Raw genomic sequence first — 72,089 nt, forward strand, 5'->3', positions numbered from 1 at the left:
GAATTAATCCGATTTATAAAATAAACTATGGGGCTGATACTCAATTAGCATGAGCCGTTTAAGGTGTCACCTGCCTTGTTAGGGGGCACTGCTGTACAATAGCAATTCAAAAGGGTTGAAAATATAAACAAGCAATCATTAACAACGACTGAGGAGAAGGGCCGAGTAAGCCAGCTACGTGCTGCTGATGCGGGAAAGCAGTGAGCAGGGTCTGCCATAAGCATGTCCCATTACATTTTTCACTAAAGGAACGTTCACAGGCAGTTCCCTTTCCCTGATTTTCAGTTATCATAGTTATTCTTGAAAAGAGGGTTAAATCGTGCCCTTGAGTAAGAACTGTCAGGATACCATATTAAAATGTCTTTGGTCCTTGACGTGTTTCATTTTGGAACAGGCTGTAGCACCCATAATGTGATGTCTTCAAAACATGTCAGCGGAATAAAAACAACCTTGGTAGAAGACTGAATCGTAAAGTAAATGTGTATGCAGTCAACATCAGAGTGAGACATGAATCCTTGCCGTAAAAGGTAAATAAAAGATTGTTTATGATTGAGAAAAAAATAATAGTGGCTTTTTTTGGTCTACAAAGCAATTCTTTTTTTTAGTGAGTGACTCTTTTTGTAAGAAACATGATGGCCCAAATTCACAAACTGCATTTTATTTTACATTTATTATTGCACGAAACTCACCTGTAGAAAATCCCTTATTTCACAGGGAACAAGAAAATGCAGTTTTCATCATTATAATGACAGACCCAAAAGAGCCTTAACATTGCAAGTTCCACTCGGATTATGTAGTCTGGAGATCCGAATTATGCAGCAAGTTAATCAAAATTGTGTGGTTAAAAAATCTAGTAATGTGGCACATCCTTGTCACTACGATTTTTATTCATTTGAGACAGTAACACAATTTTTGATGAAATCTGCAAATCTTGCAATTTATGTAGCTAATTATGTGAAATTATATGGCGAATGCAGTAAATCCGTGATGAGGCAGTACATGCTGCATCTACAGAATCACCATAATCAACTGACCCTCACCATTGCCATTGTTGTGTTTCTGTTAGATGCAATTTGGAGAGAAAACAGCTTTTAAAACTAGCTACCCAAATATTAACGTGATATAAAAAATAAATAACTGGAACTATGAACAATATGGTCTCATCTTGGAAGTTGCTAGGGTTTTCATGTGACAGATTTCACAGAAGATCTCACTGTGAATTTCTTCACATAATGTGCATGCTGATTCGTTTTAAAGATCAGTACAGTATCCCCAACAAAAACACACTTATCAAAACATAGACAGACACTCCAGCAGTCTCAGGCAAAAAAAGGATACTAAACAGTGAAAGAACAGGTACTCCAAATCTTTATAAAGAATACAAACATTAATTAATAAATCATGTAATGTGGTTATATAGTGCCATCTCGAGGGTCAGAAAACATTTATAAACCTCTTGCCATTCTGCATACTCTGATCCTTTCTAGAATTGATTACACTAATGTAGTTTGAGGGAAAAGATCCAATTAACCATCTTGTCTTATCGAATTAGAATTCCATGCTAAAACATGATTATTTATGAACAAAAAATGTAACTATATCATCTTCCTCATGATCTCCATGGGTTCCCATTCGAGGCCAGAACAAACTACAAATGTAACTCTTTACATTCCCATTGACTAGACACCCCAGCAGGGGCGGCTCCTCTGCTAGGGCGGAGGAGCGTCACCCATCCCTCCCCCCGCCAGCAGCAGGAGCTGCAAAATTTTATAGTAAAAACTTAATAAATGTTTATTATGGTTTTACTTATAAAAGTGGGCGGGGCCACGGGTGTGACGGGGACGGAGATGGAGTGCACAGCACTCCCCCTAAGTGTACATGTATTTTTAGCCGTCCGCCTCAGGCCTGCCAAACACACATGCGCAGTAGGCTCTCTCCAGCCCAGCAACAAAGTAGTGGTAGGTGGGGGGTGGTCGTGGGTATGTGTTGGACCTGGCCCTTTTTGCAGCGTCATCCTCAAACCTTTTTGCCTCCTTCTTCCTAATTTCTGTGACCAGTTTTTGTTGGCTTTAGGACTCTAGGCACGTAACCACTACTAACCAGTGCTAAAGTGCATATGCTCTCTGTGTGAATAGTATTGTTGATTGCTTTATCCATGATTGGCATATTTGATTTACTAGTAAGTCCCTACTAAAGTGCACTAGAGGTGCCCAGGGCCTGTAAATCAAATGCTACTAGTGGGCCTGCAGCACTGATTGTGCCACCCATATGAGTAGCCCTGTAAACATGTCTTGTACCTGCTACTGCAGTGTCTGTGTATGCAGTCTTGCACTGCCAATTTGACTACCTTCTCTTTTTATAGATGTAAGGCCCCCCCTAAGGTAGGCCCCAGGTAACCCCATGGTCAGGATGCTCTTTATGTTAAAGGTGGGGCATGTACTGATGTGTTTTACATGTCCTAACAGTGAAATACTGCCAAATTCAGGTTTCAATGTTCCAAGGCCTATCTCTCTCATAGGTTAATATGGGGGCTGCCTTTCAATAACTTTTAAATGCAGTTTCCCTTTGAGAGCAGAAAGAGATGTGGATTTTGGGGTCCCTGAACTCACAAGTTACACTTTTTGGTAAAGTTGTTTTTTAAATTGTCTGTTTGAAAATGCCACTTTTAGAAAGTAGGCATTTTTCTTTGCTTAAACCATTCTGTGACACTGTCTGCTTGTGTATTCTCTGTCTGGGCCAGACTGACAGTTGGCCTGTTTGTGAATCCCCCCAAGACAGTGACACAAAGGGAGGTGGGGTTTAGCCTTCATACCCTGATGAGACATTTGAGCTAGAGTGGAGGGAGAAGTGGTCACTTACCCCTGCATGGGCTGTGCCTGCCCTCACACAATGCCGTCTCCAACCCCCTGGTGTGTGTCTGGGGCCCAGCCTGGGCAAGGCAGGTTCCTGTAAACAACAGGGACTTTTCTTTGAAATTGGGAAACTTCAAAGGCAGAAAGGGCTATAAGTAGTGGACCCAAAATACCAGACTTTAGATTGCTTCACGATCACTTCTGGATTCCAGAGGAACCTCTGCCAAGGAGAAGAGCTGACGAGCTGAGGAGAAGTGCTGCCCCTGCCTGTGACTGTGCTTTGTTGGGCCATCCTTCAGTTGATGCTTCTGTCTGTGAAAGGGGACAAAGACTGGAGTTTGTGGTATATTATACTGAGCAAAAATGAAAAAAGAATAATTCTGTTGCTATAGGGCACTCTCTGATGAGACAGTTCTCTGCTCCTGGGAATTTTGTAGTTCACACCGTCTTCTGCTAGACAACTCGAGGAAACAATGTTTCTCATGAGTGGGTGAGGAAGGTTAGCAGAGACGCTATGAAAAACCTTCAGTGACTGATTCAATTACTAAACACTAACTCCTCACTCCTGGACTGTCAGGCATATGAACTCTTGTGAACCCGAGGTACTAAAACAACTCTTAAGGGGAACAATGTCATTACTTTATTAGCTTTCCCAACTGAGATTCTGGAGAAGGCTGCTTAATGAGGAATTTCTCAGTGAAGTGCGCATTCCTTAGCTAGCGCACACTTCACATTCCATTTCTGCATGGGGAGAGAACAACTAATGCGCTGCAAAGAAAACTGATCTAGCAGCCATCTTGACATTTCAGCGCTGCCAGCTCAGTTTACAATCATTTGTTTTTGTTCCAAATCATTTCCTACTACTTGTTTTGGCTGCCACTACACTGCCCATTATTTTTGTTTCAGTAGGGATCCTTTGTAGGATCGTGACAGTACCCCCTTTCAAGGAGGATCCTTCCGTTCATGGTTTAGCTGGAAAGTTTTTATGAAAGGCCTTAGTCAAACGAGGACCATGCACATCAGTGTGCTTTACCCAAGACCTTTCTTCTAGTGCATACACTTTCCAATGGATCAAATAGTAAAGTAGATGTTTTACCTTTTTTGAGTAAAGGATTCTTTTTACTTCAAATTCGACTCCTCATTCTACTAGTAATGGTTTCATGGGAGTAGTGGTTCTTAAGTCTGATGGAGCCTTGATGAATCTTAGTGTTCTTTGGTAATGTCAAATGAAACGTCACAGAATTTATGATTTTTCTATAGAGTATGTCCCAACAAAATGAGGTTCAAATTTCCAATCACCCTACAGTTTCAAATTTTTAGTACTGAGCCAAACCTTATCTCCCATTTGAAAATGTAGCTCTTTCTTTCTTTTCCTGTTAAAAAAAAACATATTATGTTCCTTAGCTTGAGTACAATTCAGTACTGCTGATTGATAAACCTGTGCTTAATGCTGTACAATGTCCTTTGCTGCTGGCGCTGCTGTCTCTTGGAATTCAGTCAGAGAGTTAGGATGTCTGCCATAGTTCATATAAAAGGGCGAGTAGCCAGTGGAACCATTTTTTTGTATTGTTGTGCTTAAAGTGTGCTGTCCACAGATACTGTGTGCAGTCACCTTCCTGATTTAACAAAAGCAACTTGAGGTATTGCTCTAATTCTTGGTTTGTCATCTCTGTCTGCCCATCTGTTTAGGAGAAAACACTACAGTAGTTAAATACCTGGTTTCTATGTCCAGCCCACTAGTGAAAGCCATTCAGAAACTGGACACAAACGGAGAACCTCTGTCAGAAATGAGAACTTTAGTTACACCATGAGTTTGAATTATATGTTGATTGAAAAGCTGTGCAAGCTGCTTTGCAGTTAAGATACCTATTAATGCTACAAAATGTGTCATTTTGGTGAAAGTATCTACGTAAACTAGAATTATATTGTATCCTTGATTGGAAGGTAGGTCTACTATGAGATCTAAGGACACTGTGTGCCAAGAATAAGGTGGAGTGGGTAAAGGTTGAAAGACCCTTGGGAGTTTGGCTCTCCTATTTTCCCTAAGCACAGATCTCACAGTTAGTTACATACTAGTGAATGCCTTTGTTCATTTGCTGCCACAAAAACTTCTGCTTAACCAGATCTTTGATTTTTAGAATTCTTTATGACCTGCCAAAGGACTATCATGGCATTAATATAGCGCCCTAGTTTGTTTTTCTTTAGTGAATAGATATATGGCTCCATCTTGATAAGGTAGTTGGTCTCGAACTTCTCTCTTTGAATCCTGATCCGCCCATTTCTTCATCTCTCTCAGGGTTTAAGGACTGAATTATTTGCTCCTCTAGTGTTGCTTAAGCAATGGCTCCAATAATCTTTGTTTCTGGTATTATCTTTTGGCTTTCAATTGAACTCTTCTGATTTTTGGTGCCCAATCTTTATAAGGCAGCCCCTTCCCATTTATGCTTCCAGGTCTGTAAGTGATAATGAAATCACAATCAGCAAAATGTAATACCCATCTGAGTTGCCGCAGAGTTAATGTCCTCGGTAGACGTCAAGAATTTCAGGTTCCTATGTCGGTGAACACTGTTATTGTGTGTTTTGCTCCCATTACGTAGTGTTACCACTATTTGATGGCATCCTTAATCACCAATAGTTCCTTGTATGTCATAGTGTAATTCACCTGGGCTGCAGTTAATTTCAGGGAACGATAAGCTACTGGGTGCAACTGTCTGGTTTCTTTGTGCCTTTGAGACAGGAGTCCTTTGAGTGTTAATTCTGTTATTGTGTAATTTACCTGGGCTGCAGTTAATTTCAGGGAACGATAAGCTACTGGATGCAACGGCCTGGTTTCTTCGTGCCTTTGAGACAGGACTCCTTTGACTGTTAATTCTGACATGTTGGTCTCCAGATAGAATGGTTCTGAGGGATCTCCATGAAGTAAAATGGGTGCTGAGGTGAAACTCTTATTTAAGAAGTTGAATGCTTCTTCAGCTTCTTCCAACCACCTGAAAGGCACACCTTTTCTCAACAACCGTGTGAGAGGAATGATCTTTTGAGACAGCTCTTGAATGAATCGATGATAAAAATTGGCAAAACGATTAAACTTTGGACTTCCTTCACTGTAGTCAGTGAATTCCATTCAGTTACTGCTTTTACCTTTTGCTCATCCATGGGTACTCTTGTAGCAGAAAGTACAAATCCAAAAAATTCCACAGGTTCTACACTGAAAGAGTATTTTTAGGGTTTTACATATAGTTTGTTCTCTCTGAGTTTCTGACTTGTTCTCAGTGTTATTCCTCTGTGTCTGAGTAAATAAAAATATCATCTATCTAGACGATTGCACATTTATCTATGAACTCACTTAGGGCGTTATTGATAAAATGCTGGAAAGCAGGAGGGGCGTGCCAAAGCCCATAAGGCATTTCCTGATTTTCAAACAGCCCATATTTCATACTGAATGCATTCTTCCATATTTCTCCTTCTCATACCCTTATCAGATGGTAAGCACCTCTGAGGTTGAATTTTACGTAAATTCATGCCCCTTTAACCTGGTCTAGAAGCACCAAGATGAGAAGTAGCGGATAGCAATTATTCACTGTGATCCGATTGATTGCTCTGTAATTAAAGCATATTCTCACCTTCTTTCTTTGATAGAAAGAGAAGTGGCAAGGATACTGAAGATTGGGATGGTCTGATAAATCTGTTGGCTAAATATTTTTGAATATATTCTTTCAAATGTTGATTCTCCTTTTCAGTTAAATCATAGATTCTGCTTCAGGGTAAGTTTGAGCCCGATTCCAATTTGATTTTGCAGTGATAAACCTATGTGGGGTGAATTTGTTCTGCCTCTACTTTACTAAAGACTTTGAAATACTCTCTATACTCTTCTGGTATCGCATTGTATCATGAAGTCTGAGGCTCTACCTTCAGAGTAAGGCTGCTGCACTTGACTCCTGATGTGGTTCACACCTTCTGAAGCATTTTCTCAGCAATATTCTGAATCCATTAATATTGCCCTTGCACTCCAGTTAATGGTGGGGTTGTGTTCTGTCAACTATGGAAGTCCTAGTATAAGTTGAAATTGCAGTGCATTGGTTAAGTCAAATTGAATAACTTCTTCATGTCCATCCTTAGATAGTAATTTTACTGTGTAATTTAACTTTGTGACATACAATCAGTCAAGAAGAAAGATTTGTGCCATCACAAACTTGAACTGCTTCACTCTTTGTATTTCTTATGGCCTTCAAACCTATATGATCTGCAAACCTCAATTCACAAAAATATCCGATGGCCTCAGAATCTATCATTACTGATACCTGTTTTAAAACAATGTGTTGAAATTTTAATGTCACTGAAAGGACTAGATGAGGTAATGACATGATGACTGCAACGTATTCGCTACCTGAGGGTTTTTGGGAGTTGTATCCTGATCTGCACTCACCAGTCCAACTCCTCTTACTGGTGGTGCCACAAGTTTTCCTTCACCGCTAAGTTAGGTTTCTTTGGGTACACTTTCACAAAATGCCCACTGACTCCAAAGTATAGGCATAGCTTATTCTGCCTCCTTTTGTCCTTTCTTTCTTTAGATAGTGGACCTCTTATTGTATCTATTTGCATTGGTTCCACACCTGATGAGGTGTCTGTGATTTTTGCTTTTTCCATTTTAATCCTACCAAACCTTGGTACACTGGAAAATAATTCTCATTTCTTTTCCCCTTTACTCTCACTCTGATGAAAATCTATCTCCAGTACCAGACCCACAGTTTGTTGAATTGGTCCAGATAGGCTACTAGCTCTTGATTTCTTTGCTGTAACTCCAGGGGCTCATTATCGGTTGCTTGTGATGCCTTCCTTCTGTCAAAGATTTGGAGAAACTCTTTCTTGAATTCTTCGAAGTTGTATAAGATTGGGTCATCTCTAGAAACCAATGGCATGGACCGAGATGCTACATCACCACTGAGATATGACAGAATAAAGACTACCCAAGACTGTGCATCTGGAAAAATCATGGAATGGCACATAAATTGCAGGGAACATTGCATTAGAAACATTTTAGCCTTTTGAAGAGCTCCACAAAAACACTCTGGGGGTGCTAAGGGTGTAACAGGAGATAAGGAGTGAATTACTTGAATGGGTACATGAGACATGGAGCTTGTAGCTGAGCTATGAGCTTCTGGTGAGGGAGTTTTTAAAGTAGTCCCTGACATCATCCCATTCATTCTTACAGTTAACTCAGAAGTTTCTCTTCTGGAGTATACTATCTCTTGTCTCCAGGTTTTAAATCTTCCCTTAATGTCACTAACTCTCTTTAGATGCATTCTACAATTTCTCCTACATTTTTAAAGTCTAATCCTTCTGCCATTCTGCTCAGGTGCAAGTTAACAACATGGGCACTTCATTATGTCAGAAGGCTCTTAACTATTGCTTGCACAGGAGCAGAAACAAAGACTGTTCCCAATGCCCCTTCAAATACACTATCCATTCTCCAATTAAACTAGACAACAGAAGTGCTCCGAGGGGAGAAAGGGAATTGGGAAGGAAAAGGAAAGACAGCCTTGTCATCAATGGTTCCTTCTCGCATGTTTACTTTCTGTCTTCTAATATGTAATGCAAGTTATACTTCTGATTTGTTTTTTTCTTGTTGATTTAGGATCTGCAAACGAATACAAATAATTATTACATTCCCTACCTGCTCTACTACTCAGATATTTTAATTTTAGCTATTCAACGGTGTATTATTCTACATACCAAAGAGATTATGGTTATTGCTCCTCTTCTATGTGCATGAGCCTTTATATGTGAAACTAGGTGTTCTTCTTGAAGAGTAGATAAATACAACATTGGCAATGTTTGTAGCTTTTCAATATAACTGTATTTGCTTATCACTTTTCATAGTTCAGTACAAGTTCAAAACGCTTTAACTTAAACATTCATTAATTATCTTTTCTTGTTTTTTCCTCATAGTAGGTACTTGCATGCACCAGGAAGAACAATGACCCAAAGAAAGAGACAACTCTCCAAACTTCAGAGGTGAGTATTCATGAATTTTCTGAAGATCTCTAATGTATTTTTCTTGTGTTGAAGCTGGTGTCTTTTAAAGAGGAAATTACATTAAACACTAAAAGCTAGGCAGAGAGTATTATTTGAAAAACTCAAAACTGAATTCTACTAAAAGAACTGCACAAAAATTGAAAATGATGAGGCAATTCTCTGCTCCTGGGAATTTTGTAGTTTTCATTGTCTTCTGCTAGAAAACTCGAGGAAGCAATGTTTTTCATGAGGGGGAGAGGAAGGTTAGCGGAGATGCTATGAAAAAACCCTTTGTGATTGATTCAGTTATTAATCAATAACTCCTCATGCCTAGACTACCTGACACATAAACTCTTGTGAGCTAGTGGTACTAAAATGACACTTGAGGGTAAGAACGCCACTACCTTAAATAGCTTTCCCGACAGAGACTCTGGAGAAAGCTGCTCTCTGAAGAATTTCTTTTCTAAAGTGTGCATTCCTTAGCTAGTATGCACTTCACATTCCATTCTTGCTTGGGGAAAGAACAAGTAGTGTGCTGCAGTGAAAAGTGATCTGGCAGCTATCTTGAGATTCCAGCATTGCCAGCTCAGTTTCCAGTTGTTTGCTTTTGTTTCAATTAATTTCCTACTTCTTGTTTTGGTTGTCCCTACACTGGCCATTAGTGTTTTTTTCAGTACAGATCCTCTGTAGGGTCCTGACACTATAACATATTCCTCCAATCAAAATAACAATAACATATCAGATTTAAAGGTTAGCTCTATGTGTCTCAAAGGTGAGATGCCTGTGGCAGACATGCAGATGCAGAAAAAAATGGAATAATCCTTACCAAAGTGAATGCTGGTGTGTTCCTCTGGCCTGAGAGACCTATGGCAGGCAGAGGGTACAGGGAAAAATTGAATAATCCTTAAAAAAGTGAATACTGGTGTGTGCCTATTGCCTAAGAAACCTCTGACAGCAGAGGGTGCAAGCCAGGGAAAAATGGATCAATCTCTAGAAAAGTGAATGCTGGTGTGTGCCTATGGCCCAAGGGACATATGGCAGGCTGGTGTTCCATGGAGGAACAGAATAATCCTTAAAATAGTGAATGTTGGTGTGCGCCTATGGCATAGGAGGCCTATGACAGGCATGAGGTGCAGGGAAAAAATTAATCATCCTTAAAAATGGGAATGCTAATGTGTACCTATGGTCTAGACGAACTATGCCAGGCAGGGGTTGCAGGCCAGGAAAAAATGGAACAGTCCTTAAAAGGTGAATGCTGGCATGTGCCTTTAGTCTAAGAGACCTATGGCAGGCAGGGAGTGCAAGGGAAAATGGAATAATATAAAAAAAGTAATCGCTTGTGTTGTACTATGTCATGATGACCTCTTGGACCCAAGTTAGTTCCCCGTGTTTCCTAACTTCATTTTATATTTCAAACACGTTTTTGTTGCCTCACTTTAGCTGTGATAATTTACACACTTTGCTTGCATTATATTAATCTAGGAATATATTGTATGAGCTGCTTGTTTTAATTAGTGTTTTCGTGACATATAAACAGTACAATCCCTTCAAGGCTAGGAATACAGTACATGATATCTTAGTGCTTGCATTGACCATTCAGGAGACAGCTTCTAAAGTCTACACATAGCATTACATCAGAGCTGTGCTTCTAAAACAGTGTTTTTATTATATGAATGATGCACTGACCTAGCAGAGGCAGAAGGGCATTCCAACTGTGACGATCATGGGACAAATGCTGAGTGTGACATGCATCAATGCTGGTGATAATCTGCCACCTTCCTGAGAGAATAGCCATCTACACTACAGGCTGACTCCTGTCACTATTTTCAGGTATGGGGCCAGGGCTAATCCCTTAGACTGGGCAAGGCAGAAGAGTACACCTGCTATACTCTTAGTAGAGTCTTAGGGTTAGGTAGGAAATTCTAGAACTCATTTACCATGGTTGGACTGTTCAATAACTTTACCATGTACATAATTCTGGTTACTTTGATTTGTTTCATTGTCTAATAATCACAGCTTGTTCTTTCTATGCAAGATTAAAAACTGTTTCAATACATGTATTGAAGTGCATCTTGTATCTCTCTTACTTCTCACATGGGCATGCATGAGTAATAGAACAAAATGGTGAGATCTGTTGCCACAACTTCCCTGAGAAGGGATAGTGAAATGTTCAAGTTATCATAATCACTTTTCACCTCGGCAGGAATAGGGGGACACGTGAGGCACTGTAGTGTAGAGAACTCTAAAAAACATTATAATTTACGTAACTGTGATCATTTGAAACAACCTGACAGGTATCAGTACACTGATGCACGCCCTTCTCATTCTTTTCAGGACACATCCAACAAACAGGCTGAGAGAGTGGGGCAGTCAGAGCACAGAAAAGAACAGTAAGTGAAACCAAAAAAGAACTCACAATGCTCATCTGACATCATCATAAAAAAGGAAGTGAAACTTCCAGAGCAAAAACCCAAATTCAAAAAGAAGAAGGTTGCAGGAATTTGGGCAAAATATGCCTCACATACTAAACATTTTTTCAGAACAAGACGTAGGCAGTTACTCTGCTAGACAGTGCCGCAGAAGGCACAATAGCTCACCAGAATCTTCAAGAGTTTCTGAATGCAAAAACAACTAACAACTATATTAAACTCAAAATTCCAGATCGGCAGGTCGCCGCTCTGGATAGAGTGTATATAATGAATATACAATTGAGGGGTGCATAAAAAACAAAATTAAAGTCATTTTCTGGGAAGCAAACTTAGTTATGACATTCTCTTGGCTGAAAAGGAATGGCCTCTGGAGTTTGTTAGAAGTCTCCCTCATGGGGAAGATATAATATTACCATCTGTCTTGGTCCCAGTTCCTGAAGAAGTAAAATAAGCCTAGGCTGCACAATAGGCTCATGCACAAGCCCCTGTACTATACCACAACTATTTGGGCTGGGATAAGGACGCGCTTTATCACCTAATACCCATTGGGTCCAGTCGGCAAATGCAACCAGGACGCCCAATAACACATGAAGCAAAAGCTCACATGAGAGAAATTCTCTCACAGCTCACGTACCTATGATTATTTGAACCCTGTGTCCCTCCCATGAACAACCCTTTGTTTCCAGTAGCTAAACTGGCTCATTCATATTGAATAGTTTTAGACTATAGACATTCAAACAGCCAAACACACATTTGCAGTACAAATTCATAAAGGATGGCTTTAATGAACATTATTGTCGTAAAAAGTACAAAATGAGTGGGGCGGAGCTAACAAGATGGCCGACTAGAGATGTTTTGTCGAGCTCTGGCTGGCCCTGTAAACAATCCTAGCAACCCTGTAGCAAAATCCTGTGTACGGCAACTAAAAAGTACCTGGGGACGAAGCCCGGTACATGGACCCATGAGATGGTCCCTGAGTGATGCCTAAACTAGTGCAGATGGGCCCTGAGGTGTGGCCCAGCCGAAATGCTCCAGGCGGTGGATGGGGTTGCGGCCTTCTTTGGCTGGGGTGGGCCGCGGTGGAGCAGCGCTGCTCGCTTTGACAGACCGGGCTGAAATACAACCTGACCCGAACACTGTGCTGACTGGGATGGATGACTGCGACCGACAGGCAAGTGAGGTAGCCCCGGCAACCCTCTGTGATAGCGCAGTGGCGGGGAGAGGAAGTGGTGGGACGGCAGCTGGTAGGGAAGAGCTGACAGCTGTGAGACACCGTTTGGAGGAGTCCACAGGCCGGGGAATCCTTGGTACTGGCGAGGGGCTTGTGTGGTGCGCCCCCACCGAGCCTGGATGGTGCGACCTAAGCCTCGGTGAGCGATCGGCCAGTCGACGAAGAGCCAAGTGTAGAGGGAGGCCAATCGTGGGCCTTGGAGGTAACACAGACAGCAGGAGGAGGGGGTGAGCTGGGTCCAGGCCTTGCCTCCCAAACAAAATGGCGGTAGGCCCGGAATGCACTGAGACGGGGGCCCCCAGATTTCAAGCTGTGCAGCATAAATTACATGGGACTGGGTTGCATGGCCAACAAAAGAGGCCCTGTGAACATTGCGTCAACACCTGGAGGCATGGGGGGAACAAAGAAATAACCAGTGCCAAGACCACCTGGGCTGAAGAGTAGAAATTGTACAGTGGACGCCCAAACATGGTACTGTTGGTTTGGGACAGGGGGGTCCGGGCGCAACAGATCTCAGTGGCTGATTCACTGGTGGGCCAGCTGGGGGAGACACATGAGCTATGTTTTGGGACTGAAAAGGATTCTGGAGTTTGCCCGGCAAGCCACTACAAAGAACTCTGAAACTCTACTGTACCGGTCCTGTCTTTGAGTGCAAAAAGCTAGCACGTCCTGGAGACATGAGCAAGGATAAAGGAGGGCAACAATCTCAGGTCAATAAGATTGTTAACTCTGCACAAGTCACCCATGGTAAAGATAGGATGGGCACGAACACCCCGGAAGACACTCGGGGCACCATGAAGATCCCTGACCCCCAAGAACCCCCCATGTCTGATATCCTGAATGAAATCAAGGGCACACGTACTGAACTGGTCACCAAAATTGACACTTTGGCGGTGGATGTTAGACTACTGCGTGCATTATCACATTGTGCTACTCGGTTTGTTACTCAGTGTGCACACTAATCCAGCACTGGTCACTGTTATTATTATTACTTATGCCGTCTTACTTTTTCTAGGGCGACCTTAGTGTGTTTAGTTGACTGGACGGACAGTACGCTTTATTGTAAGTGACTGCGACGTTTGGTTTGGTTTATTAGGTTCTGGATAAACTACTCTATAATGTTTTGATTTTTGTGATACAGGAGAAGTAGCTATATATGATGTATGGTCCTGAAGAAGCGTCAGTGGATCTTTTAGACCGTAAAACGCAAAACATGTAAACCTATATATGGGCGGCTTTGAGATAATTTCTTGCCCCTATTATTTCTGGAAAGTGTTTGAGCCTTACCTCATCTTATCACTTTCATTGCGTTTTTAACCTTGGTCTTATCCCCTTACTACCCATTAAATGTGAATATTTCCATTGGGGTATAAAACCAATTTTAAACTCTCTCCTGCTTTTGAAACACGACCTGCCTGTAGTTCATCATGGCAGTTACTCAAAAAGATCTCCGGCAAAGAGCCCCCTCACGGGGAGCCCGTTAGACATTGCAGCGCCGGTCTGACAAGGAGCACCCCAATGATGAAGCATGACATCCAATTGGATGTGTGAGGGCTCTTGCTCCTAAACCTTAGGGTTTCCCTTCTTTTCTGCCAGGAACAGTGTATTTATTTTGTTTACTGTGTGCAGACCTACATAAAGTGGCAGAAAGAGTGACAGAAGCGGAGGACACTATTGGAGTGGTTAATCGTGAGGTGGATACCCTGAAAGACAAAGGGGGTTATTCTAACTTTGGAGGAGTGTTAATCCGTCCCAAAAGTGACGGAAAAGTGACGGATTTACCACCAGCCGTATTACGAGTTCCATAGGATATAATGGACTCGTATTACGGCTGGTGGTAAATCCGTCACTTTTCCGTCACTTTTGGGACGGATTAACACCTCCTCCAAAGTTAGAATAACCCCCCAAGTCTCCTCTCTCTGGTAGCTCACTGTGCGACTTGAGGAGCGGGCAGAGGACGCAGAGGGCACGTCCTGTCTGAACATTTTACGTTTCCTGGGCTTTCCAGAAGGAGTGGAAGGGCAAAACTTGCAACAATTCCTAGAAAAATGGCTGGTCACAGTAGGCCCCCCTGGAGGAACCTTCCCTCTTTTCAATGTTGAGTGCACCCATAGGGCCTTGATGCCTTCCCCACAGCCAGGGGCACCGCTGTGTGCTATTATCGCTCGTTGTTTTCACTAAAGGGACTGAGATGTGATCATTCAGCAGGTGCGGAACAATGAACAGCCACTCCATGATGGAAACCAAAATATTGGTGTTTCTGGACTACACCCAGAAGGTGCAGAATCTCAGAAAATCCTTTATGGATGTTAAGAAGAAGATGCAAGACCTAAATCTACACTACAGCTTGGTGTTTCCGGCAAAAATCAGAGTAATTCATAACAATAAGGTTCATTTTTTTACAGACCCACATGAGGCGAGCGACTAGGTGGACATGGTGTCTCCACCAGTGAGATCCCGTTGGGTCCCAGAGACAGACAGACCGGAAGCTCATTGGGGCTGCCGTGCAAGAAAACGTACCCAGAAGCCATTGCAAAGTGGTGCCTCCACACTGGCTCCAGTGGACAGAATTACTGTGCAACCAGATGGCACTCTGGCCAATGAGGGAGACAAACTGTATGTTCAAAACACACTTGGAGAACAGCAAAGGCACCCTGACTCAGATACAGATGCTACAGGGAAAGGGCAGCCTTGACATTGTTGAAAGAAAGAGCAGTCTACAGTGATGTGGTCCTAGGGGATGAGGGGGAAAACTGCATTAGATAAATGGAAGAATGAGGGCGGCACAGTTTCTTAGAATGACTGGTGATGGCTGAACCTGTTCTAGCCTTACACAATGATTTATATGCCATCAAGAAATGTTAGATGTCCTATACCAATATGCGGGCTGGTTGGTCCTATACCCCCAAAGGGGTGCATGCAGAGTTCTGACTACTAGAGGCTCTGCCCCGTGGTTAGGCTCGGTGATGACCTCTGATGAAACGTAATGTTACACATCGTCGGTTAATAGGTTAGTAGTCTGTTTCTATTACCTAATTGGGGTATGAGACGGGGCCCTCCGGCCTCTAACCCATTCTTGTTGACACAGGACAGGGTTGGCTCACTGCCTATGGGAGGGTAAGTTGTGGAATGTTAATTTTTTGATTATTCAACAATGAGTTTACTGCTTGTGATGGTTTTTGGAAAAGTGTACTTCTCGGTCCTGCTGTACAGAATAATTGTTTTTAAGACATACCTTAGGTTGTAATCATGACAGACGTTTACACATTAATATCATAGAATCTACGGGGTTTGAGCCAGCTAACTAAGCGGCGCCAGGTACATGCTTACCTCCGATGCCAGTGTGTTTCGATAGCAATGCTACAGGAGACGCTTACATGGGGGAGCTGTATCCCTAGTCTTCAAAAACGCTGGAGGGGCCAGCTATACGCGACTTCTTATTCTGGGTTTGCAAAGGGAGTATTGATTTGGATAGCCTGTGGGGTCCCATTCCAACACAAAAGTCATGTGCTAGATCCAGATGGAAGATATGTGGTGTTGTATGGGACCCTGGATGTCCAGGAAATATGCTTGATAAACGTATATATGCCCCAAATATAGATAGTGGGAACTTACTTTGGGGGTGTAGTGCAGGCTGCCTTCCCATATTTAACATCAGACGTTATATTGGCAGGAGACTGTAACTATGTCCTGGACGGTACGTTAGACTGGGATCCCCCGCAACATTGTACGAAATTCCACCTGATTGGACAATTGGTAGTTGCAGGATCTCTAACACAACAGGAACCCCACTCTCAGAGAATACTCGTGTTACACCCCAGCAGCAAATACTTACAGTAGACTGGACTAGCGTTTAGTGTCTGAAACCCTATTCCCGCAGATACTGGTAACTACATATTTAGCCCGTTACATATCGGATCATTCCCCTCTTCTAGTGAAATTGACTAAAGGTTATAAATGACCCACTGTCCCAACGTGGTGGTTGCGGCCGGGGGCCTTGATGGATGCCCCGTTGGAAGAAGCAGTCCGGGACGGGCTGACGCAATACTTTGATGCAAACTGGGAAATGTCCATGATTAGCTCATGTGATTGGGAAGCGATGAAGGTTGTGATCAGGGGTCTTTGCATGCAGACTACTTACGGTGTTAGGCATCAGCTCAAGAAAGACGTTCTCGATCATGAAGCCAAGCTCCAAGAAATGCCTTCCAATGCAGCCGTAGAGAATGGAAGAATGGCGGCACGGTTGACGGTCGATAGTAGAAGACTGGCGACGACTGGAAAGATGTGTCTGTAAGGCAAACCGCCAGCATCTGCATGCGGAGGGCAATAAGGAGGGTGCGCTTATGGCACGCCTGCTCAAGCAACATGCTGACCGTACGCCTGTCACTGCACTGGTAGGCATTACAGGCAGGGCAGAAGAGTATGTACGCAGGTAGTAATTAATAAGGTGTTCCTGGGGATCATCATGACAGACTTTAAGCTTTTCCCAGGGGTTCCCACCTGGAGGCTGGGAAGCCCTTCCTAGACGGGGTCCCACTTCGTCGACTGACGCAGACTGCCTGGGCCCTATTAGATGCCCTTCTCGATCAGGAAGAAATACAAGGGACCATAAAACAGTTAAAAACATAAAAAATGCCTGGTTCTAATGGACTCCCAGCAGAGTTCTATTAAAAATGTGTTGATATCCTGTCTGAGAAACTGTTGGCAGTATACCAATAGGCGCCTGCCCGTGGCAGCTTGCCAGACTCGGTGAGGGAAGCCTGGGTGGCTTTATTCCCAAGCCAGATAGAGATCCAACAGATCCAGCTGCATATAGGCAACTTACACTCTTGAAAGTGGATATTAAGTTACTCAGTAGCATTCTGGCAGTGTGCCTGCTTCCCTATTTGGCCTACCTTATTCATGAAGATCAGTGTGGTTTTATACCCCACCGCAGCACAATGTTTAATATTTGTCGACTCACCCATATATATCACACATACCTACAGTGGAAGGAAGTGGTAACGTTTGCACTCCTGCATATAGAGCAGGCTTTTTACTCAGTGGATTGGGAGTATCTTTGGCAAGTTATGGCCAAATTGGGTTTTGGCCCAAAGTATATTGCTTCGGTCCAACTATTGCATCAGCGCCCAGTTGCTCGCTTGTGGAATGGGAGGTGGTTTCAGACGCTGTCCAATTGACGAGGGGGACGCAGCAGGGCTTATTTATTCCCATTCTTTTAAATGCCTTAGAGAAATTTGGGGAGTGCTCTGGACTCTGGGTAAGACTTCGTAAGTCCTACCTGTTCCCGATGGGCGCTATAGCCAGGGACCGGATCGATGCACTCCCGTCAGTTGGATTGCCATATGGAGTTGAGGATCTTTGCTACCTTGGGATACGATTGGCACATACTGCTGATAAATATTATGATCTCAACCATGGTAGAGTGCTGGAGGTATTGGAGACTTCAGTCAGATTTTGGAAGGATTTGCCGCATTCCCTGATGGGCAGAGCAGCCATTACAAAGATGGTTATCTTGACGCGCTGTTTATATGGACCGCAGAATACCCTATACGAAATGCCTAGATCACACTTTGCACACATAACTAGCCTAATCCTAGAGTTGTTATGGGCAAATAGGAGGAAGACGGTGGGGTTGTCTATGCTGTGACAAACCTGTGAGCATGGGGGAATTGAGCTCCTGCATATGGAACTTTATTATTTTGCCTCCCAGCTGCAACATGCGGTACACTGGTTTGACCCTAAAATTAACTGGAAGAAGAAACTATTACAGGGTGTGTGTGGGGAACATACCCTGCCGGCCTTATTATTGGGGATCAGGACGGTACAAGAAGGGGCCCCCTATATAGTGAAACATGTTTGTAATGTATGGAACCGAGTGGTATCCTCTGTGTTGCGATGCCAACCTTACTCTAGGGATGTACCCATATGGAAAATACAGGCATTTGCAAAAGTTGCCTTGGAGATACCTTTGAAGCAATGGAAGGATGGGGGATGTGAGGTAGCAGGAGATCTTTTCCTTGGGGGAAATTTATCACCCAGCAGGATGCTAGGGACGCTTTTCATTTGGGAAGAGGCCAGTTCCTACACTATGCAAAAATGGTGGCAACAGTTCGTGATCTGTAGTCTGAGTTTCCTGATGAACCCCCGATCTCAGCCACCCTGGCATTGTTGTCCCTTGTGGAGGGTGGAGTGTGATTTCTTGCATTTATAAAGCCCTGAGAGAGGATGTACTGTGTATTACGCCAGTGGCGCAGCCTAGATGAGCGGGGCAGTGCTGGAGGAGGAGATTTCAGCCACAGAATGGAAACACATATATGAGGGGCTAAGACCAGCAGTTCCAATGCCATATTCAAACTCATTCAACATAACTATAACCACCAGGCATACCTGGCTCCCAATATCCTTCAGCTTACATACCCAGTGAGATCCCCTCATTGCCCGCGCTGTGCTATGGCTTTGGCAGACTTATTTCACATAGTATGGCAGTGTAGTGCTCTGAACTCATGCTGGGAGAGTATAGTGACGGCCTTGGAGGGGGCTACTGAGTGGAGACTGGTACGTACCCCCAGGGTGATGCTGCTGGGGCTGCTTCCTCTGTATAAGGGGAAGCACCTAAGGCATAAATTTATAATGTTAGGACTCGTGTTGGCAAAGCGTCGTATATCGTTTAAATGGCTTAACCCCACCCCACTGAGATATGGGGACTGGTACAGAGACTTCACTGAATAGGCAATGGCAGAAGTCCAGATGAAACATGTCCGAATAGATCCAAAATTGGCAGAAGATATAATAGCTTGAGCACAGATGGTGCAAGACCTAAAAGCACCAAATATCCCACTGGAAGGAATCGAGGATGGCTAGGAAAGGTGTATGTTCTGGGAGTTAATGGAGTAGGCTGTAGTATGGAGAGGTGGGGAAAAGGAAAGATGAATGTTTATGTATCTGCCTCCTGTAAGGACTAAATGCAGCAACATAGCTATTGGGTCTAGAAATGTAAAACGATATGAAAAGTAGATGCCGAATGTACAAACATGTTAGGACCTGAGAAATACCAGAAGCAGTATGGCGGGGTGGGAGGTCCAGTTGGCGAGTTTACATAAATTTGCTTGTTTGAGGTGACAACAATTATTATTGCCCAAAGCGTTACGGCAACCAAGTGCAATGATCATCTGCAAAATTGTTTGTATGTGGTGTGATACGGAAAAAAATAATAAAAATAGATAATTTTTTTTATAAAAGTACAAAACGACTCTGGATATTTCTAGTGGGGTTTTCTGCCAAAACATAGCACATGAAAGCATGGATCTAACTACTTTTTTTCATGCTCACTTCACAGCGCCATTTTTGCCAGCTTCCTCAAGGGTATGAGAACAGTCCAGGACTGTTTGCTGTCCATGTAATATCAATATTGCACAGTATTGATCCAGAAGCATTGTCCTATGTGACAATGTTTACCTAATGGACAATGACCTAAACGCTGATGTAGCCACAATAGATCTCATTGTTTTGGGATTTGCTAAACATGGCTATAAATTAAATTCAAGAAAACTAAAAATGATTTTCTCAGTGATCTATTCTTAGGATACGAGTTATCAAATGAGGGTAAGAGCCTGGCGCCACACTCCTTGAAAAGTGTGCCCAATTACAACCATCAAATACAATTAAGAACTACAATATTTGTTAGGATTTTTCAATTTTAGCAGAACATATATACCAGACTATGCACAATGCAAAAGAACACTATGACCCTCATTACAACCCTGGCGGACGGTGTAATTTTGGAGAAAGGTACTGCCAACAGGCTGCCGGTAACGTTTCCCAAAATATGACACTGGCGGTTTGGCTGAAGCCAAACCACCAATATACCACTCCGTCCGCCAGGGCGGTAACAGCCGCCAGACTGGAGACTTCAGACTCCAACCAGGCGGCCGTCACTGTCCCACCCGTAGAATGTTGACCCTGCCTACCGCCATGGTTTTCGTGGCTTCCTTACCACCACGAAAACCATGGCGGTGGGCACTATCAGTGCCAGGGAATTCCTTCCCTGACACTAATAGTGGTCTCCTCTGCCCCCTCCCCCTCCCCAGATTCCTCCGGCACACTCCCCCTCCCGACCCCTCCACAACATACACGCACATTCACACACCAACATAAACACGCATACACACACTCATAACCACATTCACCCACGCATGCATACATACATTCACATACACATCCACACACACTGACATACATACAGGCACCCACGCATTTACACAACACAACATACACGCACACTCACACCCATTCATGCACACACGCATTTCCTACATACAACACCCTACATACAACACATATACACATACACCCCATAACTATTACAGTCAAACACCTTCATACTCACAGCAAACACTACTCTATCCCCTCCCACTAACACTACCTGCCACCGCCCACACAATACAAAACTACAACATACAACTCTCTCAGTTTCAGTCTCCCAGATACACACTCTCTACACATACCAACCAAAAACACTATCCGCTGTTCGCTTCACACAGACCGCCTAAACTCATAACAATGCCCAAACCCTGCCTTCAAACACATCATCTACACACACTCTTCCCCTCTGCTCACCAATTACACACAACCATACAATTCCCACATTTCACTCCACCACACATATTACCTCTTCCAGTCATCTCAACTAATACTTATCTCCCTGACACACATCCATCACCTCATATACACCTCATACATTCATCTCCAAAACACATCAACACCCCATCTAACACTCAAATTCCACTTAACAGCACTAACTCGCATACAAGTCCCTCACCAAAAACAACTACACCAATAACCCCTCTCATTATTCCACAAAAACAATACCAACCACAAACATCAGCACATCAAAGCAACACAAACTTACATTACACTCTTCATCATATCCACTCTCACCCCCAAGACTACACACAGGATACAAATTCCACCCTATCTCCACCCCTACCCCCCCACTCTTCACAAACACCTACCACAAGCACCCCATCCCAGCAACCTTCATTCAGTCGCCTCTCCTCCATTGCACAATTTAGAGCCTTACATCATGATCCACATGCTCCTCCCCCACCCCTAACCCATACTCCTTCCACTCTAAACAAACACAAACATAATAAAAAACATGCCACTCATAGCAACCTCGCATCCCCTTGTTTGTTTCATAATAAAACTACCCTACAAAAAACACTACACTCCTCATGGCTCTCTCAGCCACCAAGTTCACCACCCACACACACAGACCCAACAAAATGCCTCCTTAACCTGCTGGAAGAGGAACACTATGTTGAAAAGCAAGACTATTGTGAGCCTCAAACAGTCAACACAACTAGCAACACTCCTGCTTCAAGCTCACATTATACTACTTACCCTTCTACTAAACAAAACAACACTACCGCTAACACACCCTATCTAAACTGCCAGCTCATAAATGCTCGATCACTCTCAAAAAACAAGCACCACATCTACGACCTGCTCACAGACACACAACCTGACTTACTATTCATTACGGAAACCTGGTTGGGAGATGACATGGCACCAGTATTGCACGAAGCCCTTCCTCCAGGCTATCAAACCATCACACAAAACCGTATAGGCAAGAGAGGAGGTGGACTAGCTATTATATTCAAACAGGCAATAAACCTCAGTAAAACAGACAACATCTCCATACAAGGTTGTGAAGCCCTCCTTACCAGATGCCACCCTACTCCAACTTCCACCTGTAACTTTCTCCTCCTTTACAGACCTCCACCTAACAACTCCACTTTCCCAGATGCCTTTCTTGACATAGTCTCAAACCTTATTACACTATACTCCAATCTATGCATTCTTGGGGATCTAAACATTTGGTTTGACAAACCCAATATGCCCCATCCAAAAGCTATCACCACTGGCCTACTCGCATTGAATCTACATCAGATTGTACACTATCCCACACACATCGCTGGTCACATCCTAGATGTCATTTTTGCTAAGCCTGAACTTGTTACTATTCATAGCATCACACCAACCACCTGGTCAGACCACCATCTGATAACTTTCCGACAGACAACTCCACAAATCAACACACCCCACAACCACCTACATACATACACCTATCGACCATGGAGAAAACTCAATTTGGATCACTTAGAAACACAACTAACAGCAAAGACAGATCTAGATACAATCAATTCTGTACCTAAACTTTATGAGTGGCTACAGGAAGCTTTTGATGTCCTAATACCACTCAGAAAAACTAAACATGACAAAAGAAAACCAACACCTTGGAGAAACACAGAACTTAAAAAGATTAAAAAACAAATCAGAAAGTTGCAGCGGACCTGGCTCAAAACAAACAACAGTCAAGACAAACTGCAGCTACACAAACTTAACAGGATATACAAATCATCAATCAAAAAAGCTAAAAAAAGATACTACTCAGACAGAATTCTAAATGCTCAATCTACAACCAAGGAATTTTACAAAATTCTCAATGAATTTCGAAAACCCACATGCATGGAAGGAAGTCATCCCACCACTCAAGATTTCACAAACAAATTGGCAACTCACTACACAACCAAGGCAGACACACTGGACTCCTATTTAAAACAGAAGAAAACCATCAGCACCAACCCCTTTACTAAAATACCCTTTAAGAATAAACCATCCCAACCTCTACAGTCCTTCAAACAAATATCCCAGGATGAATTTATGGATTTAGTCAAAGCAAGCAGACCTTCTGGTTGCCCTTCTGACCCTTGCCCACCACAGATCTTCAAGAACATCCTGCTATCTACTTCCGCTGCCACACCTGTAAGAAGAATCATCAACAACTCTTTAACTTCAGGAACTTTTCCTACAGACCTGAAAAAGGCATACATACGACCATTATTAAAGAAAACAAATCTAGACCCGCAAGACCCAAACAACTACAGACCTATCACAAATGGACCTTTCCTGGGCAAATTGATAGAAAGAGCAGCATTCGCCCAGATGTCACAATTCATTGAAGACAACTCTATACTTTCAGACTTCCAAACTGGATTCCGCCCAGGAAGAAGCACTGAATCGGCACTCATGGCAATCTGGGACGATCTTAAAAACACAGTTGACCGAAATGGAGTTGCTGCACTACTTCTCTTGGACCTCTCAGCTGCCTTTGATACAGTTGACCATGACACCCTAACTCAAAGACTCCACGAAGCCAGCATACAAGGGATTGCGCTCGACTGGATTACTTCCTATCTCCAAAAAAGAACAAATATCATCCACTCACCCCCCTTCTCATCCGAACCCTACCTCACAAAAACAGGGGTCCCCCAAGGGTCAATCATCTCACCTTTGCTTTTCAACATCTACATGATATCTTTACCAGAACTGATCAATGATTTCCATCTCACATGCTACAACTATGCAGATGACACACAAATACTACTTCAATTAGAAGACCCCAAAAACATTGAAAACTCTCAAATCTTCAGTTGCCTCAGAGCCGTTGATCAGTGGATGACCTGGAGCCATCTCAAACTAAATACCTCCAAAACTGAAATACTCACATGTGGTGACTGGAAACATTATGACCCTCTGTGCGGCTGGCCTGACGATCTCGGACCACCTCCTCAATTATCCAAGGAAGTGAAAAACCTAGGAATCACCATGGATTCCAAACTAACTTTGAATGCCCAAGTAGACAAATTAGCACGCACAAGCTTCATCACCTTAAAGACTTTACGACGCATTTTCCCTCACCTCGGATTTCCACACAAGGTGCAAGCTACTATCTCACTTGTATTATCCAAACTGGATTATGCCAATAGCCTCTACCATGGATCATCTCTATCTGTTATGAAAAAACTACAACGTATCCAGAATTCCGCAGCCAGGCTACTACTACATATAAAGCCGCAAGCCCACATCTCCCCTGCCTTGAGAGCACTACACTGGCTACCCGTTGCCAGAAGATGCACTTTCAAGCTGCTTTGTATCACCCACAAAGCTATACATGGAACAGGACCGCTTTTCATCAGAAAGAAAATTACCAAATACATCCAACAAAGAACCCTCTGCTCAAGACTGGCACCCCGCCTTAGAACACCACCATACAAGAAAAAGACTGTAGGTGGTACATCCTTCTCCGTCCAAGCAGCCAAACTATGGAATTCATTACCCCCAACTATAAGAGCCACAGATAACTTTCTTGTTTTCAGGAAACTACTCAAGAGTTGGCTCTTTCCTTCATAACCACCTTTTTCAAACAACTATGAACTGCATATGCCTATGGGGATAAATATTTTTTTCAGATTATATGTATATTTCTATTGATTTATAGTTTCTTTGGAAACTAAAGCAAGGCTGTGCGCCCAGAGATCCCATAGCAGAAAAAGATCTAGAATCCTTCCTGGAGGTGAACTGATGATGTACTAGAGCGTAATCTGTATCTGACTGTGACGCGCAGGTTCTATCTCCCTCTCCTGGAGACACAGAGTAGAAGGTTCTCCCTTTATGAAGCACCTGTAAGCTCCGCCCGCTGAGCCACGCCCCGTCCACCCTCGAATGTAGGTAAAGGAATTCCCGCCTTTTACCAGGATGACGGACAGCCTTCCAAAACGACCCCACTGCGTTTACCGCCGATTCCGGTGGTGCGTTGCTGATGCACAGAAGCACGAGGACATCTCCACAGAGACACACTAGTAACAATAACATTGCCAAAGGCACACAAGGTTGCTGGAGACGTTTTACCCCGTGGCCCATCAGGTACCCCTAGTGTACAATATAAACGGGGCGTATAAAACATGCTAGGTAATGCTTACTGACATACTCGTAGAAAATACTCCGGTTGGTTCGGTCACGATGCTCATTTTTACAGAAACTAAACCTCAACAGGAAACACTTACCAATATAAACGTAGCAGGTGCCCCAGTTGAAGCTCAGTTTCTGGAAAGGACAAGCCACCCTAACTCTCGGGCTTGGCAAAGATAAAGCAAGGCTGTGCGCTCAGAGATCCCATAGCAAAAAAAAAGATCCAGAATCCTTCCTGGAGGTGAACTGATGATGTACTAGAGCGTAATCTGTATCTGACTGTGACGCGCGGTGTCTATCTTCCTCTCCTGGAGGCACAGAGTAGAAGGTTCTCCCTTTATGAAGCACCTGTAAGCTCCGCCCGCTGAGCCACGCCCCGTCCACCCTCGAAGTAGGTAAAGGAATTCCCGCCTTTTACCAGGATGACGGACAGCTTTCCAAAACGACCCCACTGCGTTTTACCGCCGATTCCGGTGGTGCGTTGTTGATGCACAGAAGCACGAGGACATCTCCACAGAGACATACTAGTAACAATAACATTGCCAATGGCACACAAGGTTGCTGGAGACGTTTACCCCATGGCCCATCAGGTACCCCTAGTGTACAATATAAACGGGGCGTATAAAACATGCTAGGTAACGCTTACTGACATACTCGTAGAAGATACTCCGGTTGGTTCGGTCACGATGCTCATTTTTACAGAAACTAAACCTCAACAGGAAACACTTACCAATATAAACGTAGCAGGTGCCCCAGTTGAAGCTCAGCTTCTGGAAAGGACAAGCCACCCTAACTCTCGGGCTTGGCAAAGATAAAGCAAGGCTGTGCGCTCAGAGATCCCATAGCAAAAAAAAAAAAGATCCAGAATCCTTCCTGGAGGTGAACTGATGATGTACTAGAGCGTAATCTGTATCTGACTGTGACGCGCGGGTTCTATCTTCCTCTCCTGGAGACACAGAGTAGAAGGTTCTCCCTTTATGAAGCACCTGTAAGCTCCGCCCGCTGAGCCACGCCCCGTCCACCCTCGAATGTAGGTAAAGGAATTCCCGCTTTTTACCAGGATGACGGACAGCTTTCCAAAACGACCCCACTACGTTTACCGCCGATTCCGGTGGTGCGTTGTTGATGCACAGAAGCACGAGGACATCCCCACAGAGACGCACTAGTAACAATAACATTGCCAAAGGCACACAAGGTTGCTGGAGACGTTTACCCCGTGGCCCATCAGGTACCCCTAGTGTACAATATAAACGGGGCGTATAAAACATGCTAGGTAACGCTTACTGACATACTCGTAGAAAATACTCCGGTTGGTTCGGTCACGATGCTCATTTTTACAGAAACTAAACCTCAACAGGAAACACTTACCAATATAAACGTAGCAGGTGCCCCAGTTGAAGCTCAGCTTCTGGAAAGGACAAGCCACCCTAACTCTCGGGCTTGGCAAAGATAAAGCAAGGCTGTGCGCTCAGAGATCCCATAGCAAAAAAAGATCCAGAATCCTTCCTGGAGGTGAACTGATGATGTACTAGAGCGTAATCTGTATCTGACTGTGGCGCGCGGGTTCTATCTTCCTCTCCTGGAGGCACAGAGTAGAAGGTTCTCCCTTTATGAAGCACCTGTAAGCTCCGCCCGCTGAGCCACGCCCCGTCCACCCTCGAAGTAGGTAGGGAATTCCCACCTTTTACCAGGATGACGGACAGCTTTCCAAAACGACCCCACTGCGTTTTACCGCCGATTCCGGTGGTGCGTTGTTGATGCACAGAAGCACGAGGACATCTCCACAGAGACACACTAGTAACAATAACATTGCCAATGGCACATAAGGTTGCTGGAGACGTTTACCCCGTGGCCCATCAGGTACCCCTAGTGTACAATATAAACGGGGTGTTTAAAACATGCTAGGTAACGCTTACTGACATACTCGTAGAAAATACTCCGGTTGGTTCGGTCATGATGCTCATTTTTACAGAAACTAAACCTCAACAGGAAACACTTACCAATATAAACGTAGCAGGTGCCCCAGTTGAAGCTCAGCTTCTGGAAAGGACAAGCCACCCTAACTCTCGGGCTTGGCAAAGATAAAGCAAGGCTGTGCGCTCAGAGATCCCATAGCAAAAAAAAAAAAGATCCAGAATCCTTCCTGGAGGTGAACTGGTGATGTACTAGAGCGTAATCTGTATCTGACTGTGACGCGCGGGTCCTATCTTCCTCTCCTGGAGACACAGAGTAGAAGGTTCTCCCTTTATGAAGCACCTGTAAGCTCCGCCCGCTGAGCCACGCCCCGTTCACCCTCGAATGTAGGTAAAGGAATTCCCGCTTTTTACCAGGATGACGGACAGCTTTCCAAAACGACCCCACTGCGTTTTACCGCCGATTCCGGTGGTGCGTTGTTGATGCACAGAAGCACGAGGACATCTCCACAGAGACACACTAGTAACAATAACATTGCCAATGGCACACAAGGTTGCTGGAGACGTTTACCCCATGGCCCATCAGGTACCCCTAGTGTACAATATAAACGGGGCGTATAAAACATGCTAGGTAACGCTTACTGACATACTCGTAGAAAATACTCCGGTTGGTTCGGTCACGATGCTCATTTTTACAGAAACTAAACCTCAACAGGAAACACTTACCAATATAAACGTAGCAGGTGCCCCAGTTGAAGCTCAGCTTCTGGAAAGGACAAGCCACCCTAACTCTCGGGCTTGGCAAAGATAAAGCAAGGCTGTGCGCTCAGAGATCCCATAGCAAAAAAAAAAAAGATCCAGAATCCTTCCTGGAGGTGAACTGGTGATGTACTAGAGCGTAATCTGTATCTGACTGTGACGCGCGGGTCCTATCTTCCTCTCCTGGAGACACAGAGTAGAAGGTTCTCCCTTTATGAAGCACCTGTAAGCTCCGCCCGCTGAGCCACGCCCCGTTCACCCTCGAATGTAGGTAAAGGAATTCCCGCTTTTTACCAGGATGACGGACAGCTTTCCAAAACGACCCCACTGCGTTTACCGCCGATTCCGGTGGTGCGTTGTTGATGCACAGAAGCACGAGGACATCCCCACAGAGACACACTAGTAACAATAACATTGCCAAAGGCACACAAGGTTGCTGGAGACGTTTACCCCGTGGCCCATCAGGTACCCCTAGTGTACAATATAAACGGGGCGTATAAAACATGCTAGGTAACGCTTACTGACATACTCGTAGAAAATACTCCGGTTGGTTCTGTCACGATGCTCATTTTTACAGAAACTAAACCTCAACAGGAAACACTTACCAATATAAACGTAGCAGGTGCCCCAGTTGAAGCTCAGCTTCTGGAAAGGACAAGCCACCCTAACTCTCGGGCTTGGCAAAGATAAAGCAAGGCTGTGCGCTCAGAGATCCCATAGCAAAAAAAGATCCAGAATCCTTCCTGGAGGTGAACTGATGATGTACTAGAGCGTAATCTGTATCTGACTGTGACGCGCGGGTTCTATCTTCCTCTCCTGGAGACACAGAGTAGAAGGTCTCCCTTTATGAAGCACCTGTAAGCTCCGCCCGCTGAGCCACGCCCCGTCCACCCTCGAATGTAGGTAAAGGAATTCCCGCTTTTTACCAGGATGACGGACAGCTTTCCAAAACGACCCCACTGCGTTTACCGCCGATTCCGGTAGTGCGTTGTTGATGCACAGAAGCACGAGGACATCTCCACAGAGACACACTAGTAACAATAACATTGCCAAAGGCACACAAGGTTGCTGGAGACGTTTACCCCGTGGCCCATCAGGTACCCCTAGTGTACAATATAAACGGGGCGTATAAAACATGCTAGGTAACGCTTACTGACATACTCGTAGAAAATACTCCGGTTGGTTTCGGTCACGATGCTCATTTTTACAGAAACTAAACCTCAACAGGAAACACTTACCAATATAAACGTAGCAGGTGCCCCAGTTGAAGCTCAGCTTCTGGAAAGGACAAGCCACCCTAACCCTCGGGCTTGGCAAAGATAAAGCAAGGCTGTGCGCTCAGAGATCCCATAGCAAAAAAAGATCCAGAATCCTTCCTGGAGGTGAACTGATGATGTACTAGAGCGTAATCTGTATCTGACTGTGACGCGCGGGTTTCTATCTTCCTCTCCTGGAGGCACAGAGTAGAAGGTTCTCCCTTTATGAAGCACCTGTAAGCTCCGCCCGCTGAGCCACGCCCCGTTCACCCTCGAAGTAGGTAGGGAATTCCCGCCTCTTGCCAGGATGACGGACAGCTTTCCAAAACGACCCCACTGCGTTTTACCGCCGATTCCGGTGGTGTGTTGTTGATGCGCAGAAGCACGAGGACATCTCCACAAAGACGCACTAGTAACAATAACATTGCCAAAGGCACACAAGGTTGCTGGAGACGTTTACCCCGTGGCCCATCACGTACCCCTATTGTACAATATAAACAGGGTATATAAAACATGCTAGGTAACGCTTACTGACATACTCGTAGAAAATACTCCGGTTGTGTAGGCCACGATGCTCATTTTACAGAAACTAAACCTCAAAGGAAGCACTTACCAATGTAAACGTAGCAGGTGCCGAAGTCGAAGCTCAGCTTCTGGAAAGGACAAGCCACCCTAACTCTCGGGCTTGGCAAAGATAAAGCAAGGCTGTGCGCTCAGAGATCCCATAGCAGAGGAAGATCCAGAATCCTTCCTGGAGGTGAACTGATGATGTACTGGAGCGTAATCTGTATCTGACTGTGACGCGCGGTTTCTATCTTCCTCTCCTGGAGACACAGAGTAGAAGGTTCCCCCTTTATGAAGCACCTGTAAGCTCCGCCCGCTGAGCCACGCCCCGTCAACCCTCGAAATAGGTAGGGGAATTCCCACCTCTTGCCAGAATGATGGACAGCTTTCCAAGGTGACCCCACTGCGTTTGCCGCCGACTCGCGTGGTGCGTCGTTGATGCTCAGGGGCGCGAGGACATCTCCGCGGGGACGCACTAGTGGCAATGACATTGCCGGGGGCACACAAGGTTGCTGAAGACGTTTTGCCCCCGTGGCCCATCACGTACCCTAGTGTACAATGTGGACGCGGCAGATGCCGCGGTTTGAAGCTCACCTTCTGGAAAGGACGGCCCACCCTGGCTCTTGGGCTTAGCAGGGATGGGGCGGGGCTGTGCGCTCAGAGATCCCATGGCGGAGGGGATCTGGAACCCTTCCTGGAGGTGAGCTGATGATGTGCTGGAGCGTGGTCTGTGTCTGACTGGGACGCGCGGTTTCTGTCTTCCTCTGCTGGAGACACAGAGTGGAGGGTTTCTCCCTTTGTGGAGCACCTGTGGGCTCCGGCCGCTGAGCCACGCCCCGTCCACCCTCGAGGTAGGTGGGGGAGTTCCCGCCTTTTTACCAGGATGATGGATGGACGACTAAGTATTTTTTACCCATGTTTCTAATTATGTATTGTATGTGCAGATGTGTGTGTATAGTCATGTGTGTGTGTGTGTATAAATATATATATATATGTGTATATGTTGTTTCTGTGCCTGGCATGTTTCTATGAATTTCTGCTCTCTTTTTATCACACTTATCTACTCATCGCTCTTATGTCATGTCTCTATCAAACTATCCTCCATTCTCACTCGGACTCATCCCAAATCCCTTCGACCACTTCCATCTCCTAAATATCTCTGCCTAAGCTCATCCCTCCACCCCCACATCTAACTCACCAAACCTCACTCTACCTCTGTGACCTCCCACACAACCCTACTAAATTCTCCTGCATTCATCTCACCCTGCTACTATGCTCTCCCTAACCCTTCCACATCCTCTTTCCCCTCCGCCCCCCTTTTATTCATCTCAAGCCTTTGGATTGAGCAAATGAAGGATAAACTCCCAATTAACACTTCTGGATTTCTTTCCTCATCCACCCCTCCATTACTCCAGTCAATCTAACTAACAAACTCTCATATCCGCAACTCAAATTAACTCATAATAATACTAAAACTGTACTCCTTATTAAATTATACTAATCCATCACTACTTCTTGTTGGGTACCGGAGTAGCGTGCTACTCATCGAAAAGCGCTTCGACGCCTCGTCAGGGGTAGTAAGCGCTATATAAATACGATTACAATTACAATTACAATTACATGCCACACACCCGCATGCACGCACACAGAAACATACACCCACACCTCCACACACACAACACCCCCTTCCCCTGTCAGAGCACCCGACTTACCTGCTTTCGAGACTGGACATATTGCTGCTGTCAGCAGCAGCGTCCACCAGCAGAACACTGCCAGGTCATATCATGGATCATGATACGGTCTGCAGCAGTCTACTGGCATGGCGCTGCTGCTGGCAGCAGCGCCACCTTACCACTGTCCACTGCCATGACCGTAGCCAGAATTCCGCCAGCCTTCTGGCGGAATTCCGGCTACGGTCATAATATGGCGAATGGTAGGTAGCCGGGGTGATGGTGTTTTTGGTCATTACCGCCAGTGACATAATGATGGCCTATATGATTTAATTCATCCAGATTTTTCCAGCAAACATTGGATACCAGAACATATACACATTCTCAGATCACTTCAGACTGACATGATTGCAGCATGACACTTACATACCCATTTCAATAAAACAAACATGGTAATCTGGATAATACTAGGTGGCACATTCAATGAAGGTGACACTGTGCCTATTGCATGTAAATCGCATATATTTTCAAATGCAGAAATGCGTTTTGCTTCTACTGAAAATATTCTGACAGCAGTCCAGATGGCTACTGGCTCAAGGGAAGCACAGTATTGTCATTACTCCTGTCCCAGACTTGGAGGCTGTCACAAAGGCCAGCATTCCAAATGTGAAAGCCTTGCATCCCAGATGGATACAATAAGCCTCTTCCTGACTGCCACTGGCGTTGATTATGTTTTTCACCCTACACTACAATCTAATGAATTTCTCTAGTGTGAACAAGAATACCAAATGCCCATTAACATTTTGACTCTTGATCAGTATAAATACATTATTATATATACTGATGGTTCAGCTCAGTGTGCTAAAGGCACCAAATACCAATACTCTGTGGCTTGCCCAGCAGTATGTGGAGTAATGAGGGATGAAGAGTTCCACCCTCAACAGACCTTTACCCAGGCTCTAGGGGATTGCATGGCACACATGGCTAAACTCAAATCTTTAACTCTGGCACTGGAGCATACAGATCCCCAATTCCCCACTCTTATCATATGTGATTTGCATTGCGGTGTCTAGTCTTTTATGAAAACGTACGTTATTAGGCCTAAATGGATTCAGTGATTTAAAGGAAATGCTGTCAAGTATGAAGTGCTTTGGGACAAAGTGGCATAACTCAAAGATAGTCAGCCACGGGCTCATGTAATTCATACTTTGAGTCACCAACGTGTTGGAGTACACATTGTAGGGAATTCACTGGCTGATGAAGCAGTCAAATTCATAGCTAAGACTGCTACTATGCTGTGATTCACACAAGGGAAGATGAGGCAAAAAGGGCAGCTGTTAATGCTTCAAGCAAGTCACCTAATTTTCAAAAGCATATCCAGCAAAATATTTCTACCACTAAAGTGCCCACGCCATTCCTTATGCAAGCATTCCTGGGGTGGGTGATTGGTTAGACTGATGGCTAGAATGAAGTAGAGGTGCACATGAGGGGGTCGCATCTGCCCATGCTGGTATGGCGGCCACATTCTTACTGTTACAAAAATGCTATTGGTTGTATGGTCTGTACAAACAGACAAAGCAGTATGTCCTTTGTTGCTTGTGACAGGTTCTACCATTAAACCCCCACTGCAGAAACCACTCCTAATCTCAAACAAACCATTGTAGTGTGAATATCTAGAACATTGTGTCACCCTAAATTTGGATGGTCCATTTAAATATATTCTACTAGCTGTAGATTCTTGCTCCAGAGTTCCCTGGGTGTGGCCAAAGCGATCAACTAAGGCCTGCACTGTTATTAAAGATTTTGCAAATCTTTATCAGGACATATACAGTAGCTGCATTTCACTTGGAACAGGGCCCTGCTTTTGCCTCTAAGGCATACAGGGACACCATGGGAACCCTGGGTGTGTCTGTGCATTATTCCACCTCATATCATCCTGAGGGAAATTTGATAGTTGAGAAGAAGAACTGAGACTTAAACCAATCCTTAACAGCTAGAATATTAGGTTCTGACACACCATTTTACATCAATGAACGTCTCACCATCTTACAGGAATTCCAGGACTTCCAAGATGAATGTTCTACCACTCATGCTGCCACTGAAGAAATGAAGGAGCAATAAGCACCCACTGGGTAGATTCCAAAAGTTGGGTATCTATTTTGAGGAAACAATTGTGATAAAGAAAGAATTTGGTCCATCATATCATGCACGGTGCCAGTCCTTGGAATTCCAGGTACCAGAACAGTGATTTTGCCACTGGTTGTACAGACAAATAATTGGTCTCTATTGATCATGAAAAATAGGCTACGAGGACTCGTGGGTAGTTCCCTAAGCCCTTTTACGACCATATAAGAAATACCTTTTCAAGCATTACACAACAACAACATTGTTTTCCACAAGTTGGGGTGAGGAGAGAATGAACTTTTATTGATTCCAGTTACTGCTGCAAATGTAAGAAATACACCTGACACAATCCTATGGTCTTCTACTACTTCTTGAATCATCAGAGTTGTTTATGAACCACCCTTGGACGTGTCTACCAGTTTGCTTTCACCTTCTGAGGTACCTGTCTTCACACTGTCTGTTTCTGTGGGTACTTTGTTGATGTTGACAACTTCTCTTCTGACTCTTCTATTGGTTCACTTCATGGCATATGTACATTTCTTCACTGGCTGAAGCTCACTTATCTGAAGCTCACTTATCTGAGCTGTCCATGGTCCTATTTGTGGATTAAACCTACTTTATTTGCTCTCTCCTTGTGGATTGGATTTGTGACTGTTTTCTCCTTGCTTATAAATCACCATTGTCTAATAGAATGCTCTACTGTGGAACTGGTAGCTGAGGTGTTGAAGCCTCATTTATCTTCTCATGTAGTATGGAGAGACCTGTCCCTTGTGAACATTTCTGCTGTTTCAGTTCCAGGTAGAATTGTTTAGGATAAGGTTTACTATGATATCTTTGGTCCTACATAAACTATTCAAATTCCATTTGTTTTTAAAGTCACAATGGACAAAGTGATAATACCAGATGTGTTTGATGATTGGGAAATTAAGACTGTTTCCTAATTTCTTTCAGAGCATGAATATTATACTGTATTTGAAAATGAGGATATGTGTATGAACTCAGCCAATTATGGTGAAATGTTTTGCTATCATCCTTATGCACCTCAACACCTACATAGACCTACTACTCCACGTATCATTTTTAGTTATGCAGAATGGAAACATTGCCCTACTCTACTAGTGGGTACTTCAAAAACATATTTAGATAAATTCCCATATTTTTCAGGGCATGATATTTCAGATCCTATTTCTTAATATTTCAAAATAACGCCTTGAAAAGTAAGAACAAATATGCTGACCAACACAAAAATAATGTATTCAAATGCATTCATCTCCCAATTAGCTTTATGAGTTATGAATATTGGCAAGAGAAAATTGATTTTGAATCAGTTTGGGGAACAAAAGATTGGCAAGTGCAGGGCATGAATGCCTTTTTTAAAGCATGTCTTATTCCACTACAGATGATTTTCCTGAAAGACACAGTGCAGCAGACTACTTGCCTAGGTCTAGAAAAAAATCCCACTGAAGAACAGCTCAATGGTATAGTGTAGAATAATAGATTAACTTCTACACTTTTAGGTCCTAATAGGTAGTTATTGTGGCCAGTGGACACAAAGGGTTGTCATGCACATTTTGTTAACTCCTCACAAGGTTTTAAAACTAGCAGATGGGACCCTCATTATATACAGTCACAGCACAGGCATTGTCATAATTTACAGCATAGGAAAGTTATGTCAGCAATGATTGTAACATTCTACATCATCAGGTATAAAAGAGTACCTCTCTTTCCTCTCTGGTGACATGGAGTGGAAAGATTTCTTGTTGGGTCCTACGTTAACATGATCCAAAAGATTCATGTACGCCATTTATAATGAGATTTGGAATCCTTCTCAAATGGAAGCTGCTCCACGTTTAAGGCAAATCCATTAGGCTAATTTATAAAAAAGCATTGTCTGGCATGGGTTATGCAATAAATAGATTGTCCACTCCTATTTACATGCTAAGGGCCACTTAGCATTTCTTAACGGTCCGAGACACTATTTTCTGGTAATTAAAAAATGCTAAATGGGCTTTTCAGATGTACAAAGCCTTTAAAGGGAATCACAAATTGCAATTTCTACCAAGTAGAAATTGCAATTTGCGATCCCCTAAATAGGAAATTGCAAATAGGGATTACCTATTTGTGATTCCTATTAAGATGTACAAATCATTTCCTAAATGCGAATTGGACATTTAAGAAATGCAATTACCATCAACTTCAAGTCCAAAATAGCGATTTCCTAATAGCAAATTGCTATTCTGAAAATTCAAAACCGGCCCACTGTCATAAATGGCATGGGTTTTCTTAAGTGCTATTTCCTAATAGTGATTCCTACTATGTATTTTGATGCAAAACATTTTGCATTTTGTAAATAGTGATCAATGTTTAGGAAATGCAAAATTGCCTCTACATCCATCTAGCACACTGGCCCATATTGCTGTGCATTTGGCACAGGGCAGCACAGCAAATCATCTTGCTGAGCTGCCCTGCGTCAAATGGAAAGGGCAGGACTGTGACCCGTATCTGTGGCATACAGTGCATTCCTGTTCTTTCCCACTGAACTGACACCCTTTTGGCAAACTAGCATCAACACAGGCACTCTTGCACTATGGTGCAAAGGTGTGTGCATTGTAGGCAGGTTTGTTATTGTGCCAATCTTGGGATTCTCTTTCCTTTTTCTATGTGTGCTACAGAATGCAGCACACATCGGAAGAGGAAACAAATTGGAGAATTAAAGATATTTCTCCTTGTTGTGCCTCCCCTGGGAGGCTTAAGGTTTTGGGGCATCCCCAGGTTTACAAGATCTTGTAAATATGGGGAAGCATCAGAATCCATACGTATTGTGTGGGAACACAAACAACAATGCACATGGAATGCCTCCCTCGCACAGAGTAAGGCAATGCAGCGATTTGTGGTGTTTTACTTTACACATATATATGAGGCCATTCAAAGCCACACAAAGTAGTTTTGTGTAGCCTCAAAGAAATGAGGTTAATGTTTACGCCACAGTTGCATCACAAAAAGTGATGCAACTGTGCTGCAAGGGGCTCGTAAATATGGCCCTAAACAACATTTTGTCTTCTTCAATAGTATATAAAATGACATCTTTTTTACTGCATGGGCAAAGTCAACTTAAATCTAACATGCAGCTAAGCTGGACATTCCAAATTATGAATTCTAATTGCATGCCCTGAAGACTTGTGAACACAAAAAAGTTGTTCTTGCCTTTCAACGTAACACGTAGACAACAACTAATGGCGCTGAAAGATACAACATACACATTGCTTAATATAGAACAGTTCAAAAAATTGCCTTTCACAGTACCAGAAACACCATCTGCAGTATGGGTAATACACAGAGTTATGTCACTGGCAATCTCCATGTTACAGTTTGCATCATGTTTGAAACATTTTCCAGTAGGCAGATATGAGGCTCTAGTGGAGAGTTTCATTCATGATGTGTGGTAACTACCTTTCAATTATAAATGTATGAGTGGGAAAAAAGAGGTTTTTCCTAGTTGAAATGAATGCAAAACGTCTCTAACTCACTCATTGATTTATAAACAGGTGACATTGAAGCCCTCATTATGACCCTGGCAGTCGGTGATAAGGTGGCGGTAATACCGCCAACAGGCTGGTGGTAACTACCGCCAAATTAAGACCATGGTGGTGATATCTCCGATAGACAGCCAATGTACCACATCGACCGCCAGGGCGGAAACAACAGTCACCACGGCGGTAGCCGCCCACAGCCAGTGGAAGGCAAAGTACCGCCCACCATATTATGACCCTTGAAACTGCCACCCTTTCCGGGGCGGTACAAACGCCATCAAAAGGCTGGCGGAAACAGAACACAAAAGTCAAAGAACTCACCATTGGAGACACAGGGAAGAACCACACCGCCGTGGAACCAGAATTGCATGTTTTCCCGATGATCTTCTACGTTATGCTCCACCTGGAACACCAACGTCGGCGAAGACAATGACGGTGAGTACAGCCGCCTAGCACACAAAGGAGGGAGGGAGGAAAACGAGAGTGACAAACACATGCACCACACACACCATTCAAACACACACCATACACACAACCAGCTGCATTACAAAAACAATTTGTCCCCGATAATCAGCAGAATAATGCAAACACAACAGGAATTGACTAAAGTGATTGTAATCAGTTCAACCAAAAAATCAATACGCCGATGTGGCAATGCAAGAGATATGTACAAATGTACTAAAAAGGGACACTGCCCAGTCCATAGTTCATAGGGTCCACATGGCCACAGGGCAAAGCCCAAGGCCCCACTCGAATCCTGGCCCAAAACAGAGAGAACAATGCAGGGGCATCTGTTGGCAAATAGGCAAGTAATCGTGGGGGCACCTCAGCCAGATGCGGAAACAGGTCCACTGGTTCTGAAGGGGGCAACATCCCCTGCGCTTGGTCCTGGGGAGTGCAAGGCCACAGTCTCTGGAGGGGGTGAATACCTCAATGGTTCTGGAGGGGGCAACATGCCCTGTGCTTGGTCCTGGGGAGTGCAAGGCCACAGTCTCTGGAGTGGGTGAATAACCCACTGGTTCTGGAGGGGGCAACATGCCCTGTGCTCTTTGTCCAGGGGAGTGAAAGGCCATAGTCACTAGAGTGGGTGAACAACCCACTGATTCTGGAAGGGGCAGGACGCACAGCAGCCCATGAAAGTTGGACTACATGGCGTCCACCGGCAGTGATGGCTGCACTGTGGTGGTTGTGGGAGGCTCCTGCTCAGCCCCTGCACCTCCGATGGCTGCACTGTGGTGGTGGTTGTGGGAGGCTACTGCTCAGCCCCTGCACTCTCTGATGGCTGCACAACCATGCCTGGCGGTGGGGGCTCAGTGACTGCTGCTGGTGCAGGCTGCTTCTTCTTCTTTGTGGCTGGTGCAGGCTCCTTCCCCTTCTTTATGGCTGGTGCAGGCTCCTTCGCCTTCTTTGTGGCTGATGCAAGCTCATTCCCCTTCTTTGTGGCTGGTGCAGGCTCCTTTCCCCTCTTTGTGGACTGTTTGGCTAAGGTGCTTGGCTGGGTTCTTGCTACCCAGGCCATACATGCAGGACAGGGGGGGGTAGGGAAGACGTCAAGAAATCAATGGTGGAAAGGAAAAGCTTTTTAGAGACATTGGGGCGGGAAGAGGGAAAGGGAGAGGAAGAGGGAATGGGAGTGAAAGATGAGGGAGTGATTGTTGGGCGCGTGAGTGCTTGCGTTTGTGTACTTTAGGAGGGGGGACAGACACAGTGGGAGAGGACACAAGGGACGTGTGCATGGATGTTGTAGAGGTGTCTGCCAGTGAGGTGTGTGTTCTGCTTGGTGTGGTGATGATGCTGGTAGTGGATATTGATGTAGTGCATGCAGGTGTGAGTGTGGACTTAACTGGGTGGGAGGTGGAGGAGGAGGAGGGGGAGACAGTGGAAATTGAGGATGTTGTTGTGTCTGAAAATGAATGGTGTTTGAGTGAGTGCTTGTGGGATGAAGTGTGGTGCTTGTGTTTGCCTGTGACACTCTTGGGTGTTGTCTTGTGTGCATGCTTGTCTGGCTGTGTGCTTGGGATGGGTTGGGGTTGAGGAGAATGGGACAGGGAAGTGGAAGTTGGAGGGGAGACGGTTGAAACAGGGACAATGGCTGCCATCAGAGAGGAGGCCAGAGCCTGAGTCGATCTCTGTTCGGCCACCAATCCACCATTAATGCCATCCAGGAATGCATAATGCTGCATCTGGGCTGCCATCCCCTAGATGGCATTCACAATGGTTGACTGCCATACAGAGATGGATCTCAGGAGGTCAACAGCCTCCTCACTCAGGGCAGCAGGGCTCACTGGGACAGGGCCTGAGGTTCCTGGGGTGAAGAAGATGCCCACCCTCCTGGGTGAGTGGGCACAAGCAACTCGCTGAGGGGCTACTGGGAGGACGGTGCTGGTACTAGGGGTGGTGGCTGTACCTGCAGCTGGGGTGGTCACAGAGGTGTCCGCCACCTCCAGGGAGTTCCCATCGGAGGTGGTATCAGAGTCTTTATTGTCCCCTCCAGTCTCTGCCGTGGTGCTCCCCTCGCCCTCCTTCCTACTGCTGCCCTCATCGTTGGTGGACTCTGCCTCCAGTGTCCTGTGGGATGGCGCACCCTCTGTTGCCGGTGCCTCTGCTCCTCTGCCAGATGATGCTAATGCACTTAAGGACAGGATGACAAAACCAGAAAGGGAGAGAGACAAAGGATACACTGGGTCAATGACTGCACCCACACCACCGTTGACATACACAGCACCCTCACACACAGGGAACAGGCCTGCAAACTATGCATTGCACTACCAGTGAAATGGAAGGAATGAGGAGGGGTACACAAGGCCAACTGCAGCATACCTGGGACCCATGCAGCCACGACCAGTAGTGAATGCTAACAAGCTAGTTAAGCAGTATTTCCGCTTCAGACCTTTGGCCACCAGAGTACCTATGCTGCTAAGTCTGGCCTGGCCTAGGGGCACCCACTGACACACAACCACCACCCGGATTCCACCCCTCCAGCCATGAGCTTCAATGATGGCCACTCTACTCAGCCTCTTGTGGCTGCTGTGATGCCCTCAACCGCCCATCCACCTCATGATAGGCCATCACCAGCAAGCGGGCCATCAGGGGGGTCAGGGTCCGACAGGTACCCCTTCCTCGTTGGGAGGCCATCTCCAGCTGGGACTCTGCGGTCTTCCATGCCTCGCATCTCTGGTCCTCCCACTGTTCACGACAGTGGGTGCTCTGCCTGCCATAGACCCCCAGGGTCTGCAGTGGCAATACAGACAGGAGAACACCATTAGACAAACAGTCCAGCCAGTAACACAAATGTCCCACCATACCTGTTACCATCACCATTGGCACACACACAGCCCAGCACACAACGTGTACACCGCCAAGAGGATTTCCACCTGCCCCCTTACACGATGCCTTCACACACAACTCCATGCATTCATGCCACACGCGTCGTGCCCACACCTGTTGGTCTGGAGAGCCATACAGCAGTCCGTACAGGGGTAGGACCCCATCCACCAGTTGCTCCAACTACTCAGAAGTGAAGGCTGGGGCCCTTTCCCTGATCACACAGGCCATGGTAGGTTTCAGACACAGGTCACAGCAGCACATGCAGTGTAGGTCCTCTCCTATGGAATGTCAGGAAACAAGTGAGGAATATGTAAGAAAATGGCAGTCACATCCGCATCGGTGCATACCGTCACCGCTGGCATAGATCCCCATTGGCCACTGTACCCCATAGGGCCCAATTATAACCAATGAGGAGTTTAACGGTGGTTCATGACCGCCTACTCCCATGACGCACAACATCAGTGGCATTACCTCACTTCCACCTGTCCCTCCACACAGCACAGGTGGACGCCATTTCAAGTGGGGGGGGGGACAGGCCTACGGATTAATGATTCGTCACAGGATAAATAGGCACATACTTGACAAATTACTCTGCCCCATAACATGATTGCAAATATCAGACTACTGTTGTGGCTTCATTGTTCAGTTTGTGACAGCCTCCTCACTCTTTAATCCCTTAGTTACCTGCCACTGTGAATGAATAGGAGATCGAGACATACCCCCATGACAGACCCCTGGTGTACTTGGCTACACTGGAGGACAGGCACATTATCCTCACCTATAGACTGGACAGGGCCACAACCAAAGAACTGTGTGCCCAATTGGAGCCTGACCTGATATCTGCTATCCATCAGCCCACTGGGATCCCACCTCTTGTGCAAGTGCTAACAGTTCTCCATTTCCTGGCAACTGGTTCTTTCCAAGTGACAGTAGGCTTGGCAGCAGGAACGTCACAGCCAATGTACTCAAATGTGCTGGCAAGAGTGTTGTCTGCCCTGATAAAACACATGTGCAGCTACATTGCATTCCCCCAGGTTGAGGATTTTGCCGCTGTGTAGGCCGGATTCTATGCAATGGGACATATCCCCAATATAATTGGTGTGATTGACAGAACACATATTGCATTTGTCCCCCCAGCCAGAATTAACAGGTGTTCAGGAATCGTCAGAGTTTCCACTCCATGAATGTGCAGATGGTGTGCTTGGCGGACCAGTACATCTCCCACATCAATGCTAAGTATCCTGGGTCAGTGCATGATGCCTTTGTCCTGAGGAATAGCAGCACACTCCTGAGGAATAGCAGCATACTAAATGTGATTTCCCAACTACAGATGCACAGGGGGTGGCCCATAGGTGAGCCCTGGTTCCCACCCAGTATATGTTGGTGTATGCCTATGATGTTGGCCATTAAGGATAGTGTGCGGCTAAATGTTGTCCCTCAATATTTGCAAGTGACTCTGGTTACCCAAACCTATCATGGCGTCTGACCCCTGGGAGGAATGCCAGGACAAGGGCAGAAGAATGTTATAATGAGGCACATGGGCAAACCAGAAGGATAATTGAAAGGACCCTTGGCCTCCTGAGAGCCAGGTTCCGGTGCCTCCATCTGACAGGTGGATCCCTGTGCTACTCACCCTAGAAGGTCTGCCAGATAGTAGTGGCATGCTGCATGTTGCACAACCTGGCCCTCAGACGACATGTACCTTTTCTGCAGGAGAAAAAGACTGGAGATGCCCCTGTGGCAGCAGTGGACCTTGTGGACAATGAGGATGAGGAGGCAGAGGATGAGGATGTGGACAACAGAACATCTGTGATCTGTCAGTACTTCCAATAACACACAGGTGAGACAGTGCAACTCTACATTTCAATGACTTTGGTTGTAATCTGTGTGGCATTGGAATGCTGGCATTTCCCACTTCTTTGCCCACTTACTGTTCCCTCTGGATATTCATTTTGCAGATGTTGGTAATTTGACAAATACTTCTGGTCTGATCCCAACAGCCAGCTACAGGTCATTAATTCTATGCTCATTCTATGTACAGTTCATTTGCAATGGTTGTAGCTGTTTCAATGACTACATATTTGTAATACATGACATACTTGAAGTCAATTTTTTACAAAGTGTGTTCATTGTGGGGCTACTATATAGATGGGAAAGTGCAATTGGATGGGGGGGTGGTGGAGGAAAGTCCAGGGTATTGTTCCAGTCTGTTCGTAGCACAGATGCATTGTCCAAGGGGACATAGGAAGGCGAGCAATGGCAGTTCAAGGTGGACAAGGTGACTGAGTGGGACACAAGGGGGACAATCAGGAGAGTCTAATTTCCTAGTGGGGGTTTCGGCAAGTGTCTCTGGCTTCTGTCTGGATCACAGGGAACATTTGTGGGGTAGTTTACCTTCTGCAGGGGGAGGGGTGCTGGTGGCCTATTGGTCCTGTGGCAGGGCCTCCTGGCCACTAGCGGCAGCGGAAGTGGATGGCTTGTCAGATGACTGGATAGTGGCAGGGGCCCGCTGGTGTGGCACTGCCTCCCTCATAATGTTGGCCATCTCTGCCAGCACCCCTGCTCTGGAAATCAGGGTGTTGTTGATGGCCTGCAAGTCCTTCCTGATCCCCTAATACTGTCCCTCCTGCACGTTGTCTAGGATCTGGCCCATTGTGTCCTGGGAATGTTGATAGGTTTCCAGGATCTCGGAGAGTGCCTCCTGGAAAGTCGGTTCCCTGGTCCTGTCCTCCCCTGGCACACAGCAGTCCCGCCAGTGTCCCTGTTGGCCTGTGCCTTTGTCCCTTCAACGGTGTGCCCACTGGCACTGACCCCAGGTCCCTGATTGTCTTGTGTGTGGTGTAGCCTGTAGAGGTGGGCACACTGCTGATTGAGGTGTCCTGGGGACAGAGGTTTGGGGAAGCTGGGTCGGTGCTGTGAAGTTGGTCCCTGATAGGGTAGGCTCTGTGGTGGTCTATGACTGGGCTTGGGTGAACAGCTGTCCAGTGGTCCCTGATGGGCCAGGTAGATCATTCAGATCCTGAAGACCAGAGTTACTGTCATCACTGTGGGCCTCTTCTGTTGGGGGACTAGATAGTGGTGGCACCTCCTCTCCAGTGACATTGGCTGGGGTACCTGTGGGGATGTAAATGATGTATTATGCTTCATGTGTATGACATATTGAACATCCCTGGCTTCCCCTCTATGGTTGGTGTTGCATTGCCAGCTTTTACTTGTGTATGGTGGTGTATGGTGGGATTGTTAGTTTCCCTATGCTGTGCGTGCTTTAGTGATGAGTGTCCATGCAGGGCTGTGAGGGGTGTCCATGCATTGGTACAGCATGCAGGGCTTGGCATTGGGATTAATACATTGTGATGGTGGGGTGTGTGGGATTGAGTGGAGTGATGGGAGTGAGGGTGGGGGTATGTGATTGCATGCAGATGTGGGGGATGATAATTGTTGGAAGTTTACCAGAGACCAGTCCTCCTCTGACTCCGGGCAGGCCCTCAGGGTGCAGTATTGCCAAGACTTGCTCCTCCCATGCTGTGAGTTGTAGGGGAGGAGGTGGGGGTCCACCGCCAGTCCTCTGTATAGTGAGCTGGTGTCTTGCTGCTGTGGAACGTACCTTCCCCCGTAGGTCGTTCCACCTCTTCTAGATGTTTTCCCTTGTTCTGGGGTGCTGTCTCACAGCGTTCACCTTGTCCAAGGTTCTGCCCCATAGCTCCATCTTCCTAGCTATTGATATTTGCTACACATCTGCTCCAAATAGCTGTGGCTCTACCCTGACGATTTACTCCACCTTGACCCTTAACTCCTCCTCAGTGAAACGGGGGTACCTTTGCGGTGCCATGGGTGTTGTGTGATGTGTGTTGGTGGGGGTGTGTTGGGTAATGTGAATGGGGTGTGTAATGTGGAGTATGTGAGGGGTGTATGGATGTGAGTGGTGTGTTGCTCTAATTGTGGCTGTGGTCTTGGTGTCAGTCTGGTGGCAATGATTTGTATTCATAAGAGGTTGTGGGTAATGTGGGTGTTTGTTATAGTGATTTGGGTGTGTGGGTGGGGTGTGTATGTGTGTCAGGTGTGTGTTGTTTGAATTGTCCAATGTGATGTTGTTTAGTCTGTGGGTGGAGCAGAGCAGTATGTACCATCAATGGTTTACCGCCGTTGAATGTCCGCCGTGGTGATTCGTGGGTCATAATGTGATGGGCATTGTTCTGTTGGCTTAACGGTGTAGGTTTTGGGACCGCCAGTTTATCACTGACCTTTGGTCTGGCGGATTTGTGTATGTGGCTGTATTCTGTCGGATTTGTGTGTGTGTGTCATAATATGGTGGACGGATATCCGCCACCGCAGCGGTAAGTTGGGTGCCGTCAGTGTGGCGGTAAGCGGCATTTACCGCCAGTGTCATAACGAGGGCCTGAGTCTGTAATGTGTCCATGGCTAATCAGGCATGTTACTTCAAGGGAGTACTGGTTTCCTTGATTTGCAGAATGTTTCAGTTACTTTCAAATGAAAGTTACTTGATACTGAATGATCAAGACTGTTGTGGGATGTAAGAAGGTGTCCCTTATGTGGTTTCTGTTTCTCAAATAGTGACCTTCTGTGGTAACGTACTTTTTCTTCCTGTGCATGAGATTAGGGTGGTGTGATAGGGATCCCCCTCGGGTGCAGGACAGAAATGGGCAGAAGAGCCCAGAGCCGTCCCTCCATTACCCCAGGTGGACAAACGAGGGAATCACATTGTATGCATCAAGGAGCGTGCCGACGTTGAAGGAGGAAAAGAGAGGATGGACGAAGAGGAATGGAATGGAGAGGAAGCCAATGCAGACAGATCGTGAGGAAGACGGGACAGCAGAGGAAGAAACCAGCGTGACACAGGCGATGAGGGAAAGAGTCCAGAAGCAGGTGCGTCGAAGGAGACTAGCCCAAGGAGCAGCAGAACGGAAGGAGAGGAACAGACTAAGGCGGAGAAACCGAGGAGACATGAAGGAGCCCGCTGCATCCCAGGAGGGAAGTGGCTTTTCCAGGTACAGAACCACTTGCATAGTCAATTAATTCCAGAGTTGAGGACGGTGGGGAGTGGAGGAGGGAAGAGGTGGATGTTCAGTGACACGGCTGATTAGGTAAAGAGGTTCTCTCAAACCTTCTAATGCATACTAACTCACAGGGACCCCTTTTTTCACTGAGGTCTTCATTGGGCTGAAGGCAGTATGCCATAAAAAATAGGACACAGGGAGACAATATAGTAATTCTGGTGGCACATAAAGAACCCCTCACCCAAAAAAAAAAAAACCTCCCTCTTTTCATGCATAACAAAATTATACTTTCCTGACCACATACTTTTTTTTCTTCTTACTCCCGGAGCCCGCATGTCAGTGGTTGCTGAGAGCACCAGAAGACCCTGTAGAAGAAAAGACAAATAAATTAGGAAAGCGCGGAAAACAAGGAAAGGACTGTAAACTGGACAGATCCCAGACATTTATGTTCGAAAACTCTGTGAGAACAACAGAATAAATAGATCATCGGCTGTGTATCAACTCCCTGACTGGACTGACTCTATACTAGAAACGTGAAGTACTGTGTCCTCCGTGGCTAAACCCTATCATAGGTGGTTAACTTATGGTCCTCCATTCCTACCAATAATGTTAACTTCAACAAGCTGATCTGACTGAAAGCACTATTGTTACATGTGACCGTGAAACTATCAAATTGCAAGTTACAAGGTCATCCTCTGAAATGCAATTGGTGTTAAACACCATCCCTCCAAGACATTTCAGTAAACTTGTAAGTCACATCTAACACTAAGGGTGTTGTGCACTTTTTAAAGTGATTGACTTTAGGTTTGTCAGCACTTTCCAGTCTGCTTTCAGAGTGATCAACATGTGTCTTGCAGTGCAATTGGTACTATCTATGTACAGAATCTGTCGGTGACCCTGCTAAGGGTTCATTTTCAGACTTGTCCTGTGAAACTACGGTTGCTTCAAGATGCCTTTTTTGAGCTATTTTACATGGATATGGATGCTTAACTCCAGGAGTCCTACCATCTGGGTCACCCACTGTGGAAGTGAACAGGATGCTACTACCTCGTCAGCGGCTGAGGACTTTGATCATGTTTGTTCCTTGGACTTACTCTCAGAGCCTCTTGTGGTTCTGTTGTCTGCGGAAGCGGAATCCATTCTGGATTTAATTGACACTGACAATATGAATGCCATCTTGGAAGCCTCAACTAACTTTTAAATTTGTCCCTTATTTTTAAACAAAATGTTTATGTTTTAATTGGCTCATTTTTAACTTAGCTTGTTTGCTTTGCTTATTTGCGTAAATATGTTATCCTTTTTATTCCTTTTATAGTATGGGTTTCTTTAGAGTCTGTCTTTTTAACAAGCAAGGGGAAAGTGTTGTGAGCTCTTCTTAGACCCAAGTTGGATCCCCCATTTTTCCTAACTTCATTCAATATTTAAGATTTTACACATTTTGGTTGCATAACTTTAGCTGTGACATTTTACACACTTTGCTGATAATTTCCAAGGAATATGTTCAAGGAGTTGGTTGTTTTAGTTCGCCTTTTCTCAACATGTAATCAGTACATTCTGTTCAAGGCTAAGAACACACTACACAATATCCTAGTGCTTGAGTTGCCCATTCAGAAGACAGAGTCTCACATCTAGGCATAGCGTTGCATAAGAGCTGGGCTTCTAACACAGTGGGGTTTTAGAATATAAATGATGCACTGACCTGGAATGGGCAGATAGGCATTCCAGTCGCGATCATCCTGAAATGATTGTGGTGTTTGACATACAGCTATGCTGGCACAAATCTGCCAGCTTCCTGAGATGATTGCCATCTACACTACAGACTAACTCCTGGCACCATTTTCCGGTATGGGGCTAGGGCTAATCCTTTAGATGAGGCCAGGCAGAAGTGACCTACTCTGCTCTCAGTATAGTCTTAGGGTCAGGAATCTCTAGAACCTCTAGAACTCATTTACCATGGCTGGACCGCTTATTTTATTTACCAGGTTCATAATGCTGGGGCACATGCCAAGGATTCCCACTATTAACTTTGAGCTTTGCACTGGCAGTGGAGCCACTAGCCTGCTTTCACTGTAAATGTAATTTTCAGAAAGTGCTATAGGTGGGGGGACAAACCTTTAGTGCTGTCCTTATATGTAGGTTATGTAATGCTATATATTCAGAAGCCCAGTAGGAACTTGAGGCCTGATGGAGATCTTGACGAACAAGTTACTCAGTCACAACAGTGATGGATATTCCGTCTGCTGAAATATAAATCGCATATGATATAGTAGGATTTATATTTTGGGAAACTGGATATCCATCACAGTTGTGAAATAGTAACTCATTCACCAAGCTCTCAACATCAGGGAAACCATAAGCTGTGGGGTTACTCAAGTCTTAAAATCAATTAGGGCAGATGGAAAAATTGCTTCTCCTTTCTCCCTAAACCATGGTAATATTGGTCTACGCCAGATTGGTACATTTAATATACATGTAAGTCCCCAGTAAAAGGTACTACTTGTACTCAGGACATGTAAATTAAATGCTACTAATGGACTGCAGCACTCATTGTGCCACTCACTAACGTAGCACATAAAACACTGTAAAACATCTCAGGCCTGCCACTGCAGGCCATATTGCAATTTTAAAGTGCCATTTCAAACTGGCAAAATAACCCTTTTGCCAGGCTTAAACCATCCTTTTGAATGCTTGAAAGTCACCCTTAAGGTAGGACCTAACCACTCCGAGGAGAAGGTGCATGGTATTTAAAACTTAGAGCATGCGTACTTAAGTTTTACACTTCTTGACTGCGAAACACTCCTAAAGTCATTGTATTCTGTTGTAAGACTATCTTTCCTATAGACTAGCATTGGGTTACCTTATTGCACTTAATAAGTCATAACTACAGTTTCGGAACAGATAGAGAAACACTTTTTCCATTCAAATGAATTGTATTTAAACTCCTATTTAATTGCAAACAGATTTTAAGCTGCTATTCTAAAACTGTCACTTTTAAAAATATGATGTTTTTCTGTCTAAAACAAATTTGTTCCAGAATCACATGATTGTGAATGGTTCCTGTGGTGTTTTGTGTATTCCTTCCAGGCATGGGGACAAAAGGAACTTGTGTGTGGGGTAGTGTGGTGCTTTCCTGAGCAGGATGTCCTGGGTAGCTCTTCTAAGCCATTCCTGAGCTTCAAAGGGCAGTGCTAGGGATTGCCAAACCCCTTCTTGACTTCTAAGGGCTGCTTGCCCTGTCCCTGACAAATACAGCTCACACCTAGGCCTGCCTTCCTATTATTGCATCAGACAGTTTGGAGCCAAACCCAGGAAAGGGGGAAAGGTTAGACAGGCTTTCCCCACCCACAAGCTGGCATTGGGAGAAAAGCAGCACCTTTATAAGCTGTGACTGTCACTTAGGCTCTCGTTATTCTAATGAAATTACTTGATTTGAGCAGCAGAATCACCTGCGGTGTGGGAGACTGAGTCTTAACCCACTACAGGTGACATCTGTCGCCCTAATCCAGGTATTGCTCCGGCTAACTAGCAGTGCCTCACCTCTAACCAAGAGCAGGGATGATTGGGTAGCCGAGCGCATGACACAATTGATTCCTCAGGGAAATTGTGGTCACTCACATCTCATCCGTTTCTCCCCGTTACATTACTCTCACATATACAATGACAAACAGGGGCAGTAGATGTTTAAAAAAAGTTTTAATGAAGCAACTGCATTCTAGATAGCAAAGCATGTACTGCAATAACCAGGACGATAAAGCATGACAGAATTAAAATTGTGACAAGGAGGGTAAAGCATAGAAATAACGCTACCATGTTGTCACTAAAGTCAATAGACTAACTCCTACCAAGGCTATGATAGAGCACAGCATGTTAAGCTCTATTTCTAATCCTTCAGGTTCCTCTGGGAAGACATTATCTCCCATACCTGAGCAAAGGCCTGAAGTCTGCATAAGCAGCTGTAGCAAAGCATTCAGCAATCAGCATAAAGTCGTGGTCACCCGGCTGGAATCTCCTTCTAACGTGTATTGGACAGGGAAGTGTTGTTATAATAAAACAGCTGATGTTCTGAGAAAATGTCCCTATGTAAGGATGTGCATATTTCTATGAATTCCAGAGACAAAGCGTTACCACGTTTTACCGGCAACCTATCTTACTGTAGCCTTGAAAGAAGCGCGGAGTGAACAAGAATGTCTTGTTTAAGAATGTGGGGCTGGCCTAAGCAAACAACAGCTAGATAGAGAGAAATAAAACAAGACTGCAAAAGTGGCTATTGCTAAAATAATAAACAAAGCTGAATAAAATATATCTAGGTTAAAGTGCACAGCGACAGGCCTAGTGTGGTAAAATAACATGCATGGAGCTAGAACTAAAATGGCTACACAACATAACCAGAGCACAACTGAACCTGTGGAAGATTCAGTAGAAGGGCTGCCCTGCTGTCTGAAAAAGGAAGATTGGACCCGCTTGCCTTGAAAACAGACTCCCCAGAAGTGACCTGAATGGTCAGCTTGCTGACCTTCTGTTTGAGCTGCGGGGACACAGTAAGCTTCCAGAGGGTGTCCGGCAACTGCCCAGTTAACCAGCAAAAGGCCTCTGCTGGGTTGAGTCGTGATCCCCAAATGGTGTCCCACTCCTGGTCCTGAACCTTTCTCTGGCATCACAGTGCACTCTTCTTGAATTACAGGTGAAAATACAGCAGCTTGGTGTTTCTCACAACTAAAACTCTTTGCGCTGAACAACAACAGTCTGTGATGCCCACTGATATGAATCTCTAGCGGGGACTATTCTTTGCGTCACATCCAACATTCTGCAGCAGCAGCAACAGCCCACCTTGACTGCCAACATGAAGCTCCTGTGATGACAGCTTTTTACACCACAACAGTGACCTACAGCTCCTTGCATGGACTTAAGAAGGTAAACTCAACGGGATGAACCTGAACCCTGTTCCCCACCTGCTCTCTATTGTGATTGGCCAGAACTTGTGACTTTACTCCGGTCCAGTGTGACCAATAGCAAGGAGTGGTGCTTTTTGCTTTTTGGTACTATTTTCACCGCAGACTTAAAAACTCATAACTCCTGTTCTACTGAAACAATTGCTGTCATTTTGGTATCATTATATTTATCAATATGTTCCCGTTTCCCTAAATTGATTTGGGATTTTATAGGTGTGGGTATTCCATGTATTACTGTTTGAGCATAGCATGAATACTTTATGCATTGCCTCTAAGTTAAGCCTGACTGCTTTTGCACCAACTTACCAGAGGGGTATGCATAAGTTTACTTAGTGACTTTCGTGGTTTACTCTGACAATGACTATGTTGATTATTTGAGACATTTGGTAGCTATGTTCGGTCCTGGTTACGACTCATTGATATTTGGTTGAAGGTCAAAATGTCTGGAAGTTCCCCAGTAGGATGAATCTCTAAAATTTGTAAGTCTTCAATATTGGACATTTTCAACTCCCAACCTATTATGGTAGAATACATTCATGCTTGGTTACATCTTTAACTTCAGTGTGAACCGGGATGTATTGAACAGTACTTCACTCTGAGTGTCACACTGCATCATCATCATCATCATTGTTTTGTTTATTTCACATGTACTCTTAAAAGAATTGTAATTTATAATCTAAATAATAAAAGCCCCCTGTTTGAACTCTGAACTGTGATAATTTCATAGGCATTATCTTCTAAGGAAATATTGAAGGACATGTGTATAGAAAATTATCATATGCAAAAGAAAGAATGTTGAAACAAGTTAATCCAACTGAATTATTGTTCTTCAAATTGTATATATTTCCTATGATCCCAACAGAACTATGGGCTAAACTGCAACATTTTTGTTAAGAGTTTGGCTGATTCAGGGTCCTCACCAAATGTGGTGGATGTCAGGACTGCAATGTTTACAGTGCATTAATGTCTGTGCTCTCTAAACAGGGTAGATGGAACATCTGCCACTTTTAGGTGGATATCCTGCATTTACCATACTCTGAGAAAAGCCCCTTGTCTTTTACAAGAGTCAATCACACAGAGATGCATCATTATTAATATAATGGAACTTTTGGACCAACATATCTCAGAGAGCAGACAGTCACAATGAACATCCACACAATGGGAATAAAGGCGTGGCAGAACACACCAGTAAAGACTCAAAAATATTTGCGTCCTACAAGAGGTGATCTAAGCTTCCTATTGATGTCCACCCAGACATTTAGGCCCTCATTATGACATTGGCGATAAATTCCGCTTACCGACACGCTCACGACCGCCAACATACCACTGCGGTGGCAGCTATCCCTTCACCATATTATGACGCACGCACACCAATCCGACAGAATAGAGCCACATACACAAATCCACCAGACCAAAGGTCAGTGCTAAATTGGTGGATTCAACACCCATACCGTTACACCAACAAAACAACGCCCAACACATTATGACCCACAAATCCCCACGGCGAACATTCAACGACGGTAAACCATTGGCGGTACATATCGCCACGATCAGAATAGATTCCCACATACAAAACAACGCTACATTGGCCAATACCAAAAACAAACACCTGACACCCATACACACACACCACCATAAAACACCTACCCACAATACCCACAACCCCTTACGAACACCAATTGCTACCAGGAGACTGAGAAGAAAAGCACAGAGACAACTAGACACACACACCACTCACACCCATACATCCCTCACGCACTCCACATCACACACCCCACCACATTACTCAACACACTCATACCAACACACACCACACAACACCCATGGCACCACAAAGGCACCCCTGTTTCACTGAGGAGGAGTTAAGGGTCATGGTGTAGGAAATTGGCATGGTAGAGCCACAGCTGTTTGGAGCACAGGTACAGCAGATTTCCATTACAAGGAAGATGGAGCTATGGCGGAGAATCGTGGACAGGGTGAACGCCGTGGGAACGCACCCAAGAACAAGGGACGACATCAGGAAGAGTTGGAACGACCTACGGGGGAAGGTACGTTCCATAGGAGCAAGGCACCAGCTCGCCATACAGAGGACTGGCAGTGGACCCTGACCTCCTCCCCCACAGCTCACAGCATGGGAGGAGCAAGTACTGGCAATACTGCATCCTGTGGGACTTGCTGGAGTAGCCGGAGAACTGGACACTGGTAAGCAACATTTACTACCTATCACCCCCCATACCGGCATGCCATCTCACACCCTCACTCCCATCACTCCACTCCATCCCACTCACTACACCAACACATATGACTAACCCCAATGCCGAGCCCTGCATGCCATACCAATGCATGGACACCCCTCCCAGCCCTGCACGGACATCCATCACTAAAACATGCACAGCATAGGGAAACTAACATACCCACAATACATCATCCTACACAAGCAAAAGCTGGCAGGGCAACACCAACGATAGAGAGGAAGCCAGGGATGTACAAATGTCAAACACATGAGGCATAATACATCATTTACATCTCCACAGGTACCACAGCCAATGTCAGTGAAGAGGAGGTGCGACCACTATCCAGTCCCCCAACAGAAGATGCCCCCCGTGACTACAGTAACTCTGGATTTCAGATCTTGAGGACCTACCTGGCCCATCAGGGACACTGGACAGCCGGTCACTCAAGCACAATCACAGTCAACCACAGAGCCTCCCTCATCAGGATCCAACAACACAGCACCCACCCAGCATACCCACACCTCTGTCCCCAGGACACATCAATCAGCAGTGTGCCCTCCTGTACAGGGACCCCAGGCCACATCTCATACCCAAGACAATCAGGGACCTGGGGTCAGTGGCAGTGGGCACACCATTCAGGGGACAGGGACACAGGCAAACGGAAACTGGGAGGACTGCTGTGTTCCAGGGGAGGACAGGATCAGGGAACCAACTCTCCAGGAGGCACTCTCAGAGGCCCTGGGAGCCTACCAACATTTCCAGGATACTATGGGCCAGATTCTTGACAATGTGCAGGATAACAGGTGGCTGCAGGAGGAACAGTATCAGGGGATCAGGGAGGACTTGCAGGCCATCAACACTACCCTGATCTCCATAGCAGGGGTGCTGGCAGACATGGCCAATATCATGAGGGAGGCAACAGCACACCAGTGGGCCCCTACCACTAGCTAGTCAACTGAACGGCCCTCCACTTCCCCTACCGCTAATGGCCAGGAGGCCCCGCCACAGGACCCACAGGCCACCAGCATCCCTCCCCCTGCAGAAGGTGAACCACCCACAAACGTTCCCTGTGACCCAGACAGAAGCCTGAGACAATTGCCAAGACCACTGCCAGGAAATGAGACTCTCCTGATGGTCCCCCTTATGTACCACACTGTCAACTTGTGCCGTTGCTCCCCTTCCTATGGACACTTGGACACTGCACCTGTGCTACAAACAGACTGGAACAATACCTTGGACTTTTTTCCATCATCACGCCATTCCATTGCACTTTCCCCTCAATTTCTTAGCACTACAATAAACACCCTTGAACACAACTCAAATACTTGTATGTCATGTGTTTAAACAGTGTATTAATGGAAACAGTTATATCTGTTGCAAATGAACTGTACAGTGTGAGAGCATAAAAATAATGGCCTGTAGCTGGCTGTAGTCAGCATATCAGTACACAGATGTCATTACACTAACATCTGTAAAATGAGAATCCATAGGCGACATTAAGTAGGGGTAAAAAGTGGGTAATGCCATCATGTCACAGCCACACAGAATACACCAATAGTCATTGAAATGTGAAGTTACACTGACTCACCTGTGTGTCATTGGAAGTACTGACGGATAACTGTGGTTCTGTTGTCCTCATCCTCATCTTCAGCCTCTTCAGCCTCACTGTCATCAGGGTCTACCACAGCCACAGGGGCATCTCCAGTATCCTCCTCCTGCAGAAAAGGTACATGGCGTCTGAGGGCCAGGTTGTGCAACATGCAGCATGCCACAACTATCTGGCAGACCTTCTTGGGTGAGTAGCACAGGGATCCACCTGTCAGATGGAAGCACCGGAACCAGGCTTCCAGAGGCCGAAGGTTCTCTTGATGATCCTCCTGGTTCACCCATGTGCCTCATTGTAATGTTCTTCAGCCCTTCTCCTGGCATTCCTCACAGGGTTCAGCAGCCACAAAAGGTTTGGGTAGCCAAAGTCACCTACAGGTATTGAGGGACAACATTTAGCCACACACCATCCTATGAGGCTAACATCAGAGGCATACTCTAACATACACTGGGTTGGGGACCAAGGCTCACCTATTAGCCACACTCTGTGCCTCTGTAGTTGGGCCATCACATTTGGGATACTGCTATTCCTCAGGATAAAGGCATCATGCACCGACTCAGGATACTTAGCATTGACGAGGGAGATGTACTGGTCCACCAGGCACACCCTCTGCACATTCATGGAGTGGAAACTCTTACGATTCCTGTACACCTGTTCATTCTGGCGGGGCGGGGACAAAAGCAATATGTGTCCCGTCAATCGCCCCAATAATATTCGGTATATGTCCCATTCCATAGAATCCTGCCTTCACAGTGGCCAAAGCTTCCACCTGGGGGAAAGCTATGTAGCTGCACATGTGTTTTATCAGGGCAGACCACACTCTTGCCAGCAGGATTGAGAACATTGGCAGTGACATTCCTGCTGCCAAACCCACTGTCACTTGGAAAGAACCTGTCACCAGGAAATGGAGCACTGATAGCACTTGCACAAGAGGGGGGATCCCAGTTGGATGATGGATAGATGAGATCAGTTCGGGCTCCAACTGGGCACACAGCTCTGTGATTGTGGCGCTGCCCAGTCTATAGGTTAGGATAATGTGACTGTCCTCCAGTGTAGCTAAGTCCACCAGGGGTCTGTACACAGGGTTTTGTCTCCACCTCCTATTCACCAGCAGCGGTAGGTACCTAATTGACACAAGAGTGAGTAGGCTGTCACAATTTGAACAACTAAGCCACAACAGCAGTCCCAATGGTGCACTTATGTACTGGGACAGTGTAAATTTCGAAGTATGTGCCTATTTAACCTTTGACACAGCAATTGTCGATAGGCCTGTCCTCCCCCCTGAAATGGCGACTGCCTCTCCTGTATGGAGGGACAGGTGGAATTGAGGTAATTCTGCTGACGTTGGGGGTGGTGGCGGTAGGCGGTAGTGCAGTGCAATTTCTCATTGGATAATATTGGGCCCTATGGAGTACAGTGGCCAATGGGGATGTACACTGGCAGTGGCGGCGTACACCGCAGCGGACGTGACCTCCATTTTCTATCTGATGCTTCACTTGTTTCCTGACCTTCAACAGAGGAAGACTGTTAGACTTTTCATCCTTGGCGTGGTCTCCCCTACATTTGTGTCTCTGTTTCCCACATGGTGATGTGTGTTGGACTCTGTTTTTGCTGTTTTGTTGCTCTGGGCACTTTACCACTGCTATCCAGTGCTAAAGGTCATGTGCTCTTGTATAAAATGTGTATGTATTTGGCTTTCCATGATTGGCATATTTGATTTACTGTAAGTCCCTAGTACAGTACACTAGAGGTGCCCAGGGCCTATAAATCAAATGCTACTAGCGGGCCTGCAGCACTGGTTGTGCCACCCACATTAGTAGCCCTGTAAACATGGCTTAGACCTGCCACTGCAGCGTCTGTGTGTGCAGATTTTAACTGCCAGTTCTACTTGGCAAGTGTACACACTTGCCAGGCCTAAACCTTCCCTATTCATACAAGTAAGACACCCCCAAGGTAGGCCCTAGGTAGCCCCATGGGCAGGGTGCAGTGCATGTTGAAGTTAGGACATATACTAATGTGTTTTATATATCCTAACAGTGAAATACTGCCAAATTCGTTTTTCACTGTTGCAAGGCCTATCTCTCTCATAGGTTAAACATGGGGGCTACCTTTAAAAATGATTAAAGCATAGATTCCCTTTGGGAGCAGATAGGCAAATGGAGTTTGGGGTCCCTGAGCTCACAATTTAAAACTACATCTTTTAGTAAAGTTGGTTTTAAGATTGTGTGTTTGAAAATGCCACTTCTAGAAAGTGGGCATTTTCTTGCTTAAATCATTCTGTGACTCTGCCTGTTTGTGGATTCCCTGTCTTAGTAAGTTTGACAGTTGGGCTGTTTGCACCTCTCTCTAGACAGTGACACAAAGGGAGCTGGGTGTAGCCTGCATATCCTGATGAGCCATCTGTGCTAGGAAGGAGAAGAAGAGTGGTGACTTGCACCTGAAAGGGCTGTGCCTGCCCTCGCACAATGCAGCCTTCAACCCCCTGGTGTGTGTCTGAGGCCTGGCATGGGCAAGGCAGGATTTCACAAACAAGAGAGACTTTCCTTTGAAGTGGGCCTACTTCAAAAGCCAAAATGGGTATAAGAAGGGCACCCAAAACCACAGACTTTAGATCACTTCTGTACATCAAGAGGAACCTCTGCCTGGAGAAGAGCTGAAGAGCTGAGGAGAAGTGCTGCCCTGCCTGTGACTGTACTTTGAGGAGCTATCCTGCAGTTGCTGCTTCTGCCTGTGCAAGAGGACAAAGACTGGACTTTGTTGGCATTCCTGCTTGTGAAGAAATCTCCAAGGTCTTGTCCTGAGCTTGCCTCCTGTTGTTGAAGTCTCAGGGCCATCAGAGATTTCTCCAGCCAGCACCTGGACTCTCTGCTGAGACTCCTGCCCTGCCAAGTGGTGCCCTATCCAGTTCCTGGGGCCTTGGAAGGTTCTCCTGTATGTATTACCTCTGCAGGTCAGCGCCCATCAAAAGAAGGGATTATGGCGTGCCATTGCCAAGAACGTGCGGACCCTGGGGGTCTATGGCAGGTGGAGCACCCACTGTTGGAAACAGTGGGAGGACCTGAGACGCTGGGCACGGAAGACCGCAGAGGCCCAGTTGGGGATGGCCTCTCAATGAGGAAGGGGTGCTCGTCGGACCCTGACCCCACTGATGGGCTGCATACTGGCGGTGGTCTACCATGAGCAGGTTGGGCGCTTGAGGGAATCACAGCAGCCACAAGGGGGTGAGTACAGTGGGTCACATTACATATTTGGCGGGTGGGGTGGGATCTGGGTGGTGGTTGTGTGTTAGTGAGTGCCCCTAAGGCCAACCAGACATTGAAGCATGGGCCATCTCTAGAGTAATGGTTGCATGGCAAATACAGGTAACCTAGCTTGTTAGTAGTCACTTTCACGCAGGGCATTGTGGGTCTCAGGTGTGCTGCACTTGGTGGTGTGTGCTCCTTATCTAGTCATGGTGACTAGCCATATCACTGGTAGTGCAATGCATATTGCTTAGGCCTGTTCCCTGTGTGTGAAGGTGATGTGCATGCCAATAGTGGTGTTGGTGCAGTCATTGACCAAGTGTATCCTTTGTCTCCCCCCTTTCTTGTTTTGTCATCCTGTCCTTGCATGCATTAGCATCATCTGGCGGAGGAGAAGGCAACACAGCAGCCACGAGGGGGTGAGTACAGAATCTGAAACCTGACTTTGCGCGTGCTAGGAGGTACCTGGGTGGGGGATGTGGGCTGTGGGTGCCCCTACGCCAGGGCAAACATGGCAGGGTAGGTTCCTTGGTGGGCAGACTCTGGAGCACTCCTACCCCAATAGTGTAAGTGGGCTTCTACTACTGTGGGTTTCTGGTGTGCAGATGATGGCGTTAGGCATTGTACCCCATGGGCTGGTGACTGTCTTAGTAAATGGTTGGGCATGGCCTAGTGCATAGGGCTGCTCCCTGTGTGTTGTGTGCGCCAACAGTAGTGGTGTTTCTGGCATTGACCAAGTGTTTCCTCTGTTTCTTCCCCCCTTTTTTGTTTTGTCACCTTGTCCTTATGTACATTAGCATCATCTGGCGGAGGAGCAGAAGCACCAGCGATGGAGGGAGCTGCATCCCACATGGGCCTGGAGGCCGAATCCACCGACGGTGAGGGCATCAGTGGGACGGAGGGCGAGGGGAGCACCAGGACGGGGACAGGAGGGGAGACCACAGACAGCGACTCCTCCTCCAATGGAAGCTCCCTGGTGGTGGCAGGCACCTATGTGCCCACCCCAACAACAGGTACAGCTGCCACCCCCCCACCAGCGATGGAGGGAGCTGCATTCCACATGGGCCTGGAGGCCGAATCCACCGACGGTGAGGGCATCAGTGGGACGGAGGGCGAGGGGAGCACCAGGACGGGGACAGGAGGGGAGACCACAGACAGCGACTCCTCCTCCAATGGAAGCTCCCTGGTGGTGGCAGGCACCTATGTGCCCACCCCAACAACAGGTACAGCTGCCACCCCCCCACCAGCACCGCCCTCCCAGCAGCCCCTCAGCGTGTTTCCCGTGCCCGCTTACCCAGGAGGATGGGCATCTCCTTTGCCCCAGGCACCTCAGGCCCTGCCCCAGTCAGCCCTGCTGCGCTCAGTGAGGAGGCTATTGACCTCCTGAGATCCCTCACTGTTGGGCAGTCAACCATACTGAATGCCATCCAGGGTGTTGAGAGGCATTTGCAACAAACAAATGCATACCTGGAGGGCATTCACTCTGGCATGGCGGCCCAACAGAGAGCATTTCAGGCTCTGGCCTCAGCACTGATGGCAGCCCTTGTCCCTGTGTCTAGCCTCCCCCCTCCAACTTCCTCTACCCAGACGCAATCCCCTCAACCCCAGCCTATCCCAAGCACACCTTCAGACCAGCATTCACCCAAATTACCAAACAAAAGTGGCTCAGGCAAACATAAGCACCAGACTTCATCTCACAGGCACTCACACAAGCACCATACCCATGCAAACACACCAATATCCACTGCCTCCACTGTGTCCCCCTCCTCTTCTTCGTCCACCTCCCTCCCAGTTGCATCTACACTCACACCTGCATGCACTACATCTTCATCCACTACCTCCATCACCAGCACGCCCATCACAGCACACCCCTCACGAGCAGTCACCACACCCACAACCAAGCAAACGTCCTCTGTGTCCTCTCCCAGTGTGTCTGTGACCCCTCCTCCCAAAGTACACAAACACAAGCAAGGCATCCACCTCACAACAGCACCCAGCCCATGCACCTTCACCCAAACTCAGCAGACAAACACCTCCTACATCCACTCACTCTTCCTCCACTCCCAAACCTTCTCCATCTCCCCGTCCCAGTGTGTCTAAAAAACTTTTCCTGGCAAACATTGACCTGTTCCCTACCCCTCCCCCAATCCTTCCCCTCAGGTCAGGGTGTCCAGAACCCAGGCCAGCACCTCAGCCACCAAGTCGGCGTCCGCTGTGGTACCTGCAACTCCCAGAGGCTCAAAGGGGGCACCCGTCAGGCCAGCCAGTGTGCCACCGATCCCTGCAAAGGACTAAACCATTCCTCCACCTGCCAAGGTGAAGAAGGGGACAGCATGCAGCAAGGTCCAGGAGCACGACCCACCCAGCAAGGCCTCCTCCAAAACTCCAGCTGCCAAAGCCAAGGTCCCAACAGCATCTGCCAAGGTGACGAAGGGGCAGAAAAGCCAAGCCAAGGCACTTCAGGCGTCGGAGGCTCCAGGTGAGGGCCTGGTGGCCACCATCAGAACCGACAGCCCAGCCACCTGTACAGTGGCCAGCACCGCCAGCATCCCCGCCGCAAGCACCACCACCTGCACCGCCGCTGCCACCACTACTGTCAGCAGCAGCATCCCCAGTGGCCAGCCGTTCGAGGCTGCAGGAGATGGGCTGGTGACTCCCTCCACCACTGGCAGCACCGGCACCTGCACCACGGCCAGCACTCCCAGCATCCCCGACGCAAGCACCGCCGCAAGCACCGCCACCTGCACTACTGACAGTAGGACCACCACCAGCAGCAGCAGCCCCAGTGTGCGTCCATCTGAGGCTGCAGGAGAAGGGCTGGAGCCTCCCACCACCACTGGCAGCACCCCCGTCGGCACGGGCACTACCACCAGTTTGCAGCCTTAGTCACTGCAGGATGGAGTCTAGCACTCCTCCATGGAGTATCATGCTACCTGGTCCCTGCAAATGTCGTGCCTCAGACACCCAGGTGAGGGAATGTGAACTGCCACACCCCAAGTGCTGCATCACTGGGCACAAGGCCCCCTCCACAACCAGTGGAGATATGCATCCACTCACCTTTCCTTGGCAGGATGAAGCACACTGGGCACAAAGCCCCTTCTAGAACCAGTGGAAGAATCCATCCATTCACCGTTTCCTCGGCAGGATGAAGCACACTGGGCACAAAGCCCCCTCCAGAACCAGTGGAAGAAGCCATCCACTCACCCTTTCCTTGGCAGGATGAAGCACAATGGGCACAAAGCCCCCTCCAGAACCAGTGGAGAAGCCACCCACTTGAGAGACTGTGGCTTTGCACTCCCCAGGACCAAGCAGTGGGCAAACCACCCACTTGAGAGACTTGAGAGACTGTGGCTTTGCACTCCCCAGGACCAAGCAGTGGGCAACCCACCCACTTGAAAGACTTGAGATACTGTGGCTTTGCACTCCCCAGGATATCGCTGTGGGGATGGAGCCCCCTCCAGGAGCAGTGGCGTTATTCCATCTTCTGGCTAAGGTTCCCCCCACTTACCCATCACCTTGAGGTGCCTGTGTGTTTACGATCTGATGCCCCTGCAGTGTTCTCTCTGTATTGAAGCAGGAGTCAAGTGTGGGCTTGGCCCATGTTTTTTGGCCCAGTGGCCCACGGACATTTGGAAAGGACAATGTATGGCCTTCTGTACATATTGTAAATATTTGTAAATACTGTTTTTATATTTGTTACCTATTTCTAATGTATCACTGATTGGACTCTATTCCTTTTGTCCTTGCGTTCTCCTAGGGGGTTAAAGGGTGTAAATGTAATATTGCTACATGTGTTTGTGTGTATGGTGTTGTGGGTGAGGGTGGGGGTGTTGCGTGTTGCATTGTGTGTCACTCTCTTTTTCCTCCCCCCTCCCCTGTGTACTAGGTGCAGTACTCACTGTGGTCATCGCCGCCACCTTTGATGTTCCTGGTGTATGAGGAGGTAGACCAGCATGGGCAGGACCTGTAACTCGGGCTCCATGGCGTCCTGGTTCTTCGTTGAGTGTTGAGTGGTTTCCCTCCCCAACATTGTTTCTGCCATGCTTTTGATGTCGTTGGTACTGCCCGGAAAAGCTGGTGGATTAGCAGGTTGTAATGGGGTGGGCGGTACATTGTCTTCCACCTGTCTGTTGGCAGTGACCGCTGCAGTGTTTGTTGCTACAGCCATGGCGGTCGGTGAGTTAAAGTGGCTGTCTGTGTTGGCAGTTTCCACCGTGGTCGTGATCCCATTTTTGTTTTACCGCCTGCCTGTTGGCAGTATTATCGCCACTTTATCACCTACCGCCAGGGTTGTAATGAGAGCCTTAGTATGCTATAAGCATGATTTAAGCACTGCAAAATGGAAGTATTAAAATAAATACAAAATCAAGTTTCTTTGTCCATTTCTTTGATAGTCACATAGGAATGCAATCAAGAATTTCATATTTCAGGCAGGGAGACCTCAACTTATCATTCTGGACATATGTTTTTTAAACATCAAACTCAACTTAATGTTTTACAAACATCCATCTGAACTTATAATTCTTGACATCTGTTTTGTAAATATCTACTTGACTACATCCTTGTATGTAAGCCACCCATTGTTTGATTTGGCAAAATGTGTACATTTTATGTGTCATCCATGGAGTGTTCCAGCTCCTCACGCCAAACACTGGTCACCCCTGAATTACCCACACACATTGGATGGTCCTCACATCACACAGGAGACCAAGTGCGGTAGTATGTTACCTGGAGCAAATGCATCCTGCCCATTTAATACTCCTATATTTTTTGTGTTTTTGAATACCTGGTTTTGGACTTTAACTGTGAGTGAGTCTCACTAACTGAGCCTCAATCATGGTAAATTCTGTAGAAGTTGACTGAGGGTGCTAACTGACAGTGTCCACCTTTTAAGATAAGATCCACTGCTGTACTGCTAGGATTAGAGGATTTGTGCTGGTTACAAGTGAACACATGAGCACATGCATGTGCAAATTGTGTGTGTGAGACTATGTTCTACCGCAAGCTGGTATCTGCACACCCTGTTGCAGAAAGGACCTTTTAGGGATTAGTCCTCATCTGATGTAGGCCTTATAATGTGAATAGTATTCAAGTTGGCCAGGGCATAGAACTCCAGTCCCCTGGAGGAGTTTGCAGAATTCAGGCACTTTGCGCTACGTGGAGTACTGCAGAGCTCCCAAATTCTGTGATTCGGCGTTGAGTGGAGTTCGCTTGAATATGTAAGACTTGATTTTGGTGCTCTCTTGTGATCACCACAATACTTGTGGGCCACTAGGGAATGTGCAAGACTTTGCGTTCGCTTGCGCTGCTTTCGGCTGTGTGCACAAGAATTCATGTTTACTTGCGCTGCTTCGGGCTGTAACAGTGGCCATGACAGCCCAGCTCACAAGTGCAAATTCACCTCAAGTAGATTTTCTACTTGAGATGTATCTAAATCTAGTCAAAACAAGGTTTTCAAATGGATTGTATTCGCCAATGGACCCTTCAAGATGCTTTTTAGTGAGGGAAGCCTGTTTTCTTTTTTTCATACAGGAAGGAAATGCCCCAGAGATTCCAACTTCCTGTTCCGGTCCAATAGGTTCCTCCCAGTGCTTTGTCCATCTCCTGGTCACTTTTCCCATGGATTTTGAGGTGAAAGGATCACTGTCTTTGTTTCAGGATATACCTTTGGATTTAAGACTTTGTTTTGGTGAAATCACACAAGTAAGTTAAAAAACTATTGAATGAGAGTGTTGTTTGTTTGCCTGGGCATGCACCAGTATTTATTTGTATTTTAATTTGATTTTAAAATTTTATAGTGGTGGGTAGCCTGGAGTTTAAGACCGGGCCTGATTATTATTGATTTTGCATTTCACGGATTTTTCATCTTTTGTAAAGGAAAATTGTTGCACAGCTCAGTACCATTTCCACATGCTTGTAACATTTGCAATATTATTTTACTATGTGGCCTAGATTTTCAAAGGGCCATGTAGCTAGTAGGCCCAGTACTAGTAGTCATCAGTGTATGAAATAAATGTTACAGTGGTATATTTTTTTAAAACATCATTTAAGCAGGGATGGCTTTGGATTAATTAAAAAATGTTGGCTATGTTTTGCATTAAATTTATTTTCCAAAAAGTATATATGTTGTGGGGTAGTATTTGATGGCATAGGAGGTGGATGTGTACTGTTGTGGTGAAATTTGTATTGCTAAGTTAATTTTTGGTGTTTTGCATTGCCAAATCAATGTCAGTGTTTTCTTCAGTGTTACCACCATGCCTCCTTATGACAAGTATGTGTGTGTGTGTGTGTGCGTGTGTGTGTGTTGTGGGGGTGTTTGTGTGTGTGTCATCATCCACAGTCTATATCCATAGGCTTCCATGTGTTCTTTGTTCTCCATGCATACTTGTTCGTAGATGTTATTTGACCATGTGGCTGGTGGTCATTTTGTGCATCCAGTGAGTAAGTCTTTTCCATAAGCTTGCATGTGCTCTTTGTTCTCCTTGCTCCTTGTTGTTGTTTGACCATGTGGCTAGTGGCCTCCAGCCAATGTGTCTTTGCCATAGGCGTTCATGTGTTCTTTGTTCCCCATTCCTCCTTGCTCCTTGTTGTTTGACCATGTGGCTGGTGGCCATTTTGTGCATCCAAACAGTGTCCCGTTGCCATAGACTTGCATGTGTTCTTTGTTAGCCATGCCTCCTTGCTGTTTTTATTTGACCATGTGGCCGATGACGATTTTGTGCATCCAGTCAGTGTCTCTTTGTCATAGACTTGTATGAGTGCTTTGTTCTCCTTGCTCCTTGTTGTTGTTGCTTGACCATGTGTCTGGTGGCCATTTTGTGCATTCCGCCAAGTGTTCCTTTGCCATTGGCTTGCTTATGTTCTTTGTTTGCCAGGCCTCTTTGCTCCTTGTTGTTGGACCATGTGGCTGGAAGCCATTTTCTGTATTCAGCCAGTGTACCTTTGCCACAGGCTTGCCTACAAACACTGGCAATAATTGATCATTTGTTTATTTTAAGATTATATTTTATTTTTTTATTTTAATTTTCCATTTTAATATTTATTTTAATTTTTTTTTTTATTTTATAGTTTTATTTGTATTTTTTTTATTTTTATTTCATTTTATTTTATTGTTTGTTTAAAAAAAATAATCTAATTTTACTTTTTTTATTTCAATTTTTATTTTAGTATTTCAAATTTGTGTTTGTTTTTCTGTTTTTTTAATTCATTTTATTTAATTTTGCATTTTGACTTGATCCATCTATCATTCCTTCCATCCATTCCTCCATCCATCAAACAATCCATCCACCAACGTGGGGGGAGAAACAGAAAGGGGGCACGCGAATTGCAAAACAAGAGGCAATACCGGGCCGCAGAAAGTGATAAAATATGGAGTCAAAGCAGCCCGCCCCAAAAACATTGTGTAATCACAGTAATTGTAGGCCTGTGGCACGCAAACCCTAGGGGAGAGGATGTGGCCTAATGGTCTGAGCTGCCGACTTTGGAGCTGGGAAACCAGATTTGAGTCTCTGCATTGGCTCAACATCCCGTGATTCTGGGCAAATCACTTAGGCGCATATTTAAGAGAAGTGGTGCTGTGCACAGTGCATCTCCACTTTTCTTGCGCCCTTTACCGCCCCCCTACCGCCACCATGTGTGTGCCATATTTAAGATACAGCGCACCATGGTGCAGGGTAGGGAGCAATAGCGTAATTTTTTATGACAATATTGATGTACTCTTCAAGAGTAGCACCAACATTTTGGTGCTACTCCTGCAGAGTACATAGGGATCCATTGTAAACAATGGTGTGCCCCCTTTTAACACCTGCTCTAAGCAGGCGTTAAAAGTGCCAAAAACAATGACGCAAGGAAATCTCTTAGATTTCCCTGCACCATTTTTTTGGCCCCTCTAATGGAGGAACGCCCCTTTGCATATATTATGCCTGGCGCAAATGAAAGTGATGGGCATGGTGAAAGTCCACAGAAATAGATTACAGCATGCAGAGACAGCGCATGCATGCTGCCTGCTTGACCTAAAAAGGAAAATTACAAATTATAAGCAGTGCTCTGTGCAAACATTTTTTTAAATAGTAGGATGGCACACTAGCAGTAAATTTCAGGTCCTGTAGGACCACTGGAATTTGATGTGGCTGATTACGACGAGTCACAGGGCCATTATTTTACCCACACATGCCTCATTGTAGTTGATAAATGTCAAAAGGATAAAATCTGAGCTGGCATGAGTCCGTTATGGAAGCCTTGACATATTAATCACTTGTACATAAATGTGGCACATGCCAAAAGACATTTTTTCATTTTTTTTTTGGGTGGCTGGGACAGAACTTTGGAAAGATTAAAGGACTGAAGTACTAGGAGGTGGCAGAGTGGGCACTGGGAGGGAAGGGAAACATACCTTTTGAATTTGCAATGCATTGACAACTTTGTAAATGTTGCATCAAAACTGAAGCCGATGCACACTGCATAGACAACACTATTGCACTGCCAAATTGAATCACGCTGCAGTTATGTCAAAGTAGCATGGGTGACTAACGTGTAGGGAGGAATGATGGTGGGTGGGAGGATACCTATCTGCCCCCACTTTGAACCAAAGCTTTGATAACCATGCAAACCAAGCAAAGTAGATGAACAGACGTCCCTCTCCAGAAGAACTCCCTTATTTATTGATCCAAGCAATTATACAGTCATCTTTTAATTCATCTATTTATTCACCCGTTGATACCCACCATAAAACTCTCTTGTCCAGTTTTTCACCATTCCAATCCAGTCATCCATATATCCACCCATCCATCAATACACTCACCTATCCAGTATCCACCCTTCCAAACACCCTCCTGTTACCTAGCCATCTATTTACCCATGCATCATTTGTTACCATCGTTCGTTACCACCCACCCATTCCACACCGGAGCATTCTTTTATTTATTCACCCTTCACCCACTGAGGCATCCTTTCACTCCTTTCATCACTTCTTTCATCCACCCATGCATCTCCTATCCCTCACCTATGCTTCCTTTCCTTTCACCCAGACATCCTTTCACTTATACACCATTTCACCCATTGTTACTTTTAGCTGTCCATCCTTTGTTTGCTTTTCTATCAAGCTTCCGTTCATTATGAGCTTTTGACTGCTGATTTGAAGAGAGAAGAGGCCATTAACAATGCAACCCCCACTGTAACTGCTAAACCAGGGGCTTCACAAGCAACAAACTTTCAGTGAGTATAGTAGTAATTGTCAATGAGCAAGTCCAATATGACTTACCAACGCCCATCCCTGCTGCTGCCCGTTCTCCCCCTCTCACTGGTGCTGCGTCCGGAGCACTGTTGATGCCACTGGCCCCTGCACTGGTTGTCAGTGCAGCTGGAAAAAACGTTATACATTTTAGATTCCAACAAAATAAAACCACAATAGAGCACTACAGTACGATCTTCTCCTATCATTCACTTTATGAATTTTGCCGGTTGTTGGAAAAGGCAGGTAGACAAATCAACCACAAACATTTCGGAATGGAGGGGAAGAGCTAAGTCACTGAATATTCAATAAAATGGTGGAATACTTTGGTCAATCCAGGAGAACCTATGATGAAGTCTTGCTTGGCAAATGCACTGGACATGAGGAAAGCAAAGAAAACCTTCACAAACATGAGTATAAAAGCTGACGCACCATGCAATCTTGTTGGTAGAGTACTTGTACTAAAAATCCGTCCTCTTAATATTCAAGTACCAGTCTGCAAGATATATAAGGGGAGGTGGGAAATCTAATCTTAGTAACAAAGCAGAAGAAAGCTAGTACAGACAGGAGGAAGTCGGGTACAGAAATGTGAAAAATAGAGAAATGCAGGGAAAACAAGAATTTTGCAATGCTTAGAATGAAAATAAGTACAAAAAATTTAGACAGCATAGTCAAAATAAAGGAAAAGTAATTTGAAATGAGGAGAGGTGAAAATTAGGGCAATAATAATGTAACAGGAATACTTACTGGGGCCAGCAGATCCACCAGCATCTGCAGTGGTGTAGGCACTGGCGAATTGAAGAGAAAAATATATATTTCTCCTTGTTGCATCTCTCTTATGCCTCCCTGTTGCAGGGTGAGTCCACGCAGAAACTTAAGCAGCATTAACTCAGTCCATATTTACTAGGCCATGAAAAGCCATGCAGGGTGGCTTTATGTGGCATTGCAAATATGGCTCTGTAGTGTGTGCCCTCATACCGTCACTAAACGTGACGTTCCGGCAGCACAAAGGGCCTTGCAAATGTGTCCCTACATTTACAACTATGTACCACTGACAGCGCTTCCATATTGCAACAAATGATCTTTGCTTCTCAACCACCTTCGATGGGGTGACTCAGCCTCAATTTTTTTAGTGCACAGTTGCAGACATACTATGATGATATCATACTACACATCACTGGGAGAATGCAATTGTGAGGGAGTGTACCAGCTATATAAAAAAGGCACATAAAAAAGAATGCTAACTCACTGATATTACTTTTACTAATACTACTATCTTATTCTTGTTGACAGGAGGAATCTTTGCCTGTATCGCTTCTTAAGTAATCAGCCCAAACGTGCAATTAGAAAGTGCTGACTGAGCACCTTTCTAGCTCAAACTGGATCACATAATAAATGTTTATCGGAACGTAAAAGGAACTTACCCCTGAGAGTCAGCACTGCTATTAGAAAAAAGTTAACATTGTGGAAAACACACAATAAGTAACTATTACTCACCAAGCCCTACACCTCGACACCCAGCAGGTTGAGTAGTTCCTCTTCATGGTTGATTATGTCTGCCCAATAGTATATCAACTGCACTGGAACCAGGTATGCTGATGAACCAACTGGTTCACCCGCCCCACAGCAGTTGTCGCTCCCATAAAGGCATAACCCATTCCAGGCCTGCCACCTGCTGCCAGCATGGAGGGGAGGTGGTGCTGCACAAAAAGTCAAGTGCTGTCACCTCTGCCTGAGTAAAATTGGGGTGGGGCTACACCCCTTGGCAGTGCCGACACCCAAAAGGTATTAAAAAAGTCACAAAAAACACACCAAAAAAATTATAGAACTGTAAAATACACAAACACAAAGACATACTTTGATTAAATAAAGGAGGGTGGATAATTTGGAAAAGGGTGGAATTGAAAAGATTATGGGTGAATTAAAGTTAGGCCTAGCACCATGCACAGAGAGGCACAGAAAACAAAATGAACGCACCCATGCAAACCGCATGGTGCCGTTCACGAGCTATTTGCAACAAGAGAATGCAAATTGCGCTCCCAAATGAGGAAAAAAAAGGCAAATGGGTGCACCGAGCAACTCTGCCCGCTGGAGGAATTCCACGGAGCTCACAGTTTTTTAACCCCTTCGCGGAATTCTGTGTAGTGGGACTCTGTGAGCTCCACCCACCCTTACATTCAAGGTGTACATGTGCAATGATTACTGAAAAGTCTGTGTGTTGTACTTATTTACATAATATGAGTGAAATCTGTGCCACATCACAGTTGCATCCCACGTAGGCCTAGAAATACTGATCTAGTATCAGTCTTTGGTTAAATATATAAACAGATCCACTGTCATTTTTTTGAGAACTTCACTCATTACGGTACATGGGAATTGACATATTTCCCTAATTCATTGTGAGATTTCAGGTCTTTGCCCTCTTCGGGCTAAGTTAATTACTCTGCCGGCCAGCAGGATGATCAAAAGCCTCAAATAGACAAATAGAGCCTTTTGGCAGTGTTTGACCCAGTCCAAAGAAAAGCAGGGGGTGGGGGACATCTGTGTTTGCTGATTAGCTCATCGCAGTGCCCCTGACCTCGGCATGCCAAGCCCACAGAAACAATAGATGACGATCAGACATCTGGTGCCATACACAGGAGGGGCTTCTCCTAGATGTTTTGGTGAAACAAGATAAAACAGCTGTGTTTCAGTTGGGGTGGGCTGCAGCTCTCAAGAAAGGTCTTTCCATAGACTACTTTAAGCTGCCATGTTTAACTGTTACAGAATGCTGTGCAGGATGGCTGGAATAGTGGTAGAGTAATGATGTAGCACCATAGCATTGGGTAGAGGTGCCTACCTTCTAGATATTTCCACCCCTTTAAAAACCATTGTACAATTGAGAGGCTGTTGAGAAGTCCATCGACATGGGAGCAAAACACTGAAGGAATGCCCAGATGGAAGGGGAATCCACCTAGCTACCAGAATGAACTTTAAGACTTTGATTCGAAAAAGCAGCCAATGACTGTGCATGTTTCTCCAGGAACTGGGGAGCTTAAAGGGACAGTACAGGGAAGGCCAAGCATTGGATGGTTCCTTTATGTAAACTGGACCTGCAGCAGGGTGATCCCCATCAGGAGGGGTGCCAATGACTTTGCTGCTGTTACAGAGGTGCTATTCAAGGCAGTCAAAATTACTTTTTTATGGGAAGGCTTGTGCATGGTACCTCCTCCTGAAATCTTGTACGATCAAGGGGACACAGTCCCCACAGCCTGACACACTGAAAAGCTCTCCTGGTGAACATCCATCTCCCTGGGACAGAATCAAAGATGAGCGCCGCTGTGCACCTTCTATGGTGGTGTGCAGCTCCCACTTCTCATACTTGTTGGGGAGCAGAGCTCAGTGAACATTAACCGGCTGCTAGTGATTGGGGTGTAAGAAATAAGATGTTGGCTTCTATGCCAGCACAAGAACTGTGTTAGCTAGGCAAGGAGCCTGGCGGGCAGCAGAGGAGTAGGTTATTTGTGCTATTCTAACTTAAGTCTTCTTTGTCAATGCAAGGTTAACAGTGGGTAATAACAAGCCTTAACGAATTTCATTGTTGTCAAATGGTACCATCCCTTTTGATCTCATTTGTGTTGCATCCGTTTATGTGATCGGTTGTTGATTTCTTATTAATTTGGTGACACCCTGTCAAAGCTTGTAAGCCTGTCTTTTTGATAGTGACACACCCTTATACTGTGTCTAGTACAGGTGGAGGAGATGTTATTATATGCTTCGGGGCTTGCTAGAGTGTGGACTGTGCTGAAGGCATCCTCATAGATATTTCAATCTACCTAATTGCACATATTTGTAAATTAATGCAAATCATTCAGTAGTGTGTGTTTAATAAAATACTTTTTTTTATAAGAAGAAGTGCTGACTGGATGAATGAGTATCGTATGTTGTGTACCAGCGAGCTGAAGATACTGACTACCACCACCTCCCCTGAGTAACCTTTGGAATGTTCTCCCTCACTTCCTTGAGAGAGTCAGGTGCTGCAGTCCAGTATTTGGTTGCCAGCACAGGGAAGTTTGCAGACTTATTACTTGTGAAGGATTCACATTATTTTCAACTAATAAAGCACTTTCTTCCATCCTCTATTGAAAAGCTATACACTAAAATGCAATGCATTTACATAGAGTGCATATTTTTCAAGGGTTTAACTAAATACTCACAAAACCTGACAAATGTCAATGTTTTTGTTTGATCTAATAATTTATTACATTTTGGAGCTTTTCTGTATCTTGCAAAAAGTTACCTCAAGTTGAGCAAAAATTGTGCGTCTTGTTATGAAGTTTTGACTCTAAATGTAATATGATAACTAAAGCAAGTATGTTTAGTAATAAATTATATCAATATTCGATTTGAGCATTTTGTGACTCAATCGTGCATATTTTCCAATTATTGGGGTATACTTATATTCGATAATTATTTTTCCCTCCCATACTTTAGGTATTATTCTCATTTGCGAGAGACTAATGTAAACTTTTGATGTATGCCAGCGCTGCCCGAGCTGTGCTAGCAATGTTCAAATATTAATTTAGACAGCGGATGGAAAATACAATGAGCATGTATCTCGCATTATTTTTGTGTAGTGTATACTATACAAGGACATAGTTTACTTACCATTTTCATGCCAAACGCTGAAAAGTGTAATTTGTGAAATATGACTAATTTTTAAAGACAAATATGTGCCATAAGTGTTGACTAAATTCGGAGTTTTTGCCTAGTTGTAGAATTCTTATGTATGTAGAATTCAAGGAATTGTGAAATTACATAGAAACATACATTTCACGAAAGAACATCCCATCACTTTAAGGTTACATGTTATAAACTGGAAAATACTAGAAAAATAAGAGATAGAAAGAAAAATATACATATTTTTCACATGCAAAAACATCATTTCATAAATCATTTCTGGCCATGCTCAGTGCAACAATGCGCTGATGATACTCATGTCAGTATTCCCTCAGATCGTGCTGCATTACTTACATTACATGTGTGTGTGTGTGTGTGTGCTTGTTTGTATGCATGTGTGTTTGAGCTCCAGGTAACAAGTTCAAGCAAGTTCAAACCCTGGCAATGTGATCCTGGATGTCCTTCTTCCAATGGCCAACTGAGTAGGTTAATAGTAATCTTAACACCTCTTACACAAGGACAAAGAATGAATCAGTTTGCTGTGTTCATTGCATCAAGTATCAATATACTTCTAAAAATGAGTGCACTATAAGCACAGTCTCTGTCACAAAAGAAAAAGAAAGGACCATTGAACTCTTTCTTCCCTTGACAAATCTGAGAGTAGAAGCAGCT

The sequence above is a fragment of the Pleurodeles waltl genome, chromosome 1_2 (genome assembly GCF_031143425.1).
Source record: "Pleurodeles waltl isolate 20211129_DDA chromosome 1_2, aPleWal1.hap1.20221129, whole genome shotgun sequence".
Taxonomy (NCBI): Eukaryota; Metazoa; Chordata; class Amphibia; order Caudata; family Salamandridae; genus Pleurodeles; species Pleurodeles waltl.